This window comes from Scyliorhinus torazame, chromosome 9 (genome assembly GCF_047496885.1).
Source record: "Scyliorhinus torazame isolate Kashiwa2021f chromosome 9, sScyTor2.1, whole genome shotgun sequence".
In the NCBI taxonomy this organism is placed as follows: domain Eukaryota; kingdom Metazoa; phylum Chordata; class Chondrichthyes; order Carcharhiniformes; family Scyliorhinidae; genus Scyliorhinus; species Scyliorhinus torazame.
Genome location: NC_092715.1, coordinates 250,622,766 through 250,694,854, shown reverse-complemented (window position 1 = coordinate 250,694,854; position 72,089 = coordinate 250,622,766).

Here is a 72,089-nt window from a genome sequence, read left to right as displayed (position 1 = left end):
ATTTTACCCTCACGTACAATTAATTGACACAGTAACTTCATTGCAGTGTTAATGTAAGCCTACTTGTGACACTGATAAAGATTATTATATTATTATGAAGTCTAAGGTGGAAAGACTCTAGGATGAGTCTTCTCACCCAGGCGCCAGTTGAGTCCCTCATGTGGGCAATTAATGCCCACTTCAAGGGCATATCGCACCGCTGCTGCCACCACCCCCTCCTCCGCCAGCGATGGGCTGGAGACTCGCCATGTAGGGAGTCCAACAAGCAAAATCGGTTGGGGTTTCTCACGGCTTTCTAAGGGACGGTCTCCCTCATTCAAAGCTTCTCAGTGCCCAATTGGTGGACCTGACATTAGCCAGGGAAGGCCAACTGAATGTCGCCTCTGCCCTTCCAATTCCCATTCTCGAACTCCCCCAGTCGGTGTAACCCCCACCCTGCCCTCACTTATCTTCCCAAGGATCCACTGATGAACCCAGGTGAAGGCCTGATTCTACTATCAGCCGCTTCCAGTTGTTGCTCTATTTATTTATCTTGGTGAACCACAAGCCTTTCCCTTATATCGATCAAATGATCACACAACCAGTTAGTTAGTTCAAAAGACGGTTTATTTCCATACATAAGAGTTATCTCAACAGGTAAACGCAATGGGCGAGATTCTCCGACCCCCCGCCCAGTCGGAGAATTGCTGGGGGGGGGGGGGGGGGGGGAGGGGGGCGGTGTGAATCCCGCCCCCGCCGGCTGCCGAATTATCCAGCGCCGGGGTTTTGGTGGGGCTGGGATGATGCCAGCACACGCTGGCGCTCCTGCTGGTAGCGGCCCCCCGGCGATTCTCCGGCCCGCGATGGGCCGAGTGGCCGCCAGTTTACGGTGGGTCCCGCCGGCGTACATCACAACAGGTCCTTACTGGCGGGACCTGGCTCCACGGGCGGCCAGCAGAGTCCTCGGGGGGCGCGGGGGGATATGGCCCTGGGGGGTGCCCCCACGGTGGCCTTGCCTGTGATCGGGGCCCACCGATCTGTGGGCGGGCCTGTGCCGTGGGGGCACTGTTTCCCTCTACACCGGCCGCTGTCAACCTCCGCGATGGCCGATGCAGAGATGAACCCCTGCTGCGCATGCGCTGGGATGATGCCAGCACACGCTGGCGCTCCTGCTGGTAGCGGCCCCCGGCGATTCTCCGGCCCGGGATGGGCCGAGTGGCCGCCCGTTTATGGCATGGCGCCAAGTCCTTCGTGCCGGCTGGCACGGCGCTAAACACTCCAGCGCTGGCCTAGCCCCTGAATGTGCAGAGGATTCCGCACCTTCGGGGCAGCCCGATGCCAGAGTGGTTCACGCCACTCCTCAGCACCGGAGTGGCCCGCACCGCCGGTTTGCGGAGAATCCCGCCCAATATCTACTCTGAGTTAAACTACACCTATCAGCTACAATACCCTGTACTTAACTTCAGGGCGACTGGCACTGTGCAAATGGGAAAGGCCTTTATCTGGATTTCACTTGGCTGATTCGAAGAAAGTGGCTCTGTCTCTGCTGGGTTCATCCGTCAGGTGGCGATCGTTGGTCTTGAACTTAACTGGCTGTTCATGCTGCAATTGGGTGGCACAGGCCGGATTTCGCACTCTTTAGGGCGGTCCTTAACCTTGGACCCAATAGTTCGACAGGGCTCTGATCACTCTCTTCGATTTCGGCCAATAAAGGGGCGGGTGCCTTGGTAGCTGGGCGGGTCCTTAGCGGTCATTGACCTTGGCAGGTTTGCTTTCTGAGCAAGGGAGTGGCGCCGATCAGTCTGTGGCTGTTCCGGTTGCTTGATTGGAGTTCTATTGTCCTGGGAAAAGGGCCATTTAAATGTAAACGAGCGGGGGTTTCGGTCAGGTCTTGTTACCTGTGTTTTAGATACACATAGGCTGTGTATCTGTCTGAGTCCTGGGTTGGCCATAATTCCCATGGTCCTTTGCAGGTGGCCATCTTAGATGGCTGCATCCCGTCCTCTTGATCCTGACCATGAGGCGTGGTGGATCACACTATTGATCCCTGTTCATCCTTGGTGGCCCAGTCACCCTTGGTCAAGGCAAGATTCTACTCTACTCTATCTTATCGTTTGGGACATTTATCTAATATTCCATTAATACATTCATAAATTAATTCATCTCTAATGGTTAAGATAATTTAGGTCACTAGAACATTTAATTTATCCGCAGAGTTGATCTCTAGCTAACGCTATCTAAGCTACTCTCATGCTGCTGATGAATATCAAAGAACTTATATACAGTACTAAATTTAAAACAGCAGCATCACATTTCTACTTAATCCTAATAAAGTTAAAGCGTACATAGTTTATTTTTAGCAGCGATTGTTACATGAGTTCATCACCATCTCCCGGTTGCCAGACTCGTGTCTGCCGCGTGTGCCTTGGCCGCGTGGGCCGTCGGATGGTCCGAATCGTCATGCCTTACCAGTCTGCAAGAGTTGTCATGGTGCCAAAGAGGGGCTTGTTTGTGGTGAAGCGTAGGGGCAGTGGGAGTGGAGGGCAAGTTACTGTGGTCGGGCGGTGGATGTGGCGGTGGCTGGGGGAGGGCATACAGGGGGTCAAATATATCTCAGTCGTGGTTCCGGGGGCTGGGGTGACTGGGGGAAGAGAGATCGCGCCAGTGTTCAGGGATAGTAATCAAATCCGGAAGGCTCTCGCTGTCGTCGGAGTCAAGTGCAAGGTGAAAGTCTGTACGTGTGGGCGGAGACATGTTCGGGTCTGGGGGCGAAGACAAGGGGCAAATGCCGGCATGGCTGGGGGAGGGTTGGCATAGGGGTTGGAATAGGTTGTCGATGGGCGGGGCGCAATTGTCTCCTATTGCCAGAGAGATGTGGTGGAAGTGGTGACATTGGGATCCGTAGAGTTGGTTGATGTGGAACCAACCAGTTTTACCATTGGGGTACGTTATCATGTACAAGGAGGGGCTCACTTTGTCTGAAATGGAGGGTCCTACAAATTTGGGGGAGAGGAAAGAACTGGGGTTGTAAAGTGAAACCATTACTTGCTGACTGACTGTGTACTCTACGGGATGGGCGGTTTTGTCAAAGCAGGTTTTACTCTGCTTCCTTCTAGCGCCGAATCGGACAGCTGCAGCGAGTTGTGCCGCTTTAATGTTATCTGTAACCTGTTGGACTGCTTTTTTGTGGGTGAGGGCGGTTGCTGTAGGGCTTGCCAGATCGGGGCCTATTAAATATTCAATATCCTGCGCGTCTTCCACGTGAATTCCACAACCAGTAATTATAACTCAATTTTCGATTGTGGAAGAACCGTCTACATAAATTTTAAAAATATTCCCTGTGGTTTGGGAATCCTGTGTCTTACTGCCTGCTCGTGGGTGTAGTGACTTTGGGATAAAGGGTCCTATGTGATGTTGGGCTGCTATGATCTGGCACTCATGTGGGGTCCCTGCATATTGGAGATTATCAGCCAGAAATGTGTGGGCTTTGGTGCGTTTTACCGTAATGCCTCTGCCTTGTAATAGAACATAGAACATAGAAAATACAGCACAGAACAGGCCCTTCGGCCCACGATGTTGTGCCGAACCTTTGTCCTAGATTAATCATAGATTATCATTGAATTTACAGCGCAGAAGGAGGCCATTCGGCCCTTTGAGTCTGCACCGGCTCCTGGAAAGAGCACCCTACCCAAACTCAACACCTCCACCCAACACTAAGGGCAATTTTGGACATTAAGGGCAATTTATCATTGGCCAATTCACCTAACCTGCACATCTTTGGACTGTGGGAGGAAACCGGAGCACCCGGAGGAAACCCATGCAAACACGGGGAGGACGTGCAGACTCCGCACAGACAGTGACCCAAGCCGGAATCGAACCTGGGACCCTGGAGCTGTGAAGCATTGTGCTATCCACAATGCTACCGTGCTGCCCTTAAGAACAAATAAATCTACACTGTATCATTTTACCGTAATCCATGTACCTATCCAATAGCTGCTTGAAGGTCCCTAATGTTTCCGACTCAACTACTTCCTCAGGCAGTGCATTCCATGCCCCCATACTTTCTGGGTAAAGAACCTACCTCTGATATCCCTCCTATATCTTCCATCTTTCACCTTAAATTTATGTCCCCTTGTAATGGTTTGTTTCACCCGGGGAAAAAGCCTCTGACTGTCTACTCTATCTATTCCCCTGATTATCTTATAAACCTCTATCAAGTCGCCCCTCATCCTTCTCCGTTCTAATGAGAAAAGGCCTAGCACCCTCAACCTTTCCTCGTAAGACCTACTCTCCATTCCAGGCAAGATCCTGGTAAATCTTCTTTGCACCTTTTCCAAAGCTTCCACATCCTTCCTAAAATGAGGTGACCAGAACTGTACACAGTACTCCAAATGTAGTGTCCAGTGAGCTGCTCTGATTTGGCTGACTGAACCGTCCTTTAATCTACCGTCTAGTAATATTTGCGTGGGGGTATGCTCGGTCAAGATCATTACTGGGTTGAGGCCTGTGATGTACACAAAGTACTGTACTGCCCAAAAGACTGCAGGCTGAGATTCCTTGCTCTACGGGGTATAATACTCTTAAGGCATAGGCTACGGGTCCTAAGTGATCGTGTTGTTCTTGCAGGAGCACTGCTGATAGGGTTCGGTCGATGGTTGCTACTTCTACGGCATAGGGCCAGTCTGGGTCTGGAACTTGTAAAGTGGGGGCTGTGCCTAGGGCACGTTTTAAATCATCAATGGCGTCTGTGTGCTGCGGAAGCCATTCCCATGGGGCGTTCTTTTTAAGGAGCTCTGAGAGTGGGGCTGCTTTGGTGGCAAAACCATCTATATAATTTCTGCAATATTCTACCAAACCTAGGAATGACTGGAGTGCAATGACATTTTGGGGCAGGGGCAATTTAACGATGGACTCGATCCGTTTTTGCTCAGTTTCTCTCTTCCCGTGGGTGATGATGGTGCCTAAATAAAGAACCTTTTCCTTTAAAATCTGGGCCTTTTGGGGGTTTACCTTACATCCGATTGATTGCAGTAGGCCTAGTAATTCAGATAAGAGCTCTATGTGTTCCCCTTTTTTTGTCCGTTTGCAAGAGCAGATCGTCTGCATATTGTATTAGTCATTCGGGTCGGGAAAATTTAGAAAGTCCATTGGCCAATTGTCGGTGGAAAATGGAGGGGGAGTTATGAAATCCTTGGTGGGAGGCATGTACACGTGTACTGCTGTCCTTGAAACGTAAACACGAATTTATACTGGCAGGCCCTGTCTAACGGGATGGACCAAAAGCCATTGCTGATGTCCAGCACTGTGAAATACTTTGCCCGTACTCACTGTTTGAGCATGGTCGCGGGATTCATGGCAACAGTGGGGGCTGCCAAAGGGGTTACCTTATTAAGTTCTCGGTAGTCGATCATCAGTCGCCATGAACCATCGGGCTTTTTTACGGGCCAAATTGGGGCATTATCTGTGGAAGCTACGGGTCGAATAACTCCTTGGTCTAACAAACTGTTAATAACCTTCGAAATCTCACCCTCGGCTTGCTGTGGGAAACCGTATTGCTTTTGCGGCTTTGGATAGGGACCTGAAATCTTCAATGTACCTGGGATCTTCCCACAATCGTGTTTGTGTTGTGCGAACGAAGCTTTGTGATTTACGAGGACTTCGCTAATCATCTGGTCTGCACTAATTGTTTGCGGATTAAACCAATAGTCCCCTACTGAGCAAATCCTGTTTTCATAATCCCCTACTGTGAGCGTAGAGGGAGCCCTAGCTGTTTTGTCCATTCGATAGAAACATTTATTTACTGGGTCAAACGAATGGTTATGGGAGCTCATAAAATCAATGCCTAAGATGTGCTCTACAATTTGGGGTAAGTCAACTAAAACAACGGGGTGTTTGGTGCCAATGTTCCCTATCTGGATGGGAACGGGAGCTGTGAAATATTCTTGTTGCATGCGGCCTGTGAATCCACTCAGGGTGATGGTGTCTGTGGGGGTCCATTTGTCCTGTTAAAACATGGTGGAGGAGTTCAAATTGGTGCAGGATCCTCCTGTGTCCCAAAGGAAATCGACTGTATGTCCCCGGACTGTGCCTGTAACTACTGGTCTGCCTGATTTGTCCCAGCCTGTGTCACAGACGAAAGGAGTCCGAACACCGTCAATCTAGGGAGTTAAACGCTAAGTCGTCTGAACGGGCGCTAACATTATGCATGGGCCCAACATTGTTCCTGGGTAGGGGGTTTGGTTGTTCGTATCGTTGATGGTTCGGGGGGTTTTGTCGGCAATCGCGGGCGTAATGTCCTGCATGGCCACAATTGTAACAACCTCGTAGTGCCTGTGCTCTGGGGTGCAGTTCCTCGTGTCTACCCTCGTTCACCCATGCTGGGTTCTGGCTAGTCCTAACTGGGTGCATGTTGGCTTCTACATCGTCCTGATCTGTCCGCTGGTGTAGGGTTTGTTCCCATGCTCCACAAAGTCGTTTAGGTACACAAACCTCATTATGTGTGTGGTCTACGAGGTCGTAGTTTACACAAGCCTTTTGACCTGTGTCTGTGGCATGCGAGACGCAGGTGCGGGACCATTTAGTGGTGTCCTCCTCATTTAGGTGTGCGTGGTTCAATTGTCTGTAGACACGAAATGAATCCATAGACGACCAACAAATGCGGTCGGATGTTCTCCCTTCTTTTGCCTGCAGTGATTTAAACCCTCGACTGATCTCCTTTGTTATACCCGATAGCATCTAATATGGCTGTTTTCATTTCCTGTAGGGTTCCTCCTGTTACATTTTGGGGATCTGGCAAAGCTGATCTTACGGACTGACTAATGCTCAAAACTATTAGCTTTACTTCCTCCCTCGCATCTAGGCCGTACATAACCTTTTGTTGGCGCACCTCCTCAAAGAAGCTGTGCGGGTCTGCGGTGGGCTGGAATGGAATCATTTTCATGCAAGCGTCTCTTAATTGGGTTAAGGATAGTGTAAACGATATCAGGCTTCTCCTGATCCGATGACCTGCGTTGTGTGGTAACCGGATTCATGGTGGTCGAATTGTGAGTGGGGGTGTGTGCTGCCTGTGCAGTCGGTGGAGCGGGTGCTTTTCTTTTTGGGGCGCGGAGGGTTCGATTTTGATTTCCCGTGTCCTCTACGTATCTTTGGGGGCTTTCGTTTAACTCTTGCCAATCGGGAGCATCATCCTCATCTAAATCCTGCCCGAAAGTGTACCTGAAGCCATTCTGTACTGGGAGTAGTGACTGTAACTTTTCTATCTTCTGTCGGCATTTAGCATGGTCAACGGCACTCTGCCTCTGTTCCGTAGTGGAGCTGTGGAGCGCTCTCAAAGCTGCTTTTAGATCTGCGCATTCGCTAGTTAGCTGGGCAACCTGTTGTTCTGTTTCCTCTCTTACCAGGACTGCGCGCTGTATGTCTGGTCGGCTTTATCATACGGGTCTGGAAGCTACTAAGGTGAACTAGACAAGATTGATGTGCGCGTTTTACATCGACCATTTCCTTATCCTTAGCTGCTACCTGTTCCCGGAGTTGCTCAATTATCTTCTCGCTTTCGTTACTGTTTCCCTCGTTCTTTTCTTCCTTCTCAATTAACTGCCTACGGAGTTTCTTCACGACCTCCTCTATGCCCCGCAACTGTGCCAAACAGGACACTATTGCCATCGGCTTTCTGACTTTCCCTACGCTTTTCTTGTGAACCTCGCTTAGGTTCTCCCACCAAGTTTGTCCTATCTTTCCTGGACCTGAGTCGTCATTACCGCAAAAATTCAACCAAAGGGGTCATCCTTTCCCCTTTAAGTATTTCCTTAACTCTTCCTCCCATATGGGGCATTGCTCTGCTCTGTTGGTCGCGGCGACCTCGGGTTCCTGTGGACTCATCAATCTTTCCATTACTTTAGTAGCCATTACTTCTCTTATCTCTTTCTGTACTTTTAATTTGGGACAGGGGAATAAGGCGGCGATTTGAACAGCGGGTATGGCTTAAGCTATTTTCCGGCTCACAATCCTTCGAAAGTTGTACACAATTCTAACGAGTTTACCTTACTCTTCCTGTTCGGTGCGCATGCGGGTCAGCACACACTTCCGAAATTCGGTTATTTGGTCGATATGGGACTTGCACTTGTGGTTCTTTCGCTTTCTCACAATTGGATTCAAAGTTTGTGGGTTCTCTCTGAGTGACAAAGTCACTTCTAATCGAGTCCCGTTAGAGGTCGCCAATAATATTGCTCTATTTATTTATCTCGGTGAACCGCAAGCCTTTCACTTATGTCGATCAAATGACCACACAACCAGTTAGTTACTTCAAAAGATGATTTATTTACATACACAAGAGTTATCTCAACATGCCAACACAATATCTACTATGAGTTAAACTATACCTATCAGCTACAATTACCTATACTTAACTTCAGGGCGACCAGCACTGTGCAAATGGATAAAGCCTTTATCTGGATTTCACTTGGCTGGTTCGAAGAAAGTGGCTCTGTCTCTGCTGGGCTCATCCGTCAGGTAGCGATCGTTGGTCTTGAACTTAACTGGCTGTTCCTGCTGAAATTGGCCTGGCACATGCCGGATCCAAGAGAGACAGAACACATGGCTGTGCTCTCTTTTATCCCCCTGGGATTTTGCGCTCTTTGGGGCGGTCCTTAACCTTGGACCCAATAGTTCGACAGGACTCTGATTACTCTCTTCAATTTCGGCCAATAAAGGGGCGGTTGCCTTGGTAGCTGGGCGGGTCCTTAGCGGTCATTGACCTTGGCAGTTGTGCTTTCTGAGCAAGGGAGTGGCGCCGATCAGTCTGTGGCTGTACCGGTTGCTTGATTGGAGTTCTATTGTCCTGGGCCATTGAAATGTAAACGAGCGGGGGTTTCGGTCAGGTCTGGTTACCTGTGTTTTAGATACACAGGCTGTGTATTAGTCTGAGTCCTGGGTTGGCAATAATTTCCATGGTCCTTTGCAGGTGGCCATTTTAGATGGCTTCACGGTAATGGAGAGCTCCTGACCTCTGATTGACCAACAGCTATTGGGGGCAGGATTTACACCCCAACTGAGGGCCGTACAGCAACCAAATGAGCAATTAAACTCCCCGGGAACAGGAAGCCCCAGCGGCAGGGTTCCTGTTGCTAATTAGCAGCATAATTCCCCTGGGGCTCTTAGTCACTGGGTCAGTGAGGGTGTCACAAGTCTTGGTGGCAGACGTCCAACCTCATTAAATGGCCCCCCATATATTGTAAAACAGGAGCGACATCTGTGGTCTGTGCTTGACCAGGTATTTGGTTCGTTGTGTTTGCAAATACGGGACCCAACGCCTTATTAATGCCCCTTTTGCCCTGAATGCAGTTAGTGTTGAACTGCTGGCATTCAGGGAAACATAGTCTGTATGCAGCCAAACAAGGAGCTTTTTTAAAGGACCACTGGCAGCTGCCAGACAAAAAAGATTTATTTTCAAAAAGACAACTTCCTGGAGTTTGGAGCTGGGAGATGCAGGAATACTCTTCTTCACTACAGTGCTGAAGACCTTTGCTGGTTCCCACGTTGCCCCTTCCCGATTGTTTCCCTCTCCCGATCATCCAATCCCCACGGGCTTGTCCTGCTCGATATCCCGATCCTGCCTGTCCCAGGTATCTTGCCAGCCGTGACCCAAAATGGAAATCCTACTCTTGCTGGTCAGCTGCATGAGGATGGGCAGCTGGACCTACAGCTCCTTGATCCAATTCATCTGAGACCTGAGGCCCAGTATTGTGTCTATTTTCAAGCAGGTTATTTCAGGTCTCCGAATTGTCACAGCACACGCTTTCATTTGAAGGAAATAGTTAAATCATCATGGTTAGCACTGTTGCTTCACAGCTCCAGGGTCCCTGGTTCGATTCCCAGCTTGGGTCACTGTCTGTGCGGTGTCTGCACGTTATTCCCGTGTCTGCGTGGGCTTCCTCCGGGTGCTCCGGTTTCCTCCCACAAGTCCCGAAAGATGTGCTGTTAGGTAATTTGGACATTCTGAATTTTCCCTCAGTGTACCCGAACAGGTACGGTAGTGTGGCGACTGGGGGATTTTCACAGTAACTTCATTGCAGTGTTAATGTAAGCCGACTTGTGACAATAAAGATTATTTAAAAATATATACAGATATTTATTTTCTTCCCTATGTATGGCAGGTCTTATTGTCAGTGCATGGCCTCAATCACAAATTTCCCGGGCCCCCAGGAATTTTATATCTGGGCTCATTACAAATTTCTGGAAAAAAAAACACTTTTTATTTTGTTCATACAACATATTTATTTCAGGTTAGTAATGTAATTTATTTCTGCATATTGAAATAAAGTATTTGGGCCAATTTTAACCCACTTGACCAGAGAGCATGGTACACAGAAGGGGTTCAAATTGCCAACACGAGTCTGCTCCATTGCCACTCGAGCCAGCCAAAATGCTCATTGTAGGCAGCCTTGGGCCTATTTAAATCTTAAGGTATTGTCCTGAAATGTCACTGTTGATGTGTTGGGTGTTCTGGATCACAAACAGGTCACCAACACTGGAAGTGGTGCAACTCTATTTTATTATAAGGTTAACTATATTAACATACTTGAACTGTGGGTAAATGCAATACCAGCTTTAACTGTTGACCCTTGCCTAGTCCTAACCAGGTGATGCACTCAGCACATGGTGAATGTCTGTGTTGCAGGCTGTGAGCTCTGTGATCCGAGCTGGCTGCTACGAGAATGAGCGGGAACTCTCCTGTCCCCTGTCCTTAGAGTGCGTGTGCTCTCACTGGTGATTGGCTGTGGTGTTGTGTATGCTGATTGGTCCCACTGCATGTCCATCAGTGTGTGTGTGTGTGTGTGTGTGTGTGTGTGTCTGCACCATGATATACTGGTGTATATTATGACATCCCCCCTTTTATATAAAGAATATGTGCCTGCGTGACAATAGATATCGTGTAGTGAATGTACCTGACTTTGTGTGTGCGTGTTATTTACATGACTATGTACATGAGGCTAATCTATTTACACGGGAAGGTGCCTGGTGCAGAGAAATAGGGTGTCACACCAACAACGAAATGAACATTATATACAAACTACTGGAATGATGAAACAGGATAACAGAACAGATCAAAGAGTCCAACATTGTAAAACTCATAAGTCAAGTCTCCGAGGTGGGCGACGAATTCTGGTTGACCGCCTCAAGGGTGGATCAGGAGCCACCGGCTGAGGAACGGGCTGGGCCACGGCAGAGTGAGGAGGATGCAGAGTATTCGGAATCTTCACATAGTCCAGGTTGGGGACAACAGGAGGGCGTGGCACCGGTGGAGGATCACGTAGCGAGCGTGGAGCGAGACGAAGGGCACGCCGATTGCTGCAGCGAATGGAACGATCTGGCAGACGAACCAGGAACAAGCGGGGAGACACCTGCCGAAGAACCACAGCAGTTGCAGACCAGCCACCCTCCGGAAGATGGATGTGGACGTTGTCATCCGGCGCCAGAGCAGGGAGATCAGTCGCCCGAGCGTCATGCGCCGCCTTGTGTTGTGCACGAGACTGTTGCATCCGCTGAAGGACCGGAACGTGGTCGAGGTGTGGGACGTGAATGGACGGCACCGTGGTCCTGAGGGCGCGACCCATGAGCAGCTGGGCTGGCGACAGGCCCGTGGAGAGTGGGGCCAAACGATAGGCCAGCAAGGCGAGGTAGAAGTCGGAACCTGCATCGGCAGCCTTACAGAGGAGCCGTTTCACGATGTGGACGCCTTTTTCCGCTTTGCTATTTGATTGGGGATGCAGGGGACTGGATGTCACATGCACAAAGTTGTACCTGCTGGCAAAGTTGGACCATTCCAGGCTCGCAAAGCAGGGGCCATTGTCCGACATCACAGTGAGTGGGATGCCGTGACGAGCAAAGGTCTCCTTGCAGGCACGGATGACCGCCGATGATGTGATGTCATGCAGGCGTACGACCTCCGGGTAGTTCGAAAAATAGTCTGCAATCAGAACATAGTCCCTGCCGAGCCCATGGAACAGGTCAACGCCTACCTTAAACCAAGGGGACGTGACCAACTCATGGGGCTGCAGGGTCTCACGTGGTTGGGCCGGCTGGAACCGCTGACAGGTGGGGCAGTTGAGCACTGTGTTGGCAATGTCCTGATTGATGCCAGGCCAGAACACAGCCTCTCGGGCCCTCCGTCGGCACTTCTCCACGCCAAGATGGCCCTCGTGTAGCTGTTCCAAAATGACCTGGCGCATGCTGTGCGGGATCACGATGCGGTCCAGCTTCAGGAGGACACCATCGACGACTGCCAGATCGTCTCTGATATTGTAGAACTGCGGGCATTGTCCTTGAGCCACCCGTCCGTCATGTGGCGCATGACACGCTGTAGTAGGGGGTCAGCCGCAGTCTTGCGGCGAATGTGGATAAGGCGTTCATCCGTGGCCGGCAGATTGGAGGCCGTGAAGGCCACATGGGCATCAACCTGGCAGACGAACCCCTCTGGGTCACACGGGGTGTTGACTGCCCTGGACAGAGCAACGGCTATGATCACGTCCTTGCCCGGGGTGTATAGGAGCTGGAAATCGTACCGCCGGAGTTTAAGCAGAATGCGCTGGAGGCGAGGGGTCATATCATTCAGGTCTTTTTGTATAATGTTGACCAGCGGGCGATGGTCGGTCTCGACAGTGAATTGGGGGAGGCCGTACTAGTAGTCATGAAATTTGTCGACCCCAGTCAACAGGCCCAGGCACTCCTATTCGATCTGCGCGTAGCACCGTTCCGTGGGGGTCATGGCACGTGACGCATATGCAACGAGGGCCCATGTTGCGGCCTCATCGCGTTGCAGGAGCATCACCCCAATGCCGGATTGGCTGGCATCCGTCGAAATTTTTGTTTCCTTCGTGGGATCAAAAAATGCCAATACCGGGGCTGTGGTAAGCTTGGTCTTAAGCTCCTCCCATTCGCGCTCGTGGGCAGGATGCCATTGGAAATCTATCGTCTTCCTGACCAGGTTCCGGAGAGTTGTGGTATGGGAGGCGAGGTTGGGGATGAACTTCCCCAGGAAGTTGACCATGCCCAAAAATCGGAGGACCGCCTTCTTATCCGCTGGCTTCTGCGTGGCCGTGATGGCTGCCACCTTGTCCGCATCCGGACGCACACCCAACCGGGAGATGTGGTCCCCTAGGAACTTGAGTTCCGTCTGGCCGAAGGAACATTTGGCTCTGTTGAGGCGAAGGCCTTGGTCCCGTATTTGTTTGAAAACGCGCTGGAGGCGACTGATATGCTCCTGCGGGGTGGTGGACCAAATGATGATGTCGTCAACATAGACGCACACACACTCAATGCCCTCCATCATTTGCTCCATGATCTGGTGGAATACTTCTGATGCCGATATAATCCCAAACGGCATCCTGTTGTAGCAGTATCTGCCAAACGGGGTATTAAAGGTACACAGCTTTCTGCTGGACCTGTCTAGTTGAATTTGCCAGAATCCTTTTGAGGCGTCAAGTTTAGTGAAGATGTTGGCCCGAGCCATCTCGCACGTGATCTCCTCGCGCTTGGGGATAGGGTAATGCTCCCTCATTATGTTGCGATTCAGATCCTTTGGGTCAATGCAGATCCGGAGCTTGCCGGAAGGCTTCTTTACGCTCACCATGGAACTGACCCAGTCGGTTGGTTCCGTCACTCTGGAGAGCACTCCTTGGTCCTGGAGGTCCTGCAGCTGCTGCTTGAGGCGGTCCTTGAGGGGTGCTGGGACTCTGCGAGGTGCATGAACCACAGGCGTGGCATCTTGTTTGAGCAGGATTTTGTCAGTGTATGGAGGCGTGCCCATGCCTTCGAAAACGTTGCGGTGCTGGTCGATTATGGCATTGAGTTGCGCCCTGAAGTCCGCATCCTGGAAGGCAGATGTGTCCTCTGGAGAGAGAGAGTGTACTCGTTGAACGAGGTTTAGGAGTTTGCACGCCTGTGCGCTTAGCAGAGAGTCCTTCGAGGAGCCCACGATCTTGAAGGGAAGGTTGGCTTTTCGCGAGTTGTGCGTCACTTCGAGTTGGCATGACCCAGAGCAGGAATGACGTTGCCATTGTAGTCCACTAGTTGGCAGGTCGACGGAAGAAAGGTCGGTTTAACCCCAAGGGTCTGAAAGGCTGACCACGTTAGGAGATTAGCGGAAGCACCAGTGTCCAGGCGGAATCGTATCTGGGGTCGGTTGACCGTCAGGGTGGCACACCACTCGTCGTCTGGATCAATGCTGTGCACCAACAGCAGCTGGTGGTTTTGATTCGGGGACAGCCTGTTCTTTGTTATAACAGCGACTCGAAAAGGCTCCCTCGGGTCCTCGGTGTCACTGGTCTGCGGGAAGTCGGAATCGGACTTGGTTTGGGGGCAGGTAACTGCTTGTTTCAGGGTTCTTCGGAGGTTTATTTCATTTGCTGGTTCAATTTGAGGCATTGTGCTGTCATTACAGGTGAAGGAAGGTTAGGTTTACAGCTTTAAAAGATTTATTCTTTGATTTGGGCCGTTTCCCCTTTAAATGGGCGTGGTCCGGGGCCTCTGACGTCATGATGCGCGTGACGTAGCACGTAGGAGGCGTTTGCACATGCGCAGATCGCGGTTCCTTTACTGATGGCCATTTTTGTGATTGCGCATGCGCGGCGTCGCGCAACTGCGCAAGTGCAGTCCCTTTAGAAAGATGGCCGCCGACCAAAATCATTCTCTGCTCCGGGATTTCGGCCTCGAGGTGAGTACTGGCACTCCTCTTACCTTTCCTCGCTGGTTGGAGTGTGTTTTCCTCACAGTATTTGCCGAATTTGTCCAGGGCTGCCTGGAAGTCGCTCCTGTTTTGCCCTTTGGAGAACTTGCATTTTTTAAAGATTTCTTCTGCTCTGGCACCGGCGATGGTGAGGAGAAGCTCTGTTTTTTCAGGATCGGCCAGGTCTTCTAGTTCGGCTGCCAGCAGGCAGATTTCAAACTTTTGCCGGATTGCCCGCCAGTTTTTGCGGAGATCGCCATGGCACTGGAGCTGCTGCGGAACCCGGATCTTGAACATCTTGTCTGAGTATCGTTGCTGGTTGTCACTGTACGCTGAGGTGCCGGCGATGCAGAGCGGCAGTGGCGGGTTGATGTTCTCCATACTTCAGGATGCCGGAATGCTGATTAGTTGCAGCGGATCTCAGAAGTGCTAGTATGCAACCAATCCTTGTACCATGATGTGTTGGGTGTTCTGGATCACAAACAGGTCACCAACACTGGAAGTGGTGCAACTCTATTTTATTATAAGGTTAACTACATTAACATACTTGAACTGTGGGTAAATGCAATACCAGTTTTAACTGTTGACCCTTGCCTAGTCCTAACCAGGTGATGCACTCAGCACATGGTGAATGTCTGTTGCAGGCTGTGAGCTCTGTGCTCCGAGCTGGCTGCTACTAGAATGAGCGGGAACTCCCCTGTCCCCTGTCTTTATAGTGCGTATGCTCTCACTGTTGATTGGCTGCGGTGTTATGTATGTTGATTGGTCCCACTGCATGCCCATCAGAGTGTATGTGTGTGGCTGCACCATAATATACTGGTGTATATTATGACAACTGTCACTGCAACATTCTTTTAAATTTAAGAAAACCCATATGACCAGGCCAAGGTGTGACATCTTGGCCATGGCGGAAGCCCACAGAGTGGCCAAGAGATGCCAAGTTAAGTTTGGAAAAGTAATTTTTGTTTGTGGGCAGGAGGAATTCTAGGCCTGCCCTACTGGCACATCCGGAGTCTCCCTTGACCCCGGAGTCTCCAAACCTGTCCACAGCTGCAAATATTCCCGCTGCTGCTACTTCCAGTGTTCTCTTTTGATGAATGATTCCATGGATCCCCTCTGCAGGCCTGACCTTCCGTGACTTTCCACTCTTGTCCCTTGATTGATATCAACCCTGATGTCACCAGATGGGAGTCAGTTTTGGGACATTAAAATAAGGTCTAACACACGCTGAGTGGTCAGCATGTCCACATTTTGCCATTGCCCCCAAGCCCCAATAGTGAAAATTGACCCTATCGTTTCTGTTGAGATTTTCTGCAAAGCTCTGGTCTGGTCCGGCCTTCGCAAAGATTTTGCTATCTCCCTCACGAAAACAGCAAGGATGGAGCTAATGGAAATGGTAAATGGAACCTGACTCTGTTGAAGTCAGTACGAAGAATAGAGAAAGCTTTACTTTGCACCTGGGAACGTTCTACATTCACTCGTGCTTGATTTTGACATTGGGTACCTAACACTGGCTGTTGTCTCCTTCAGACAACAGAAACAAAAAGAAGTTGATGATCAAAATTGATCGAGGCTGGATGAGGAACAGACCACGGAAACTGAGAGGAGTCCCAGAAATCTTACTTCAATGAATAAAAATGTAAATCACAGATTTTAAACTCCCCAGACTAACAATTTTTTGAAACACTGCTTTAAAGTTGGACAAATTGGCATTCTTACTGAAACAAAAAATGAGTTTGGATTTTTTGTAACACTAACACGGTTTCCAACAGGTGCAGGCAGACTGCTAACTACTCGTGACAGAAACACGGGGCAAAATTCTCCGGTATCGGCGCGATGTCCGCCGACTGGCGCCCAAAATGGCGCAAATCAGTCGGGCATCGCGCCACCCCAAAGGTGCGGACGAATTTCTGCCCCGCTAGCTGGCGGAAAAGGCCTTTGGTGCCCCGCCAGCTGGCGCGGAAATGACATCTCCGGGCGGCGCATGCGCGGGAGCGCCAGCGGCCGCTGACGGCATTCCCGCGCATGCGCAGTGGAGGGAGTCTCTTCCGCCTCCGCCATGGTGGAGACCGTGGCGGAAGGGAAAGAGTGCCCCCACGGCACAGGCCCGCCCGCGGATCGGTGGGCCCCGATCACGGGCCAGGCCACCGTGGGGGCACCCCCCGGGGCCAGATCGCCCCGCGCCCCCCTCCCCCGGACCCCGGAGCCCACCCGCGCCGCCTTGTCCCGCCAGTAAGGTAGGTGGTTTAATTTACGCCAGCGGGACAGGCATTTTAGCGGCGGGACTTCGGCCCATCCGGGCCGGAGAATCGCAGGGGGGGGGCCCGCCAACCGGCGCGGCGCGATTCCCGCCCCTGCCGAATATCCGGTGGTGGAGAATTCGGCAACCGGCGGGGGCAGGATTCACGCCAGCCCCCGGCGAATCTCCGTCCTGGCGGGGGTCGGAGAATCTCGCTCACGTTTTTTTTTAAGCAGAAATTATTCCAGAACAATTACAGGCTTAGATAATCGCACAGCCCCACGGTACCATGATTTTCAGACATAGTCCACAAAGGTTGCAATGGAGGCCTTATGGTGTGGTGATAGTGCCTGCACCTCTTGGGCTAGAAGTTCTCAGTTCAAAGTCGTGGGCAGCACGGTAGCACAAGTGGATAGCACTGTGGCTTCACAGTGCCAGCGTCCCTGGTTCGATTCCCCGCTGGGTCACTGCCTGTGCGGAGTCTGCACGTTCTCCCCGTGTGTGCGTGGGTTTCCTCCGGGTGCTTCGGTTTCCTCCCACAGTCCAAAGATGTGCAGGTTAAGTGGATTGACCATGATAAATTGCCCTTAGTGACCAAAAAGGTTAGATGGGGTTATTGGGTTACGAGGATAGGGTGGAAGTGAGGGCTTAAGTGGGTTGGTGCAAACTCGATGGGCCGAATGGCCTCCTTCTGCACTATATGGTCTATGTTCTAAACTCCCATGCTGGGACTCGAAGGCCACAGAAGATGCATTCATTACATGGCCAAGCAGGTCGATTATCAGCCCACAAATCCTTCCAATATGCCTGATTACGGGAGGTAAGAGCGGGAGCGTTTTCCGTTCAGCCACACAGCCGGAGGCAAACGCAAAACACTGCAATACTTTGCCAAGCATAATGCACCGATCTAATGGGAATCCCTGGTTGCCGGGCAACTTTGTCTTCGGACATGGGTCTGAAGGAGGATGGTTGCAGTATGGCGAACAAAAGGTGCAAGCATTGTTTCAGCCATTGGGTTACATGCCCGCAGTGCATGTCAGGAATGTGTGAGAAAAAAAACATTTCATTTAAGTAGGGTCTGGGTTACTTTGCAGGACCCACCTCGGATTTTCAGTCGTCTCAGCTCTTCACTTGTCCTCTCACCTGCTACAGCCATGAAGATCAAGGCTGCCCTCCTCTCCCTGAAGTGGCACAGGGGCCTCACCATTTTAATGTTTTCCAGTAAATAAGAAGGATGAGCATTTTGTGAGGGAGGGAGAGGTTACAAAGTATGTAATGAGAGCAGCTGCAGAATCTTTGGCATGTGAGCGAAGCCACGAAAGATCAACGAGGATGAAGAATGAAAAAGCCCAGCACAAAATTTCCTTCTGTGTCCCTCACTGCCATGGTTTTGAGACTGAACGATAAGTGAAGTATAAGTGGCTAGCACAGTTGCTTCACAGCTTCAGGGTCCCAGGTTCGATTCCCGACTTGGGTCACTGTCTGTGCGGAGTTTGCATGTTCTCCCCATGTTTGCGTGGGTTTCCTCCCACAGTCCAAAGATGTGCAGGTTCGGTGGATCGGCCAGGCTAAAGTGTCCAAAAGGTTAGGGATAGGGTGGAGGCGTGGGCTTAAATATTGGGCTCTTTCCAAGAGCCTGTGCAGACTCGATGGGCAGAATCGCCTCCTTCTGCACTGTAAATTCTATGTTCTATGTTCACAACGTTGGTTGGATAATTGCATTTCTTTAAGCTGTAGGACACCTATGTTCTGGGAGATATGGGCTCCTGGCATTCATCAAATCTGAAATCTCCTCTCACTGTTGACAGAGTTCTTCGAGCCATGGAAACGTTCGGTGCAGAAAGAGACCATTCTACCCATCGTATCTGCGCCAGCCCGAAAAGAGAAAGAATAAACCAGTATTCATTTTAATCCCATTTTCCAGCACCTGGGCCGGGATTCTCCGACCCTGCACCGGGTCGGAGAATCCCCTGGGGGAGGCGCGAATTCTGCCCCGCTGCCCCTACGTCAGCAGCTCCTCAAAGTAAAGCAACTCACCCTAGCGACCGCCATCGAGACCTGTGTCCTACATGAAAATGCCACCAGTCGGTACTCTCATATACAAGCGGCTGAAACGGCTGAAAATGTCCCCACGAGGCGGAACGGGTCCAAGTGATTGAGCACCTCCAGGGCCTCAGCCTGGATGAGGGCGGCCATTTTGCGCACTTTTCGCGGACTCCCGCGCTTGTACGCACCAAACGAGGGGACGGCGACGTGGAGGAACGTAATACGCAGGCGCGCACCACGCAGGACCGCACCGCGCATGCGCGGTGACGCAGTGTACGTGCTGACATCACGACATGCGGCAACTGTGGCTCCGCCCATTTAAAACGGCAATGCCCTGCAAAATCTCGACAATGCCTACGATGTGGAAGACTTGGCCACTATGCTGCCTGCTGTCGAACAGCTCAGCCTTCCAATTCATGTCGCTTCAGCCAGCCTCGCAGGAATGTTCGGGCAATTCAACCCACGGTCACCGAGTCCGATTCCGACCTCCCACACAGCAGTGACACCGAGGACACGAAGGCGCCTTTTCGAGTCGGTGTCGTAACGAAAAACAGGCTGTCCCCGAAGCAAGGACACCAGCCGCTGTCGGTATACAGCATCGATCCAGACGATGAGCGGTGTGCCACCCTGACGGTCAACAGGTCCCAAATACGATTCCGCCTGGACACTGGTGCCTCCGCCAATCTCATGGCACAGTCTGACTTCCAAAGCCTTCATGTCAAACCAACCATTCTCCCATCGGCCTGCCAGCTATTGGACTACAATGGCAACATCATTCCTGCTAGCGGCTCGTGCCAACTCGAAGTGACGCACAAGTCACAAAAAGCCATCCTTCCTTTCGAGATCGTGGGCTCCTCGAAGGACACTCTGCTTGGCGCACAGGCGTGCAAATTGCTAAACCTTGTTCAAAGAGTTCACTCTCTCTCTCCTGATGACACGTCTGCCTTCCAGGATGCTGACTTCAGGGCGCATCTCAACGCCATCATCGACCAGCACCGCGACGTTTTCGAAGGCATGGGCACGCTCCCATATACTTACAAGATCCTACTCAAACAGAACGCCACGCCTGTGGTGCATGCACCTCGCAGAGTCCCAGCACCCCTCAAGGACCGCCTCAAGCAGCAGCTGCAGGCCCTCCAGGACCAAGGAGTGATTTCCAGAGTTACGGAACCAACCGACTGGGTCAGTTCCATGGTGTGCATAAAGAAGCCTTCCGGCGAGCTCAGAATCTGCATTGATCCAAAGGATCTGAATCGCAACATAATGAGGGAGCATAACCTAATCCCCAAGCGCGAAGAGATCACATGCGAGATGGCTCGCGCCAAGCTCTTCACCAAACTTGACGCCTTGAAAGGATTCTGGCAAATTCAACTCGACAGATCCAGCAGGAAACTGTGTACCTTTAACATCCTTTTTGGCAAATATTGTTACAACAGGTATGCCGTTTGGGATCATATCGGCGTCAGAAGTATTCCACAGGATCATGGAACAAATGATGGAGGGCATTGAATGTGTTCGCGTCTATGTTGACGACATAATCATTTGGTCCACCACCCCGCAGGAGCATATCAGTCGCCTCCAGCGCGTGTTCAAACGCATACGGGAGCAGGGCCTATGCCTCAACAGAGCCAAATGCTCCTTCGGCCAGATGGAACTCAAGTTCCTAGGGGACCACATCTCCAGTTGGGTGTGCGGCCGGATGCAGACAAGGTGGCTGCTATCACAGCCATGAAAAAGCCAGAGGACAAGAAGGCGGTCCTCCGATTTCTGGGCATGGTCAACTTCCGAGGGGAGCTCATCCCTAACCTCGCCTCTCATACCACAGCTCTCAGGAACCTGGTCAGGAAGACGACAGACTTCCAATGGCTTCCTGCCCACGAGCGCGAATGGAGAGAACTTAAAACCAAACTTACCACGGCCCCGATATTGGCTTTTTTTGATCCAGCGAAAGAGACAAAAAGTTTGACCAATGCCAGCCAATCTGGCATTGGGGCAGTGCTCCTGCAACGCGATGAGGCCTCATCATGCGCCCCTGTTACATTTGCGTCACGTGCCATGACCCCCACGGAACAGCGCTACGCGCAGATAGAAAAGGAGTGCCTGGGCCTGTTGACCGGTGTCGTCAAATTTCATGATTATGTGTACGGCCTTCCCCAATTCACCGTCGAGACCATCACCCGCTGGTCAATATAATACAAAAAGACTTGAACGACATGACACCTCACCTCCAGCGCATTCTGCTCAAACTCCGGCGATACGACTTTCAGCTCGTATACACCCCGGGCAAAGACCTGATCATAGCCGACGCTCTGTACAGGGCAGTCAACACCCCGTGTGACCCAGCGGGATTCGTCTGCCAGGTTGATGCCCATGTGGCCTTCGTGGCCTCCAATCTACCGGCCACGGATGAACGCCTTATCCAAATTCTGCATTGTTATCCCACACAGCATGCGCCAGCTCATCTTGGAACAGCTACATGAGGGCCACCTTGGCGTGGAGAAGTGCCGCTGATGGGCCCGAGAGGCAGTGTACTGGCCCGGCATCAATGACGACATCGCCAACACAGTGCTCAACTGCCCCACCTGTCAGCGGTTCCAGCCGGCCCAACCACGTGAGACCCTACAGCCCCATGAGTTGGTCACATCCCCTTGGTCCAAGGTCGGCATCGACCTGTTCCACGCGCTGGGCAGGGACTATGTTCCGATTGTAGACTATTTTTCAAACTACACGGAGGTGGTACGTTTGCACGACATCAAATCGTCTGCAGTCATCGGTGTCTGTAAGGACACCTCTGCTCGTCACGGCATCCCACTCACTGTGATGTCGGACAATGGCCCCTGCTTCGCAAGCCAGGAATGGTCCAACTTTGCCAGGAGGTACAACTTTGTGCATATGTCATCCAGTCCCCTGTACCCCCAATCCAATGGCAAAGCGGAGAAGGGTGTCCACATAGTCAAACGGCTCCTCTGCAAGGCTACCGATGCTGGGTCCGATTTCTACCTCGCCCTGCTGGCCTAGTGCTCGGCCCCACTGTCCACTGGCCTGTCGCCAGCCCAGCTGCTCATGGGTCGCACCCTGAGGGCGACGATGTCGTCCATTCACGTCCCAGACCTCGACCACGTTCTAGTCCTTCAATGAATGCAACTGTCTCGTGCACAGCACAAGGCGGCTCATGACGCCCGTGCAGCTGATCTCCCTGCTCTGGCTCCAGGTGACAACGTCCGCATCCATCTTCCAGGTGGTGGCTGGTCTGCAACTGCTGTGGTTCTTCGGCAGGTGGCTCCCCGCTCGTTCCTGGTTCGTCTACCGGATGGTTCCATTCTGCGCCATAATTGGCGTGCCCTTTATCTCGTTCCGCGCTCGCTATGTGATCCTCCGCCAGTGCCACGCCCTCTTGTTGTCCCTGACCTGGACTATGCAGAGATTCCGGTTACTCTGCATCCTCCTCACTCTGACGCAGTCCAGCCCGCTCCTCAACTGGTGGCTCCTGACCCACCCTTGAGGCGATCAACCAGAATTCGTCGCCCACCTCAGAGACTTAATTTGCGAACTTTTCACTAATGGACTCTCTGGTCTGTTCTGTTCTTCCGTTTAATCGTTCAAGTGGTTTGTATATAGTGTTCATCTCGTTATTTGTGTGACACACTGTTTTTTTCTGCACCAGGCACCTTCCCATGTAAATAGCTTAGTTTTATGTACATAGTCCTGTAAATATTTTGCACACACGTATTCAGGAACATTCACCACACACTATTTATTGTCACGCAGGCACATTTATTTTATATAAAAGGGGGATGTCATAATATACACCAGTATATCATGGTGCAGACGCACACTGATGGACACACAGTTGGACCAATCAACATACACAACACCGCAGCCAATCACCAGTGAGAGAACACGCACTATAAAGACAGGGGGCATCAGAGTTCCCGCTCATTCGAGTAGCAGCTTGCTAGGAGCACAGAGCTCACAGCCTGCAACACAGACATTCACCATGTGCTGAGTGCATCAACTGGTTAGGACAAGGCAAAGGTCTTTAGTTAAAGCTGGTATCGTGTTAAACCACAGTTCAAGTATGTTTAAATAGTTAACCTTTTAATAAAATAGTGTTGCACTACTTCAAGTGTTGGTGACCTGTATGTGATCCAGAACGCCCAACACATCACCTTACACATCACAAATTAGTTTAGCAGTCGAGGTCTGACGAGAGTGCAGGTTTAATTCATCGTCATTTATAAAACGGTTCAAGAGGCAACCAAAGCGGACTGAGCAGTCATCGATATCTTAATAAACCAGTCAATCCAGCGGAGGGTCAACTGTTTACACGATCTGCAGTAAATCACTACTGCTAGCTACAGATCTGAGTTGGTAAAATTTTCTATTGCTCACGGAGCGCAGGAACTTGGTGTTGTGGGGATTTCAAGCTTCTCGTTGAAAACGGCGATGTGTCGAATATCAGGTTTATTCAATCATATGCAAGGGGGAGGAGATCTGAGCAGCCCATGGAACCTCTCAACGATACAGAGACAAACCTATGGTCCCCAGCTTCCTGGTTTCATTTCAATGTTTTGTGACAGTCATTAATCATTCACCATATTATTCCAGCATGTACTTCACTGGACAAGCTTCACAACCTGGTCAGTGAACTGAATTGTCCAGGCCCTGCAGATGTTTGTGTTATCGCAGCCTTCAATCTTGGGTCTGCTGGTTCCCATGGCGACTCCACGGCCCCTTCTGGCCTTCAGCTCCTCCTTGTCTTCCTCCTTTGCGTGGCAATTATGTTTACACAGACTGTTTAGGCTGTCACTCTTCCAAAGGCTGAAGGAGCATTCCGAGAGACACTCTTCATCAAGTATCCCATCATGCCGAGGAAAAGAAGCACCATGATACCGATGTTAAGATTAGCAAAGTATATTAAAATAAACTCTACTCATATAGGCCCTTGGTCCCTACTTTATCGGGTTTGGACCAATCAGGAAAGGCTGCAGTCAATCAGACTAATCACAAATATTTTTGTGTTTGCAAGTCGTGAGAGTGTCTTCATCAGGCCTTTCCAAGTCCACAAGCTCCACCATCTGAAAGGACAAGGGCAGCAGGTGCACAAGAGTACCTGCATCTTCTTCCTCGTCACACACCGACCTGACTTTGAGGATATGAATCACTGTCACAGTGCAAAAACTCTGGAAGTCCCTTCCCAACAATATTGTTGGAGTCCCTTTACATGTGAAACACAGCAGCTTACATAGAACATAGAACATAGAACATTACAGCGCAGTACAGGCCCTTTGGCCCTCAATGTTGCGCCGACCTGTGAAACCACTCTAAAGCCCATCTACACTATTCCCTTATCGTCCATATGTCTATCCAATGACCATTTGAATGCCCTTAGTGTTGGCGAGTCCACTACTGTTGCAGGCAGGGCATTCCATGCCCTTACTACTCTCTGAATAAAGAACCTACCTCTGACATCTGTCCTATACCTATCTCCCCTCAATTTAAAGCTATGTCCCCTCGTGCTAGACATCACCATCCAAGGAAAAAGGCTCTCACTGTCCACCCTATCCAATCCTCTGATCATCTTGTATGCCTCAATTAAGTCACCTCTTAACCTTCTTCTCTCTAACGAAAACAGCCTCAAGTCCCTCAGTCGTTCCTCATAAGATCTTCCCTCCATACCAGGCAACATTCTGGTAAATCTCCTCTGCACCCTTTCCAATGCTTCCACATCCTTCCTATAATGCGGCGACCAGAATTGCACGCAATACTCCAAATGCGGCCGCACCAGAGTTTTGTACAGCTGCAACATGACCTCATGGCTCCGAAACTCAATCCCTCTACCAATAAAAGCTAACACACCGTATGCCTTCTTAACAACCCTCTCAACCTGGGTGGCAACTTTCAGGGATCTATGTACATGGACACCGAGATCTCTCTGCTCATCCACACTGCCAAGAATCTTACCATTAGCCCAGTACTCTGTCTTCCTGTTATTCCTTCCAAAATGAATCACCTCACACTTTTCTGCATTAAACTCCATTTGCCACCTCTCAGCCCAGCGCTGCAGCTTATCTATGTCCCTCTGTAACTTGTAACATCCTTCCGCACTGTCCACAACTCCACCGACTTTAGTGTCATCTGCAAATTTACTCACCCATCCTTCTACGCCCTCCTCCAGGTCATTGGTAAAAATGACAAACAGCAGTGGCCCCAAAACAGATCCTTGTGGTACACCACTAGTAACTGGACTCCAGTCTGAACATTTCCCATCAACCACCACCCTTTGTCTTCTTCCAACTAGCCAATTTCTGATCCAAACTGCTAAATCACCCTGAATCCCATGCCACGTATTTTCTGCAGTAGCCTACCGTGGGGAACCTTATCAAACGCTTTACTGAAATCCATATACACCACATCAACTGTTTTACCCTCATCCACCTGTTTGGTCACCTTCTCAAAGAACTCAATAACGTTTGTGAGGCACGAACTACCCTTCACAAAACCGTGTTGACTATCTCTAATCAAATTATTCCTTTCCAGATGATTATACATCCTGGGCGAAATTCACTGGTATCGGCGCGATGTCTGCCGACCGGCGCCAGAAACGGAGCAAATCAGTCGGGCATCGCACCGCCCCAAAGGTGCGGAATCCTCCGCACCTTGGGGGGGCCGAGCCCTAACCTTGAGGGGCTAGGCCCGCGCTGGACCGATTTCCGCCCCGCCAGCTGGCGCGGAAATGACATTGCCGGGCGGCGCATGCGCGGGAGCGTTAGCAGCCGCTCACGGCATCCCCGCGCATGCACTGTGGAGGGAGTCTCTTCCGCCTCCGCCATGGTGGAGACCGCTGCGAAGGCGGAAGGAAAAGAGTGCCCCCACGGCACAGGCTCGCCCGCGGATCGGTGGGCCCCGATCGCGGGCCAGGCCACTGTGGGGGCACTCCCCCGGGGCCAGATCGCCCCGTGTGTCCCCCCAGGACCCCGGAGCCCGCCCGTGCCGCCTTGTCCCGCCGGTAAGGTAGGTGGTTTAATCCACGCCGGTGGGACAGGCATTCTAGCAGCGGGACTTCGGCCCATCCAGGCCGGAGAATCGCGGGGGGGGGGGGGGGCGGTGCCAACCGGCACAGCGCAATTCCCGCCCCCGCCTTATCTCTGGTGCCGGAGAATTCGACAACCGCGGGGGCAGGATTCACGCCAGCCCCCGGTGATTCTCCGACCCGGCGGGGGGTCGGAGAATCTCGCCCCCTATCTCTTATAAACCTTTCCAAGATTTTGCCCACAACAGAAGTAAGGCTCACTGGTCTATAGTTACTGGGGTTGTCTCTACTCCCCTTCTTGAACAAGGGGACAACATTTGCTATCCTCCAGTCTTCTGGCACTATTCCTGTAGACAAAGATGACTTAAAGATCAAAGCCAAAGGCTCAGCAATCTCCTCCCTCGCTTCCCAGAGAATCCTAGGATAAATCCCATCCGGCCCAGGGGACTTATCTATTTTCACACTTTCCAGAATTGCTAACACCTCCTCCTTATGAACCTCAAGCCCTTCTAGTCTAGTAGCCTGAATCTCAGTATTCTCCTCGACAACATTGTCTTTTTCCTATGTGAATACTGACAAAAAATATTCATTTAGCACCTCTCCTATCTCCTCGGACTCCAAGCACAACTTCCCACTACTGTCCTTGACTTGCCCTACTCTTACCCTAGTCATTTGTTTATTCCTGACATATCTATAGAAAGCTTTAGGGTTATCCTTGATCCTACCTGCCAAAGACTTCTCATGTCCCCTCCTGGCTCTTCTTAGCTCTCTCTTTTGGTCCTTCCTAGCTAACTTGTAACTCTCGAGCGCCATAACTGATTCTTCATGTCTCATCTTTACATAAGCCTCCTTCTTCCTCTTGACAAGTATTCTGACTGCTTTAGTAAACCACGGTTCCCTTGCTCGACTACTTCCTCCCTGCCTGACAGGTACATACTTATCAAGGATACGCAGTAGCTGTTCCTTGAACAAGCTCCACATTTCCATTGTGCCCATCCCCTGCAGTTTTCCTCTCCATCCGATGCATCCTAAGTCTTGCCTCATCGCATCATAATTGCCTTTTCCCCAGATATAACTCTTGCCCTGCGGTATATACCTATCCCTTTCCATCACTAAAGTAAACTTAATCGAATTGTGGTCACTATCACCAAAGTGCTCACCTACTTCCAAATCTAACACCTGTCCTCGTTCATTACCCAGTACCAAATCCAATATGGCCTCGCCTCTCGTTGGCCTATCTACATACTGTGTCAGGAAACCCTCCTGCACACATTGGACAAAAACAGACTCATCTAAAGTACTCGAACTATAGCGTTTCCAGTCAATATTTGGAAAGTTAAAGTCCCCCATAACAACTAACCTGTTGTTTTCGCTCCTATCCAGAATCATCTTTGCAATCCTTTCCTCTACATCTCTAGAACTTTTCGGAGGCCTATAGAAAACACCTAACAGGGTGACCTCTCTTTTCCTATTTCTAACCTCAGCCCATACTACCTCATCAAACGTCCTTTCTGCTACCATAAGACTGTCCTTGACTAACAATGCCACCCCTCCCCCTCTTTTACCAGCTTTTCTGAGCTTACTGAAATATCTGAACCCCGGCACCTGCAACAACCATTTCTGTCCCTGCTCTATCCATGTCTCCGAAATGGTCACAACATCGAAGTCCCAGGTACCAACCCATGCCCCAAGTTCACCCACTTTATTCCGGATGCTCCTGGCATTGAAGAAGACACACTTTAAACCACCTTCCTGCCTGCCGGTACATTCCTGCAACTTTGAAACCTTACTCATGACCTCACTAAGAAGAGGGCTCGACACTATCTTCTCAAAGACAACTTGGGATGGGTAATAAATGGCAACCTTATGAGCAATATGAAATCGGGAGAATGTAAATTAAATAAAAAAGCTATTTCAACTGGGTGAATACTGATGTCAAAAATAATGCACAATTGAAGAAATACTTAACCGGAGATCAAAAGTGTTACAGATGCCTAGTAAACTCAGCAACGGAGGGCAGCACCGGGGCGCAGTGGTTAGCATTGCTGCCTCACAGTGCCGAGGTCCCAGGTTCGATCCTAGCTCTGGGTCACTGTCCGTATGAAGTTTGCACATTCTCTCCATGTTTGCGTGGGTTTCGCCCGCACAACCCAAAAGATGTGCCGGGTAGGTGGATTGGCCACACTAAATTGCCCCGTAATTGGAAAAGTAAATTGGGTACACTAAATTTATTTTTTAAAACTCTCAGCAACGGCTAAGAGACTGGATCAAAGTAGCATCTTTTTTAAGTTTTAAGACGGTGTGGAAAGATCAATTCATTCCCAGAGTGATAATATAAGAAATAGGGCTTGTTTATTTTATAAACAAATTTTATCAAAAGAAAAGAAAACAATATTCAAACTTTAAAACTTCAACCCTAACAGTAACAGATTACATGTAGTTTCTTCATATTTTTTTACCAATAAAAATCTTTTATTGTCACAAGTAGGCTTACATTAACACTGCAATGAAGTTACTGTTGAAAGCCCTTGGTCACCACATGCCGTTGCCTGTTCGGGTGCACAGAGGGAGAATTCAGAATGTCCAATTCACCTAACAGCATGTCTTTCGGGACTTGTGGGAGGAAACCGGAGAAAACCCACGTAGACACAGGGAGAACATGCAGACTCTGCACAGGCAGTGACACAAGCGAGAATTGAATCCGGGACCCTGGTGCTGTGAAGCAACAGTGCTACCATGTACTACCATGCTGCCCAGTCACAGACTGTTAACATACCAGTTCCCATTAAACACCACTTTAAATAAACATGCAGCTCTCGCTCCACTTACACAGACAGGCAAAGGCAATAGTTGCACTTACGAAGCAATTTTTCTTCTGTTCGGGAAATTCATTCAGAACCCTTTTGCTACAGCCTGCCTCAGAGGCAACTTTCATTACCTCTCTCGGTCGATTTCCAAATACTTCTTTTGTACCTGTTCAAAAGAGCATTCTCTCTCTCTCTCTCTCTGAGCTCTGCCCAGCCACTCAAACAAAGGTTCTCTGGTGGGGTTTCCAGACTTAAACCCATCATTGCTATCTTGGCTGTTTCACTCCCATTTATACAAAAGAACAGAGCCATGCTATGGATATGCAACTAAACTTCCATTGACGGACAAAGAGACCATCAGACTCTGTAATGGGCTAATGGCGGGTCAGACGGAGTGTCCCAAAGGGCAATGGACCTAGGGCATCCTGTGTATTCCCACTAATGAGTTTAAGTCTGACCTGGAGAATGGAACGCGGCAAGGTGTGAGCATATCCCTCTGACTCCGTGCTAGCAGTATTTTTCCCTCAGTCTGTTTAACCCATAAATTGCCTGCCATGTCTTTGATCTAATTTCTGGACCCAATTTCCCAATATCTCCCTCGCATAACAAATAGATATTCATTCTGCCATTTTTACTGGATGTCAGGCTAACCTTTGTGCATTATTTGATTATTTATGTGATTTCATGCATCACTTCTTATTTCTATTTAAATATTTTGATGCTTTCTAATTATGTGTCAATGCATGATGCTGAGATTTGGGTATGACGACTTAGGAGTTGTGGGGGGGGAGGGGGGGGAGGTTGAGGGGGGTGTGGGGGATGTTGTTAGTATATGGCAGCTGTCAAATAATTGACCACCAGTGGAGTTTGAGTGAGAGTTTGAAACTTCCACTCAATTGTAAATGGTACCTGGAGTACGGTTTTAATTTTGCTTTCCTGAGTTCATTAAACAATGGCCCAGGTTCGCTGATTGATGGCTGAACTCCCAAAATTAACTCCGTAAACTTCTGTGCTTCACCAGCTGTCTCACCCCTCCTTGAAAAATCTCCTCCGAACTTACCTCTTTGACCAAGTCTTTGGGTGCCTGCTCTAAAATCGAAGGTGCTATACAAATGCAAGTTATTGTTGGTGCAGTGCAAGTCCACACTCTGAGCTGAATGCTCCTCACAGAATTCCTAGTGGGACCTCAAATGAGAAAGTAAATACGCCAAAAACTAATTTCTCCAGCTTTTTCCATCAAATTCTAAATTGGGTTGCTATTATTATGATACCACTATAAATTCGGTGTTCAACGTTAACTCATTCACTGGCCCCATGTTTACCATCTGTTGAGTAGCCAATCTAATTAGCGCAGTTGTATCCCAAGATTCAGCAAACTGGTTTAAGCAACAACGGTACCATTTTCTTTTTCCTGCAGCACACTATTCCATTTTTAAAAAATCTTTCCTTGTAAAACATATCATTCTAAACTGCATTATAGACAAATATCTAAAAAGGAAACCGCAGACTGCCTGACAAGGATAATTTTGCATTGCTGACCTTTAAACAGGACATTGCTTCTTTGTCCTGTTTGGTCCAGTGAAGCATTAAATGGCTTGCAGTAGTTTACACTTCTACAAACATGGCAAACGGAGGCTATTGACCTGGTATTAGTCTCACATCGTTTCAACTAAATTGATACAATGAATAATTTTGGCAGGGAACTTAACATGCTCATTACTTTCTAATCTGAATGCAGGACATTTAAAATCGCTCGACTGTAATTGTAAAATACGTATTTTGACATATCGACACCACCACATCTGGCAACAGTTACAGCCACTAGTAGACCAAGTTGTTCATCTTGTAGGCACTTTGAGAATGCAATGTTTCCAGAAGAGTCACAATTCTGGACTATCCGGGCTTATAAGAGTGAAATGCTGGAAAAAAACACTTTCGAGCTGTTTTATTTGTGAAATACATGGGGCTAAATTCTCCCCACGCCGGTCTAAAAACGCTGGTATTTTACTCTGGAGATTCCTGCAAAAAAGATGAGCTAATTCAATGGGGCTGCGGAGAATCTAGCCCATGGAATCTTGCGGAGTGGGAATGACTCATGATCCTTTTCAAAGTGGCGGACAGGACGCAATTCCAGGATTTCTGCCTCCATTTCAGCAATCTTCCCCCTCCCCCAATGTTTATTGGTGTGGGATCAGGGTGCAGGTAATGAGCTTACACCCTGCATGCCTGTCCACGCTGCCTGCAATTTTCATGAAGGCAGAGCAGCTTCTGAATAACTCATGTTTCACACACAGGGAGCAGCTGTTCCCCTCATTTGAAGGGTCAGTTACGAGGGGACGCGAGTTCAAAATGAGGGGTGGGAGGTTTAGGGGGGATTTGAGGAAAATACTTTTTACCCAGAGATTGATGACGGTCTGGAATGCACTGCCTTGGAGGGTGATAGAGGCGGAATGTGTCACATCCTTTAAAAAGTACCTTTATGAGTACTTGGCACGCCATAACAATCAAGGCTATGGACCAAGTGCTGGCAAGTGGGATTAGGTGGGCAGGTCAGGGCCTTTCATGCATCGGTGCTGACTCAATGGGCCGAAGGGCCTCATCTGCACTGTAGTATTATGTGATCTCGGAGGAATTGTGCACCTTCATCTGGACCTGGGAACCTTTTCAAATTTTAGTTTAAAAAGTCTTACCCATGTTCTCTTCATTCCAACTCAGTGCCAGCTGATGGCTCCCACTCAATCCCCAATGACATAGATACCTTCCATGCCAACTCATGGTCCTTTCACCTCATACATACAATGTGCAAAACCAATTAACCATTTGGTAATAGTAGCATGTGCAAAATTCCTGAGAAAAGATTCTAAAGATTCATACAGCTCTATAAAAGTGTCAATCAGACAGACCATTAAGGTATCAATAACAGAGGCTTCAAACACTTTACTTTGTGTAATAAGACCAGCTAGTTCTGCAGCAAGAGTTCTTACATTGGTCCGCATTATGCATGCTTGGCAGAAAGCCCAGGCTCATCAGCAGATTCTGTTTTAGCAATTGGAGAGAGCTGTTGACTTGCTTGATTGACATCTTTATGTGGTTATAGTAAGTTGTTCTTTCTGCGATCAGTGCAACATCTCAGCAAGGCTCTTTGGACAGCCCCTTCCAAATCTGTGACCTCTACTGCCAAGAAGGACAAGGGCTGCAGATGCATGGGGAAATAACCACCTACAAGTTCCCCCAAAGCCACACACAATCCTGCCTTGGAAATACATCACCATTCCATCATTGTTGCTGGATCAAAATCCTAGAACTTCCTCCCTAACAGCACCGTGGGTGTACCTGCACCGCGTGGACTACAGCAGTTCAAGAAGGCAGCTCACCACCACTTTCTCAAGGGAGATTGGCAATGGGCACTAAAAATGTTGACCTAAAAAATCCCATTTGTCAATGTCTCAATTTTTATTTGCAGAAGGCTGAGGAGTGTGATGTGTGTGTTAATATATTGAATATTGGTTCTGTCATGTAAGAGTCCCTTTAAGAAATGTGTGTTTCTCGAATGGCAGCAGTGATGTCAGAGTGTGGGTGGAGCTGTGCTGTCTTTCTGTCTTTCACTTTCATTTGGAGCTGAAAAGCTGCTTTGTGGCTCTGTTTAGTTTTGTTTTAGATTGGGAGAAGCTGCAGTCACAGCAAGATGTGTATGAATCTCTGCGAGCTAAAGAATGTTCAATTGGTGATTTCAAAGTGGAACTGCTCTCAGTAGAGAATTTAAACCTGCTGTCCTTCTGTAAAAAGTTTTTTTGTCTTATGGATGTCTTATGGAGTACTGTATTCTTTGGTGGAGGTGTATTTGAATTGATGGTTGCTAAGATATTCACTGTATGTTTATAAAATGTTAATTGTGTTCATAGAATAAACATTGTCTTTGTTTAAAAATACTCTTAGTTCTCTGTTGCATCACACCTGTAAAGTTGGCCCTTGTGTTCCCCATAACCAACATCTATTCAAAGTTGGAGGTCAGGTGAACTCCATGATATACTTTGGTGTTCTCTAAACCCTGGCCCATAACAGTTCTGAACATAGTTCAAACTGGGCGCGGAAGGGACAAAAATCAGCTTGGGTTGGCATGGGGGCTATAAGGGACTTGAGGTGGATGGGGCGCGTGAGTTTGCATGACTGTGAGATGGGTCTCCAGTCCAAAGATCACAACAGTTGGGGCCTTTTCACCACAATGAATCTGGTGAAGGGGATCTCCCAACATCAACCATCCAACTCGGTAGCTGAAGTTCCACCCCATGTGTCCAAAACTATCCTGGAAATGATTTCTGTATGATAACCGAGAGAAAATACAATGGCATGTAAACGTTTACGAGGAGCGGAAGAAAAACATGAAACTTCTGACATAAATGATGCTGATAACACTGAACCTCAGTCACTTTGAGATTTTTGCTGTAAATATACAGCAAACATAATACATAAATTTAAACCTAACTTCTGAGTTTTGAATTTGAAGACAAATCATGTCAGCATTAACTGTGGCTTTTGTAGGAAAGACAAAGGTGCCTCGAAGAGGATTAAATCAATCATATCAAACTCCGCATTAAGGCCATCGATACTTAAATCGTTTGACGGAATACCTAAATATGTGGGCAATTAGCAGCAATTAAATCATATTCAACCACATTTTTCAATCTCATGGCCTGGCATATCCCTCACTCTACCATCCAAGCCAAAGGACTGGTTATAGATGGTGAATCTATAACACTGCTAAGTCCTGGGAGAAGCATGCAATGGTCAGAATAACGCAATCGCACAATCTTACAGGCTTACTACATTCAGTGATGAACGCTAATGGATAATTAAACACCTACCAAGAGGAAGAGGCTCCACAAATATCCCAATCTTCTGTCAAGGGAGTCCAGGATGTCAGTGCATAAGTCGAGGCTGAAGCATTTGCGACCAGCCGAATGAACAATGCGTCTCGGCTTCCTCCCGAAACTCCCCCACTTCACAGACACTAGTCTTCCGCCAATTCGATTCACTCCACATGATTCACACAACGCTCTGCGCACCAAGTGACCCTTGACCGCCACCCAACCTGTATTTGATGTGAACCTCCCATTGCCCATAGCACCCAACCCGAAATCTGGCAAATTCCAAAACCAGGCACAGCCTCGGTGCCGAGGTTCCCAGACTTGAGAGAGTGTACCTATAGTAGCAGACCTTCGGCACCATTCTAAAATCTCGGGATTGTGTCTCAGCAGCATTTTATTGTATGTGCAAAGAAGATAAGTGTGGTGTCCTCTGTGTTATTTCAGGATGGTTGACGTAGTGTTCACAAAGACCACAAAATAGCTTTAGCTTAAACAAAGCTATGATTTTATTTACACTGCTAACTAGGATTCGGCACGTACTCCTTAAGAATATACAATTGATCAATAACATCTAACTACACTCAACTACTGCAAATTTTATTACTGGTTTAACTATGATCTAACCTGACTTGCACTATCTGCTCTTATCACCGTCAATGTCTATCACCTTCACTATCTATGACCTTCAGTAGCTATCTCCTGCATAATTCCTCCCCTAAGGTCTAGCATCATTTATGGCAGCATGGTAGCATAGTGGTTAGCACAATTGCTTTACAGCTCCAGGGTCCCAGGTTCGATTCCCGCTGGGTCACTGTCTGTGTGGAGTCTGCACGTTCTCCCCGTCTGTGCGTGGGTTTCCTCCGGGTGCTCCGGTTTCCTCCCACAGTCCAAAGATGTGCAGGTTAGGTGGATTGGCCATGCTAAATTGCCCTTAGTGTCCAAAATTGCTGTTAGTGTTGGTTGAATGGGGGTACTGGGTTCTGGGGATAGGGTGGAGGTGTGCTCTTGGGTAGGGTGCTCTTTCCAAGAGCTGGTGCAGACTCGATGGGCCGAATGGCCTCCTTCTGCACTGTAAATTCTATGATTCTATGATCACTGCCTTATATAGTTGTAACTGTAGCTCCCTCTAATGGCTACATCCAGCACTACATTAACCCTTGCAATGCTGATAGTTATGATAACACCACAATAAGTACCTGAGGTTTCCTGGAAAACATGACCAGCTGTGATAGTCGCCGTGTTTAAATCTTCAAGTAACTGGAAAATTCCCAGGAGCCGCCCCCGCTCTGCAGTTGACTGTTCACCAGAAATCTTGCTTAATATCGATCGGGCAAAACGAGCTCTAGGAGGTTTTCAGGTCATTGTTAGACTAAGCAGGGAAGATCAAGGTCATGAATATGTTCATTGGTTTGGGCACAAGCATGGATATTAAAGTTTCCTTGTAATCTCAAAGTATTGAAGGACATAATGGAAGGTACCATAAAGGATTGTCAGCGAATTAGACTCATTTCAAGCACTTCTATATTATGGATATTCTTTTTTAATATAAATTTAGAGTACCCAATTCATCTTTTCCAATTAAGGGGCAATTTGGTGTGGCCAATCTACCTACCCTGCACATCTTTGGGTTGTGGGGGCGGAACCCACGTAAACACGGGGAGAATGTGCAAACTCCACACGGACAGTGACCCAGAGCTGGGATCGAACCTGGGACCTTGGCGCCGCGAGGCAGCAGTGCTGATTACTGCGCCACCTTGCTGCCCTATATTCTGGATATTCTTATCAGAAATCTAATTGAATCCATTCGATGCATCACTTTAACAAGGGTCTTTAACCCTCCACGTAGTTCCGTGGATTAGATGTAAGCTTTTATCAATTTTGACTCGAAATAGACATCCACTTTAATGCAGCTCCAATTATTTACCTGAGGGAATTAGGTCAACCTGTTCCAATTCCCAGTTGGAGCTGAAAACTCGATTGATGGCTTAATGTGGGGGAGAGGTGGCAGAGGCATCAGTAGAAACTCTCCGATAATTGCTGCAACTCAGATATGAAAAGGAAGGTTCTCCCGAGGGAATCACCGTTTGTCGTGGGGTGAATTCAGGAAATTCCGGTCGGATCAGAACTTAACTCCATGGCTCAGGATTGTTCACATGAGTTCACAGCGATTATTAATAACCACTCAATGCTCTCTTTCTGTATTCGGCACACTTAAAGCCCAGCTTTGTTTGAGAGGTGAAATTCTCACACACTCTGGGCAAGTCCCCCGAGAGTCTGTACTAACACAGTTAGCCACAAGAAAACACCCAATTATGGGTCAGCATTTCTATAATTGCTTATATCTAGAGAAGAAAAATAGTCTTGTTCTTCTGGTAAAACTAAACACAATAAGCTTTAAGATTCGATGTCCCCTCTCTTTCCCCAATTCAATTTTAGAATTTAAAGTGAGCCCTGATTTAAATGCAAGTCAAACTTTTAATGGTATTTTCCCCCACTGTGTTAACATTTTAAGGATTAATCTCTTTGTGAAATTTTTACTATAAACAGGAATATCTTACATTTCCACGTGCACACAATACGTGCGTATTAAATCCATCAAATAATGGTTCAGGCTTAGCAACCATAATTGTGTTTAATTAACCCTCTAAAAGGAGGAAACCATCACAGGGAACTTTGCAGGAGAAATTGTGCCATAAAGCAAAATTGGGACCGCAAAACTGTATGTTTGGTTAATGAGGTAGATTTATTGGGGCGTTTTAAAGGAGGAAAGAGAGATAGAGAGGCAAAGTGAATCAGGGAGAGAATTCCAGAGTTAAGGCCTAAATAACTGAAGGAGCGGCTTCCAAGGGTGGAGTGATTAAAATCAGGGATGCGCAAATAGCTGGAAGAGGAGTAGTGTAGATATGTCAGAGGGTTATAAGGCTGGAGGAGGTTACAGGGATAGAGAAAGGTAAAGCCATGGAAGGTTTCAGGAAGTCGTAACAATATATTTTCCCTTTGATGTTGTTTCTGGCTAATTGACACAAAGCTAATAGGATTACAATTGGATCAAAGCTTTTTGCCCAAGACGGAGCACATTTTGTCTCAGACCTAATGACAGGGAGGCTTTGATTCGATGAAATACAAAATATTTAACATTGATTTTGCACGGAATCTGAGAACTCAACATGGCGTATATACGGGTGGATGACTATGCAAAATATATAGTGGCCTTAGAGGTGGTATTGGTCATGAGTGGCTATGGATAATAACAATCTTTTTTGTCACAAGTAGGCTTGCAATTGCAATGAAGTTACAATGAAAAGCCCCTAGTCGCCACACCCCAGCGCCTGTGCGGGTACACAGGGGGAGAGTTCAGAATGCCCAAATTACCTAACAGCACATCTTTCGGGACTTGTGGGAGGAAACCCGCTCAGACACAGGGAGAACGTGCAGATTCCGCACAGACAGTGACCCAAGCCTGGAATCGAACCTGGGACCCTGGAGCTGTGAAGCAACAGTTCTACCCACTGTGCTATCGTGCTGCCCAGTTTTGAAAATTAAAACAACTGCATCCACAATCTTTGTCGAGACCCCTTTTAGAACCCTGGGCTGTAGAATCTCAGGCCCAGGGGATGTGTTGCCATCTAGTACTAGAGAAATTAATGAGACTGTTTTGTTATAAATGTTAATTACACCAAGTTCTTAGTCTCATTAGATTCTTGGTTTCCAGGATTTCTGGGGCGGAATTCTCCCCCCCCACTCCGGGTGGGAGAATCGCCGGGGCGCCGAGCGAGTCCCGCCACGCCTCCCCGGCACCCGCACGCGATTCTCCCACCCTCCCCCCCCCAAATCGACGCGGCGAGCGGCGATTCTCCGGCCCGATTGGGCTGAGCGGCCTGCCCAACACGACAGGTTCCCGCCGCTGCCGTCCACACCTGGGGCGGGATTCTCCGCATTCAGCGCGATGTCCGCCGACCGGTGCCAAAAACGGCGTGAATCAGTCCGGCATCGCGCCGCCCCAAAGATGCGGAATCCTCCGCATCTTGAGGGGCCGAGCCCTAACCTTGAGGGGCTAGGCCTGCGCCGGATTGATTTCCGCCCCGCCAGCTGGTGGGAAAGGCATTTGGTGCCCCGGCAGCTGGCGCGAAACTGACTTTGCCGTGCGGCGCTTGCACGGGAGCGTCAGCGGCCGCTCACTGCATCCCGCGCATGCGCAGTGGAGGGGGTCTCTTCCGCCTCCGCCATAGTGCGGGACCATGGCGAAGGCGGAAGGAAAAGAGTGCCCCCACGGCACAGGCCCGCCCGTGGATTGGTGGGCCCCAATCGCGGGCCAGGCCACCATGGGGGCAGCCCCAGGACCAGATCGCCCCGCGCCCCCACCAGGACCCCGGAGCCCGCCCGCGCCGCCTTCTCCCACCGGTAAGAGAGGTGGTTTGATTCTCGCCGGCGGGACAGGCATTCCAGCAGCGGGACTTTGGCCCATCGCGGGCCGCAGAATCGCCGGGGGGGGCCCGCCAACCGGCGCGGCGCGATTCCCACGCCCGCCGAATATCCGGTGCCGGAGAATTCGGCAACCGGCAGGGGCGGGATTCACGCCAGCCCCCAGCGATTCTCCGACCCGGCGGGGGGGGGCGGAGAATCCCGCCCCCGGTCTCTGCCGGCGGGAACAGCGTGGGAACGCTGGGGGGAGCGGCATATGGGGGGGTGGGGGGGGTTACTGCACCGGGTGGGGCATCAAAAGGGGTCTGGCCCGCAATCGGTGCCCACCGATCGGTGGACTGGCCTCTCTGAAGGAGGACCTCCTTTCCTCACCCGACCCGCAAGATCCATCCGACATCTTCTTGCGGGGCGGCCGCGGAGAGGATGGCAACCGCGCATGCGCGGGTGACGTCATTTACGCGGCGCCAAGTCCCGACGCGCGTAAGTGACGCGGCGCTGCTCCTAGCCCCCCGGGGGCGGGAGAATAGGGGGCGGGGAGCGGCCTCCGACGCCGGAATGAAACACTCCGGTTTTCACTCCGGCGTCGGGACTTAGTCTTCCGATGGGAGAATTGCGCCCCTGGGTGTTTTATTTTGTGGCTCCTACTGTGAAGACAGGCACACAATGGCCGGGATTCTCCTCTACCCACCGGGGCGGGGTGTCCCAGTGGGATGGAGTGGTGGGAACAACTCCGGCGTCAGGCTGCCCCAAAGGTGCAGATTTCTCCGCAACTTTAGGGGCCAAGCCCTCACGTTGCGGGGCTAGGCCTGCGCCGGAGTGGTTGGCGCGCCGCCGGCGGGAGAAGCCTTTGGCACCACGCCAGATGGGGCCGAAGGGTCTCCGCCAGCCGGCCGAAGTTCATGCATGTGCGGGTGCATCAGCGGCTGCTGACATCATCCCCGTGCATGTGCAGGGGGTGGTCACTTCCGCATCGGCCATCTCGGAGGCTATGGCCGAGGCGGAAGGAAAAGAGTGCCCCCACGGCACAGGCCCGCCCGCGGATCGGAGGGCCCCGATCACGGGCCAGGCCACCCCGGGGCCAAATCACCCCGCGCCCCCCCCCCCCCCCCAGTACCCCGGAGCCCGCCCTCGCCGCCAGTCCCGCCGGTAAGGTAGGTGATTTGATTCACGCTGGCGGGACTGGCATGACAGCAGCGAGACGTCGGCCCATCACGGGCTGGAGATTCGCCGGGGGAGGCCTGCCAATCGGCGCAGCGTGATTCCTGCCCCCGCCGAATTTTCGGTGCCGGAGAATTCGGCGGCCGGAAGGGGCGGTATTCACACCGCCCCCGGCGATTCTCTGACCCAGCGGGGGGTCGGAAAATTCCGCCCAATATTTGTTTAACATTTCCACCATTTTGTCATGCCTAAATATAACTTGTCCTGACTCAACTACGAAGGAACCCCTGTTTATTTTTGCTTTTCTTCGTTTGCATGCTCGTAGAAGGTCTGACAATTTGTTTTGATATTCCTTGCTAGTTTACTGTCGTCTATTTTACCTCCAATATTAATTTTAAGTCATTCCTTTCTGGTTTCTAAAGCTCTCCTAATCCTCACATTTATATTCATCCTGGTCATGTTCTTTTAAGTCTGTTCTTTTAATCTTAAGTTTTTCATTTGGCCTGTAGCCACCTAAAATGGCTGATTCCCGAGTATGTGGTCAAACCCCGATCTAAAATGGCGAAAGAAGGAGGCTGATGGGAAAATCAGCCAACAGGACTCAAACGAACAGTTGCAGGCAAAACAGTGTATTCGGCTCTGGGGAAGTCGGCCCAGACCGATACCTGCAACCATTAACAGCACATCAACCCAGCCATCTGCATAGTAAGCAGCCATCCCCGGGAACAATTGCTACAAATTAGCAATTGAAAGCCGATCCAGACCCCGGTGCCAGCAGTGGCTGAGACAAAGAAAGGTGGACGACCACCCCCCGATCAAGAAACCGCCCCATTATTGGAGCATATCGAACCCAGTGATTGGGACCAAGTCCAATCACTTGGGACCAGGGTCAAGGTCCGCCCCGAGAGGCGGGAAGCCCCTAGGGACTATAAAAATAGGGGCCAAGTTCAGATCAACCCTTCTCCTCCTACTCGCAACCTTCGAGACCCTTCGACAAAAGAACAAGTAAGTGTTACTCCAGCGATCGCTACCAGATAGGTGTTCCAGACTATCGACTCGTACCAGCCTTTTTGAATCCCGCAGGCCAGACCCAATTCGATAGACCATTCGTTTCCCTGACCTGGTGGGCCATCACCAAAGTTAAGTATTGGCCTTTAGTGGTAGGTAATAGTCTAGAAGTAGGATTATTGTATAAGTATTTGTTGCTGTATATAATAAATGATCATTGATTTAACATTTACTAAGCGGTGTGCTGCATTATGAATCATTACTTGAGCTTGAACCAGGTGGCGGTATCAGAAAGATACCTGGTGACTCGTGAGCAAAGGTGCCAGAATTAGAGTTAATAAAACTAAGGCTACTAAGAGCAACATTTTCCCAGATGAGTTTTTATTCCTTAATGGAATACATTTCCCTCAAGAATGACAAAATATCCCTTTAAACATTTGCCATTGCCTATTTGAAAACACTCATGCCTGAGTGCCTTATTTGAGTCTTTATGTCGCTCGTTGGCCTTGTTGCTACCTCTGGGACTGACCGCAACCATGGGCGGCTAAATGGAGGACCTGGAAAAAATCTTTTACGCTATGACCTGGAACACAGTATCGGGCAGAGTTGTGGAGGGGTGGTACCTTCCTCCACGTAAGTTTCATTTCCTCTCAGCCAAAATGTCATAGCAGGTCATCTGTTCTATGTTTCCCAGAAGGCATTGCGTTGAAACCGTAGCAGGCACAGGTGAAAAGGGGCGGTTATTAAAAAAGGTGGCTTGAACAGTCTCAGCTGTTTGGTGTCTTTTGAGCGAAACGGATGTGGTCATAGACCATTACAGTGCAGAATCATGCCATTCGACCCACCAAATCTGCACCAGCCCTCTGAAAGAGCACTCCCCCACCCTACCCCTGCAACCCCATAACCCCATCTAAACTGCACATCTTTGGACACTAAGGGACAATTTAGCATGGCCAACTAACCTGCATATCTTTGCACAGTGGGAGGAAACCGGAGTCCCTGGATGAAACTCCAGTGGGAGAAAGTGTAAACTCCGTACAGATAGTCACCCAAGGCCAGAATTGAACCCAGGTCCCTGGCGTTGTGTGCCACCCAGTGGAGAGTGTTTGGCGTGACCTGGCTTTGAACTTTGGAGTGTGTGACCTCAAATTGGAATACAAATTAGAACTGGCAGAGAACTCGACCCTGATAGGACCTTAACATTCCGAACACTGACTAAGAGACTTTCTTTCTGTTTTGGTTTTATTGCGCCGGTAAATAGCTTAACCATCCAGTTGAATATATAAAGCAAGACAATATAAAGATAGCGCTCAACAAAAAGCGAAGGTTTTTTTTTGTTCCATTTCCTTATTATTTTGAATTTCTTCACTTATTTGAAAGAGACTTTACGACAATACATATGCCGTCATCATGATGTTTACCTGAACTCCTGTGTTCAAAGGTGCTTAAACTCCCCATCTACAAAATCCCAGCACAATACCCTTGGCAGTGCCGCAGACCAAATTCCATAGGATCAGCCAAGCAAGTTAATTCACACCGCAAAGATCGGAGCCGGTTCAGGTCAGTTGTTCAATACGCCTGGAGATGTTGACCCATATATCATCATCTGCTGTGTTGTTGATGAGCAAAACATAGATCAGCACATGAATAACAACAGGAAGAAACACAAAGTTACAATGCGGTGTTCAAAACCATACCCAGAAACCTGGATCTGGCTTATCGCTGTCAACCCTGACCCAGCCCATTGGCGATCAGATTTGGTTCATCCTAATAGTCCCCACTAGCTAATCCACTCCGGACAGCCTCCATGGATTGGGAAGGCGCACAAGCCTCCATCCCTGGTACCGCCTTTCTCAGACTATGGGGCTTTTGAAAGATGTTCACTGATGTTCCTCATGATTGTTGACCTGAGGCGAGGTTCCTGCATGTCCTGCAGCCATTCGTATCTCCATGTGCATCCGACCCCGTGTACGTGCTCACTTATCAACAACCAGTTGTGTCAAGCTGAACTTGGTGGTTGACTATTCAGGTCGTAAATGAATTCACAGCTCGTCAACTTTAACAATGCCCCACCTCTGCCAACATGCGGTATTGTACACAGTGGGACCCTATAGGTGCATGAGTCACTTTCTTAAGGATCAGCCAAAATTCCCACTGCTAAAATAAAAGGGACCTCCATGCCAGACTTTTGAAATGACAGTGGATGCATTGCAGGAACCTCTGACCTGGGTGCTGTATTTTCTTGGAACGGACTATGAAGACATTTCAGCCTTTACTTCCCTCACTGCTGGGGGCCACTAGTGGGAGATACCAGGTCAAAAGGAATCATTGTTACTCTCACCTATCACTTGTAATCTAATTTCCCAAACTACCTTCGGCAACTTGCCGCTCACACCTATGTATTTGGCATTTCATTTCGTTCTGGACTCGTTTGCATGCTCAAACTCATTGTCAAATTTGATCAGATTATGATAATTGTTCCTCATAGATTAACATTTTGGTTGGAGATAAAACTGGGTTAATTCATAATCTCAAAGTAAGTGATTCTATCTTCTCACTTTTCAGATGCGCATTGGTTTTCTGCACATTACCAGTATTCACATGGGGAGGCAATGGCGAAGTGGTATTGTCACTGGACTAGTAATCCACAGGCCCAGAGTAAATGCCCTGGAGACCCTGATTCGAATCCCACCAGGGCAGATGACGAAATTTAAAATTCAATAAAAATCTGGAATTAAAAAGTCTAATGATACCCATGAAGCCATTGTTGACCGTTGTTCACAGATGCCCTTTGGGGAAGGAAAAAGGAAATCTACCATCCTGACTTGGTCTGCCCGACATGTGACTCCAGATCCTCAGCACTGTGGTTGATTCTGAAATGGCCGAGAAACCACTGACACCAACCCACATCCTGTGAAGAAATTTGAAGAACTCAGTCATGAGCTACCTTCAAGCTTGCTTATTGGAGTCCTATAAGGAATTTATGAGGAGCTGCTCAGAGGGAGCACTGAGGGTGAAAAAGGTACATAGCTGCTAGACTGGGACTGCAGCAGGTGGTGAGGGGACCGAGAGGGAAAAACATACTTGACCTCATCCTCGCCAATCTGCTTGCTGCAGTTGCGTCTGTCCATGACAGTATTGGTAGAAGTGACCACCGCACAACTCTTTTGGAGACAAAGTCCCGTCTCCACATTGAGGATACCCTCCATCGTGTTGTGTGGCACTACCACCATGCTAAATGGGATAGACTTCAAACAGATCTAGCAACTCAAGACTGGGCATCCATGAGGCGCTGTGGGTCATCAGCAGCAGCAAAATTGTGTTCAACCACAATCTGCAGCCTCATGGCCCAGCATATCCCCAACTCTACCATTACCACCAAGCCAGGGGATCAACCCTGGTTCAATGAAGAGCGCAGGAGAGCATGCCAGGGGCAACATCAGGCATACTGAAAAATGAGGTATCTACCTGGTGAAACTTCAACACAGGACCACTTGTGAGACAAACAGCATAAACAGCAAGTAATAGACAGATCTTGGCGATTCCACAACCAACGCATGAGGTCTAAGCTCTGGCGTTCTGCCACATCTAGCCACGAATGGTGTTGGACAATTGAACAACTCACTGGAGGAGGAGGTTCCACAAATACCCCCATTCTCAATCATGGAGGAGCCCAGCACATATGTGCAAAAGGCAAGGCTTGAGGCATTCGCAACAATCTTCATCCAGAAGTGCCGAGTGGATGATCCATCTCGGTCTCCTCCAGAGGTCCCCAGCATCACTGATGTCAGTCTTCAGCCAATACGATTCTCTCCACGTGATATCAAGAAACGACTGAAGGCACAGGATACTGCAAAGGCCGTGATAATATTCCGGAAATAGTACTGAAGACCTGTCCTCCAGAATATGCCGCACCCCTAGCCAAGCTGTTGCAGTACAGCTACAACACTGGCATCTAGCCAGAAATGTGGAAATTTGCCCAGGTGTGTCCTGTACACTTGGAACAGGTCAAATAGAAACCAGCCAATTACCACCCTATCAGTCTACTCTCCATCATCAGAAAAGTGATGGAAGGAGTCATTAACAGTGCTATCAAGCGGCACTTGCTCAGCAATAACCTGCTCACGGACGCTCAGTTTGGGTACCGGGTCACTCAACTCCTACCCTCATTACAGCCTTGGTTTAAAAGAGCTGAATGCCAGAGGTGAGGTGAGAGTGACTGCCCTTGACATTGAAGGCAGCATTCGACCGAGTATGGTATCAAGGAGCCCTCGCTAAACTGGAGCCAATGAAAATCAGGGGGGAATCTCTCTGCTGGTTGGAGTCATACCTGGCACAAAGGAAGATGGTTGTGGTGATTGGAGGTCAATCATCTCAGCTCCAGGGCATCACTGCAGGAGTTACTCAGGGTAGTGTCCTCGGCCCAACCATCTTCAGCTGCTTTATCAATGACCTTCATTCCATCACAAGGTCAGAAGTGAAGATGTTTGCGGATGACTGCACAATGTTCAGCACCATTCGCGACTCCTCCGATAATGAAGCAGTCCATGTCCAAATGCAGCAAGACCTGGACAATATCCAGGCTTGGGCTGTCACATGGCAAGTTTTATTTACACCACACAAGTGCCAGCAATGACCATCTTCTACAAGAGAGGATCGAACCATCGCCCTTGATAGTCAATGGCATTACCATCGCTGAATCTCCCACAATCAACATTCTGGGGATTACAATCGATCAAAAATTGAACTGGACTAGCCATATTAATACTGTGGCTACCAGGACAGGTCAAAGGCTAGGAATCCGATAGCGAGTAACTCATCTCCTGACCCCCCAAAGCCTGTCCACCATCTGCAAGGCATAAGTCAGGAGTGTAATGGAATACTCGCCACTTGCCTGGATGAGTGCAGCTCCAATAACACTCAAGAAGCTCAACACCATCCAGGACAAAGCAGCCCCGCTTGATTGCTCCTCGTCACAAACAATCAAACCCTCCACCACCGACGACCAGTAGCAGCCATGTGTACGATCTGCAAGATGCATTGCAGTAACTCACCAAGGCTCCTTGGACAGCACCTTCCAAACCCGCGACCACTCCCATCTAGAAGGACAAGAGCATCAGATACCTGGGAACCCCACCTGGAAGTTCCCCTCCAAGTTACTCACCACCCCGAGCTGGAAATACATCGCCGTTCCTTCGCTGTCGCTGGGGCAACATCCTGGGACTCCCCCCCCCCCCCCTACAGCACAGTGGGTGTATTTACACCTCAAGGACTGCAGTGATTCAAGAAGGCAACTCACCACCAACTCCTGAAGGGCAACTAGGGATGGGCAGTAAACGCTAGCCTCGTCAGCGGTGCCCGCATTCCGTGAATTAATTTAAAAAAAGAATGGGTGCAGTGATAACGGATACATTGGTCGCAACCCTCAAACATTCCAGTGGATTTGAATGTTGCAAATGTAATATCTCTATAGCCAGTTAGCTTAACAGCTGTCAACCGGAAAATGCTGGATTCCATTATTAAGGTGGTAGTAGCAGGACCTTAATACAATCATCTAGAGTGAATGTGGCTTTGTGAACGGAAAAGCATGTTTGGCTAATACATTGAAGTTCTGTGAGGATGTATCAAGCAGTGTCTATAAAGGGTGCAACATTTCTTTTGTTGCCACAAAGAGAAAAGGTATGTAGGTGAGTACACTCTGGATTCTTGTAAAACACCATGAGAGGTTTATTAAGGGTGTTACTCAAATACAATCAAGATGGTGAACTGCTCAAAGTCTACGCAAACATTCTGCTGATGTCACTACACATTACGTGACACAGAATCAGCAAGGATGTATTCCCAGGTATATAATACCACTTTACTTCATTAGTGCAATGACAATAATTAACATTTATACAACAGATCACTTGATATGTTATTTTCATACATATATTCAATTCAGTAAGGCAGTCTCTGTGGTGGGTGATTATTCCTTTTTGGTAGAATACAGCATCCATGAACTTAGCTCCTTGCAACCTCAGAAATGTCCTCATTCTTTCCCATAGATGATACTTCTTGAGTTATTTCAGTGTCTGTCACTATAGGCATTGAAAAGAAATCGGAAACAGAATCTGAACTCGTCACTCTCTCTGGTCTCTGTTCCAAAGGAAAGCTCTCTAGATCTTCTAAAGCTGAAACCTCGTTAGAAGTTTCTGCAAACTCACTTTGTGCAGTAAGTAACTGATCAGCGTGTCATCACCAAGCACTTTCATCGTCCGAATATGATACTGGACCTGGCTTCACTAGGATCATAGCTGGTACCCATTTCTCATTAGCGGTGTAATTCCTAGCGAGCATTCCCTCTCTATGATTAGTACTGGTCTTTGAGAGATTTCTTACCTCCGAATAATTTGTATTTGTTATTGTTGTTTGACAAACTCTGGGGTATCAGGTGGAGTTAACAAATCAAACTGTGTTCGTAGTTTCTTCTTAAACAGCATTGCCGGTGAACCTTACATGGTAGCATTTACAGTGTTTGAATAAGATATTAGAAATTTGTTTACACTTCTTGTCAATGTCCCCTGGTTCTTCGATGCTTTGATAGAATGCTTTAACGATTGCACAAAACGTTCAGCCAATTCATGTGTTTCTGGATGATACGGAGGTGATTTGATGTGGTGTTTACCATACCCGTTTAAGTAGCCCTCAACTCCTTTGAAGTAAACTGTCTATCGTTATCACTGACAATCTGCTCCAGTGTTCCGAATTTTGGGAATGCTTTGTCCAGTTCTCAATGGTCTGTTCGGTCGTCGTTGACTTCTTATCGAACTTCTGGCTATTTTGAGTGTGAGTCCACAATCACCAAGAACATGTAACCCACCAGTGGACCAGCATAATGGATGTGCAATCTCTGCCATGGCTGAATCGGCCATTCCCATGGATGTAATGGTTGTAATGTATGGGTGTTCCTTAGTTTTGCTCAATATGACATTGCCCAACTTTTTTTTCAAATTGAGCGTCTAATCCTGGCCACCAAAAATAGCTGCGTGTTAATTCCTTCATCCTTACTACACCAGGATGTACCTCAAGGACTCTACTATGTAAGCATGGCGGAATAATCACATTGATTCCCCACAACAGAACCCCATTCTGTACTGTCAACTCAAGCCTTTGTGCGGTGTAGGGCTTGAGGTCTGCATTTTTCCTATGAACATCTGACAGCGATCCTTTTTGGACCAAGTCCATCATCTTCCCCATCACTGCATCGGTTCTTGTATACCTTTGAACTTGAGAGGAAGTCACAGGTATACTACCCATGAGCAAGAAATAAAGAATATCGGTGAAATGTTCTTTTTGACTTGTAACGGTAATTGTGATATAGCATCAGAATTTTCATGCTGCTGTGACCCGCAATATTGGCTATCATAGTTGTTTGCCAAAAATATGAATAACCATCTTTGCGATCCATCGGGGGTATACCTTTATATGGCCTGAAGATCGTAGTCAACATTCGAAGATCTGTCAAAAGTGTAAAATAACACCCAAAAAGGGAATGGTGGAACGTTCTCACACCGGAACTGATGCTCAAAACCTATTTTCCTAGCTGAAGGTAATTCATATCTGTGGTCGTAAGAGTGCATGAAGCAAATAGCAGCACGGTAGCATGGGGGGGGGGGCAGCACAGTAGCATGGTGTTTAGCACAATTGCTTCACAGCTCCAGGGTCCCAGGTTCGATTCCCCGCTGGGTCACTGTCTGTGTGGAGTCTGCACGTTCTCTCCGTGTCTGCGTGGGTTTCCTCCGGGTGCTCCGGTTTCCTCCCACAGTCCAAAGATGTGCAGGTTAGGTGGATTGGCCAAGCTAAATTGCCCGTTAGTGTCCAAAATTGCCCTTAATGCTGGGTGGGGTTACTAGGTTATGGGGATGGGGTGGAGGTATGGACATGGGTAGGGTGCTCTTTCCGAGAGCCGGTGCAGACTCGATGGGCCGAATGGCCTCCTTCTGCACTGTAAATTCTATGTGAAATACTAATGGTCGTTCGTCTCCTAAAGGCATGTTGCGAGATGACTGCAGCAAAATCGCAACTTCATTTTTGAACTGTAATGAACCAACAGCTCTGACTTCAGTATAGCTCCTTTCACTTCACTGTATGCACTCCCACTTTTTTCTGACCAGTACCATGACACACAGCAACATGTGTAAAGGCTTCAACCATGTTGCTAAATTCAGCAGAAATTTACCACAGTAATTGGGTCAATCCTAAAAATGACTTCAATTGTATCACGTTTTGAGGATGTAGTGCTTCTAAGATTGCTGACATTTTCTTCAACTCTTTGTGTAAACCGTTTTTGTCGATGAGATGACCAAGGTCATTTATGGATGACTTGAAAAAGGCACAATTTTCCTTCTTCACTCTTAGGTTGTGCTTTTTTCACTGCTTCAGGGTAGCTTCCAAATTCTTCAAGTGTTCCTGTTGACTTGAACTGGTGTTGAGCATGTCACCGAAACAACATTGCACTCCATTCTATTCATTTAGAATTTGATCCATGGATCAGCAGGTGCAGACGTTATTCTGAAAGGACGTCTTCTGTAACAAAACGGACCAATGTGTGTCACTATGGTGAGTAGTGGCTGTGATTCGGTAACCACATTCGTCTGCAGATATGCCTGTGAAAGATCGATTTTGCTGAATTTTTGTCCTACAAAAAGTCCAGCAAACAATCAGCAAACATAGCTAATGATCTATGCACACAACTGGGTTAAAAGCAGTTCTTAATTCTGCATAGATTCTCACTGAACCACCCCGTTTTAATACAGGAAGATTGGTTTTGCCCAATCACTTGCAGCAATAGTTTCAATGTTTCCTGTCTTTACTAAACTGTCTAGTTCTTCTTCAACTTTAGACTTGATGCCATATTGTATGGTTCTCGCTGTGAGACATTTGGGTGTGTGGTCTGGTTTGATTTTCAGGTGTACTTCAACTCCAGTCTTGGAGCCTAGTGAACGTTCGAACACTTTCTCATACTTCTTCGGAAGGTGTTGCAAGTTGCTCTCTGAATCCACTAATTGTTTGGCTGTTCCCCAGTTAAACCTAATCTGAGCAAACCATGCTCTGCCAGCCAGAGCGAGATAACTTCCATGGCCAACCTGAAGAGACAACTTCACCATCTGCCCATTATTTCCACTTTCACCATGATGCATCTTTATAACGGCACAACCTCATCAGTGTTCTTCATTAAGATCACATTTAATGGTTTTATAGGCGGTTGCCTCAGCATTTGATGATAAACTGTCTCAGGTATTAGCGATACTGCTGCGCCCGTATCCACTTCCATTTTAATCTCATCACCTTCAAGTTTTGGATAGGCCCAACAACATTGTTAATCTCTCTGCATTGAAAAAACACCTAGCTCTTGCTGTAGCTCGGTTTTGCTACCTTTTGAGTGGTCCTGGGCTTCATCCACTAAAAGGATATGACTAGATTGTTTACTTGTACTGTTCTACTTGCGCTCTCTTGGTGTAGAAGATGTTTTCTGAGCCCAGCATGCTTTGGCAATGTGGCTCTTCTCACCAGAGTTCTTATTATTATTATTATTCTTGCATGTGTTTGATTTACTCCAGCATTTCTGCTGAGTGTTTAACGTTTGTGCAACAGTGACATGGTTGCACCTTTGCAGCCTTGTTCCTTGAGGTATCCATTTAGTGGATCTTCATTCCAGCCCCTATCTGTGAAGCTTCTCTCATTGCAAACCCCATAGATGTGGGGTACACAGCAGATTTCAAAGTTAAATTACTTACATTAAGTAGGTTCCTCTGAATTTCTTCACTGCAAAACCCAAAAACCAGTCTCAAAGAGTATCATCAACTGTTGGACCAAGTTCACAATAGCTAGCTAATCTTCTTAAAGACATATCATGTTAAAATTATTTTATCTTCATCCTGACTGCAGCAGTGGAATCAGAACATTTCCGTAATCAATAACGGCTTAAGGAGAGAAATGTCGCTCTAAGATTTACATTAATTCACTTAAGGGCTTGTCTCCTGGTTTTGTTGGGTGAACAAATTTCTGTAGCAGCACAAACGTTTACGGCCAACTGAGCTGAGAAATGTTGCGACCTTTAGGTTCGCCGGTATGTGATTAGCTATTAAAAACTGTTACAATCTTTCTTCATATGAATTCCATGTTTCATATTCCTCAACACAAGCAACCATGGTGCCCATTTTTCCCAATATTTTTGGATCCCGGCTCCTAAAGTCTTCACTACCTCCCTTCTGACTGTTGGAAAGTGTGGCACAAACAATCTCTTGAACAAGCAATAAGGATGACAGGTCATCCCGTGTCTCTGAACTCCACAATAAGCCCGTTCATTGTCCCTATATCAGGTAGGAGTCAGACATATCACTGAGGAGGAGAGGAGCATCACTCTGTCCTCAATGCAAGTCATCATCAGCCTCCTGCTGAGTCCAGCCAGTGGCTTTAGCGTCCTGCCCATGGAATCAGGCACCATCACGGAAATCTGCCACTGTACCACACTAATGATGAGATGACAGTCCCCATGGTTGGAGATCTCCTCGCCACTAGTCCTGCTCGTCCCTGAATCTGGAGGCTATGAGGGTGCCCTAATCCGAAGACCTAAGTGGGCCTGGGCTATGTCCTGCGGCCCTTCCTCTTCATCCTCCGCAGGTTGTCCCTCACCACTCGCCTGACCTCTTCATCCGAGGACATGTGGCGCTCCTCCTGTTCCAGGTGGTCTCCCCTCCGCAGTAACAAGTTATGGAGAGCCCAGCAGACCACAACTTTGTGGGTCAATATCTGGGGGCTGCATTGGAGCGGACCACCCAACCGATCCAAGCACCGGAACTGCATCTTGAGGAGTCAAATCGCCTGCTCAACCAGCATGCGCGTTGAAGTATGAGTCTTGTTGCCGGGAGTCTCCAGCTCAGTTGGTGGCCTCTGCACTGGTGTCATCAGCTACCTCCATATTGGGTACCTCTTGTTCTGGAGGAGCCATCCCTCAAAGATGTCTGGGACCTGCGAGCACCCAAGATATAATTATCATGGATGCTCTCCGGGAAATAGGCACACACCTGCCTGATTCGCATCCTGTGGTCACAGATGATCTGGACGTTGAGGGAGTGGAATCCCTTGCGGTTCATAAGTGGCACCGCATGATGCCATGAAGACCACAGGATCATGTGGATGCAGTCTATCATACCCTGCACCTGGGGCATGCTAGCGAAGTGGGCAAAGCCCATGGCCCCGGTATCTTGGCTGTCCTGGTTCAAGTTGATTTACACTCGCACAAAGGACATCGGTAACCTCCCTAATGCATTTGTGTGTGGCTGACTGGGAGATGCCGCACACATCACTGGTCCTGCCCTGAAATGAGCCACTCACAGATGGTTCAGAGAAGTTCAGAGTGACAGTGACTTGACGGGCCACAGGCAGTGGGTGTCCTCCCTTTCCAAGTGGTGCTAGCTCTTGCAGGACATGGCAAGATGATCCATCATCCCCCTGGACAGGTGCAGTCTTTTCCGCCACTGTGGTACCAACATCAGTAATTAGGATGTCTGATGTCGGAAGACCCTTTGCTGGTACAGCCTCACATGGGGCTGTTCCCTCTGTGGTGCTGCTTCCTGTACAGTACTGGGCCCAGCTTCCTTCCTGTTGGCAGGGCGCTGGTCGTGGCCGTGTGCAGCAGCACATCGATGTCTCTGCTTCTGCTCTATCGCAAGTAGTAGAAACGGCAACTCGACAGGTTCCATGATTCTCCAGAATCGTGTGCTGAAAAGAGAAGGGCACCAAAATGAGTGGTGAGGGTTCCTGACAAAGGCCTGGTCCTCAGGCCTCTACTCCTCCGGGACCACCATCATGTGCTTCCCCGTAATGAGTGCTTCTCCACTAGGCCTCACACCCTGCCCTTTCACACTGGTATATCCCACTCCTGACCCTTTCAACTCCACCAGGATTAAGTGCCTGGACGCTCGAGAGCCTCACTGGCACTTTTCTCCAGGTCATTCCTCCAACACCCACCCACCTCCCTCCTACCCCAGTAGCTCATTTGGTGGCATGACCACAGCAGATGTCAATTGCGGAGCAAACCAAATACCCAGGGGAAACTTGGCTTACAAGGCGATACCCTTCGTTTTGCATCCGGAAAATTAGAAGAAAACATCATCTCAAAAGCGCAAAACCCAGTAACACTGGGCTTTTAAAATTAAAGGCATATTAACAAGACAAAAAGAAAACTTAAGCACACAAGTTTACAGTTTTCAGTTAATATTAGTTTTACAAAACCTTTACCCTACAAGACTCACTGCTTGGTTAGACCCAGAAGCAAACACCATCCAGGCAACAATCCCTTATCAATGTTCAATCATAAAAATCCAGTGATATTCCCACCCCCACCCCCCCCCCCCCCCCCGCCCCCAAGGCCAAACGTTAATAAGGCACAATATCCCAAACTCTTAGAAAATGGACAAGAATATTAAATAAGAAAGAAGCATTATGGGTGCTGCATATGGAAAGTCCGATAGCAGTGAGTACAGATCAACATCTACAAACCTAATGATTGGAGCAGCAACAGATTCAAATGTTAGTGTAATCTGGAGTCCACATTGCCAAACCCAGAACTGTTCTGAAGTATTGAAAAACAACAAGCTCAGCATTGAGTCAACTGGAGGAAGAGATTCTACAGATACGGTACAGCTTTGGGTTTGCATAATATCGACCAGAATGACCAGGTCAGTACTTGGCTCTCTGCTGTAAGGGCCATAGCAGATAATGATATTTCAAGACAGGGTGTCAATGATGCTTCAAGGTCATATGAGAAAAGTCTTTAGGCATTCGAACTGTACTTCAGTGCCCAAAAAATGTGATCGTTGAGAGAGTAAAATTGAATGAGAAGAGGCAAGAACCAGTTGAATCCATGGGGTAATTTATAAGTGACCCATACAGTCTTGCAAAAATAATTGTGACCAGAGGATCCTTAGAGATATTTAATATTGTCATGTGAGAGTACCTTTAAGAACTGGGTGTTTATCAAATAGCTGTAGTGGATGTACCTTTAAGAAATGGGTGTTTATCAAATAGCTGCAGGGATGTCAGAGTATGGGTGGAGCTGAGCGGTCTGTCTTCCACTTTTGTTTTTGAGCAGACAGCTACAGAGTGTTACAGTTTTGTTTCGTTTTCAGAGCTGGATAGCTGCAGGCAACGCAAGCAGCTGTATAATGATCTCTCTCTACAAGCTACAGACTGACTTCAGCTCATTTGAGGATTTCAAAGTAATACCTGTTTCTGTAGAGAATTAAAGCCTGCTGTCTTTCTTTGAAAAGGGTTTAATATATGGATGCTGTTAGGAAAGTTATGAAGGGTTACTTCTAGAATATTGTATCTGTGGGGGTTATTGGTGTTGATAGCTGTTGAGATGTTTACTGTGAGTTTTTAAATGTTAACTGGATTCATAAATAAACATGGTTTTGTTTTAAAAGCACTTTAGATCTCTGTTGCATGACACCTGTAAAGTAGGCCCCATAACCACATTCTATTAAAAGTTGTGGGTCAGGTGAACTCCATGATACACTTTGGGGTTCTCTAAACCCTGGTCCATAACAATATGCAACGGTTTGGGGGGGCCAAGGTCCCTGGTGAAACCCCTCCAGACCTTTTGTAAATGAAGGAAGATTTGACTCTCACAAAGTCAGTCCAAAGAACACAGCACACACCAAGGTTAGGAAACTTCACAGAACAGTTGTTCGGGGGGGGGGGGGGGGGGGGTAAGTGATGTCATTTGGAAAATAAAATGAGTGGAGCCATTCAATATGTCAGACGAAAGAGAAAAAAGTACAGAGAAACAAAATGTGATGAACTTGGGAAAGTAAGTGGGATGAGTTCCATCAATCCACTCTGTCCAGATCCCTCCTGATTTTGAATATTGTTATGGGTCCGGGTTTTAAGAACCCCAAAGTGTTTCATGGAGTTCAGCCGACCCACAACTTTTAATAGAGTGTGGCGTACTCTCCAGGTGTGATACAGCAGAAATGGACAAGTGGTTTTTAAAACAAAACAATGTTTATTCTATGAACTCAAGTTAACCTTTTAAAAACAAACATTGAATATCTTAACACCCATTACTTCAATGATAACCCCAAAAGACTACAACACTAAATAATCCTTCAAACTGTTCCTTTAAACATCCAAAAGACTTCAAACCTTCAAAAATAGGAGCACATTAGGTTACATTCAATATATTTATAGTCTTTGGATTGCAGAAATCAACAGACCAGCTCTGTGTTTCTTCATGCAGCTCACAGCAAAACACACTCCCAGCTGTGTTCTCAAACTGAAACTCAAAAAGCAGAAGTGAGCTCAGCTCCCCCCACCCTCTGACATCACTTCAGTAAAATGATCAGCTCCATTTCTTAAAGGTACATTGCTTAAACATCCATTTCTTAAAGGTACTCTCACATGACAATATGTCAATCAAATCTCCTCTAAATCTCACATCCTCCAAGGGAAACAGGCCCCAGTTCCCCAACTTATCTACGTAATTGAAGTTCCTCATCCCTGGAACCGTTCTGGTGAATCTTTTCTGCATAGGCTCCTGGGTAAGGCTTCATCTTGGAAGATTTCGTTTTCCTTGTGATGGGGCCTTATTGTTAGGTCAAGCAGGCCTCACTGAGAGTGAAGTTGCTGCGGTCAGGTTTGCTGCTTTGTGGGATGTTCCTTTCCCACAAGGAACAAGATGTAACTTATTCTGCTCGGCCCTTGCACTCAAAATTGGGTACAAAGTGTATTAGTATATTTATAACTGTGTGTTTTTCATTTCTATCTCCAGTGTACTTTATTCAACATTGTGTGCCATATTATTTTGCCAATGTTTCCCACCATTAATCCCAATGCCCATCTGGAAAGAGAAACACCCTGACCAGCTTGGCTGCCACCTTAAACTTTAAAACTTATTATTTTATCTTTGGGGAAGTTGATTCCTTGTTCCATTTTCAAGTTTTAAAGTTTGATCATTTTTGTTATGCTTTTTCCATATACAGTAGGTTCATAGTTCAAATCCACTTGAGCACAAATCTCAGGTGATACTCCAGGGCAGTACTGAGGGAGTGCTGCAAACTTGGAGGTGCTGCATCCTGGTTCAGGTGTTAAGCTGAAGAACAGTCTGCCCTCTCATGTAAAATATCCCTTTGAAGAAGAGCATTGGAGTTCTCCCAAGTATCGTGACCTCTTTTTAACCCAAAAAGGGCATAACTAAAAATCAGATTGTCCGGTCATAATCCCATTATTGTTCATGGAAACATGGGGCGCGATTCTCCGACCCCCCACCGGGTCGCAGAATCGCCGGCGGCTGGCGTGAATCCCGCCACCGCCGTGTCCCGAATTCTCCGCCACCAGAGATTCGATGGGGGCGGGAATCACGCTGCGCCGGTCGGCGGGAATCGCGCCGGTCGGTGGGCCCACCCCCGGCGATTCTCCGGCCCGCGATGGGCCAAAGTCCCGCCACTGTCAACCCTCGCCAGCCGGCGTGGATTAGACCTCCTTTTGAACGGCGGGACAAGGTGGCGCGGGCGGGCTCCGGGGTCCTGGGGGGGCGATCTGGCCCTGCGGGGTGCCCCCACGGTGGCCTGGCCCGCGATCGGGGCCCACCGATCTGCGGGCGGGCCTGTGCCGTGGGGGCACTCTTTTTCTTCCGCCTTCGCCATGGCGAGAGGCTGAAGAGAACCCTTCCCCTGCGCATGCACGGGGATGCCGTGAGCAGCCGCTGACGATCCCGCGCATGTGTCGCCCAGCGAAGACCTTTCGGCGCCGGCTGGTGTGGCGCCAAAGGCCTTTCCCGCCAGCCGGTTTCTGCTCCGGCGCGGGCCTAGCCCCTCAAGGTGAGGGCTTGGCCCATTCTCTGCACCTTTTGTGGCGGCCCAACATCGGACTGATTCACGCCGTTTTTGGCGCCGGGTCGCGGACATCGCGCCGTTTGCGGAGAATCCCGCCCATGGTGTGCAAAATGGCCTCATGGGCTGTAACATGTTTCAGGACGTTCTGTGGTCATGTAAGTTGCCATTTAACTACAGTTTTAAAGTGTTAATTATATTATGTAACGTAAGTTTTCATAGACTGAGGCATAATAATGTTTCTTTCCCCCCCCGCTTGCACTCTCTGTCACCCCAACTGTATCAATAGGTACCTGTTTTGCCGGATGGCCTCACTTAGAATGCTTGGCTGAGCTCCAATGATGGAATCAGACTCACCAAGGCAGGGGTTCATTTATTCAGTTGCAAGGGGCATACTATCTTTGTTTGATTGCCACCTTTATTAACTTGTAATAACCCAATCTTTCTTTGAAGTGGGACTTTCAATGCCTGTGTGTTTATTTCAATGAGAATAAGAGATGTGATGTGGATAAATGCCTGGATTTTTATCTTTGGGTCAGAAGCACAGAGCTGTGGCATTTCCCAACCTCGCAAACCCAACCTGGGAGGAAGGTGGGCCGGAAAGTCAGATATTCATTCCAGGGTGGCTGAGTTCCCTGGAATTGGGCCGGGGGAACGCAGAAATGAGCACAAAGGATGCCAATTGGGGAGGTGAGCTGGCAGTATGATTGCCTTTGTACACTGGCACTGTGTTGTAGTTTAATGAAAAGAACATAAAACTCCCCTCCAGCTCTCACCCCTTCACACTCCCACACACACCCATGCCCTATCCATTCAAACCCATGTATCATCATGCCCTCTTTGTACCCCCATTGTTCTTAGCGCCCTAATACGCTCAGCCCACCCCGTGATCCCTCATGCTCTCCATGCCAACCTAAGTCCTCACCCACCCACCCCCATGGCCCTTTATTGCCTCTATGCCAACTGATGCCATCCTATGCATCCATGAACCAACCTTTGCCTTTTCACCCAACATGCTAACTCACCCAGTATCTTGCATTGAAAGACCTCAGGACCCATACTGAGATTAAATAAAATAAAGTTCCAAGTCTGTATTGCAGACCTTATGAATAGAAATCCATTTAGTATTCCATCAACTACATTATCCATTATAATGACAAAACTTTTATTCAATTACATAATCCCTTATAAAAACGATCATTGGCATTCTTAATCCAACTTCAAAGAGTCTGTAACCACTAAGAGCTGTTAGTACAACTGAGAAATGTCAAGCACATGGCTATGAGAATGATAGTTGTTAAATCAATCATGCAGCATTAATCCAGCAAGCCACACAAAGGAATTCTTATCAGTGAATGTTCACTTTCCTGGAAGCACCCACGATGCTTTCATCTTTCAACAGCCAACACTGCTGCGGTTCAAAGTAACCTTCAATTAACAGTAATTGAGTTTAAAGTTACAAACTTGGTGACTGTAATTATTGGGCAGCCAAGGGTCAAAGACTTTGGGTATTTTTCTAAGAATTATTGGTTAGTTCACTTGTGTTGTGACTCTGGGTCACGTGGGGCTGGAATTGACCACGCATTAGCTCAGGGTGTCGTAACAACAGTGGCAAGGGGGGAGGGGGCAGTAACATGTTGGGAAGCCACGTCAGAAACGCTAATCCAGTCCCGTCAATGGGCTACTTCTCCACTGGCAAGAACTGCAACAGCTCGCTGCCCGCCAATTGGAGGCAGACAGGCAATTTACATCATTAAAGGGCCAATTGATGAGAATTTTCCCAGGCCATCAGCACTTTGCCGGTTGTGAAATAAGCTGTCCCACCTCTGGCTGTGTGCGGAGCCCATCCGCAGCAATGGAGGTCACCTCCCAGCCATTTCTCAGCTTGTTTTCCAGAGGCTGTGTCGCCCAACAGCAAGAGGTTTCTCACCTCACTTTCAAGGGCAGTTCAAAATGGAGGTGCACTCTCCCTGCAGACTCAGCAACGGCCACCGCTCTCGATCCTGCTGCCTGAGCATGTGTGAGCTCTGGATCTACATTTTATCCCGACCACGGGAGTTAACAGGCGACAGGAAACCCTGGCCCCCGGCTTCTCTGGGAGCGAGCAGAAACAATTCTCCAACAGCTTGCAGTGTATCGCTGCGACTTCCCTTCTGAAAGGGACTTCTTGCGCTTTCTAATGAATGCTCCACGGCACCCTGAAGTATGCAGAGGACGCAGTCACAGGGGTGGACACTGGAGCTGTTTGGGAGAGGTGTGCTGGGTGGGGGCTGCAATGGGGCAAACTGCATGGGTACTGGGTGGGGGGCGGGGGTTGCACCTTTCTGACCCTCAATCATCAAAACCAGATGCTGGACTAATTCTACGTCTTAGTGACCCATTTGCAACAGGTGTGGAGACACCACGTTATCCAAAAAAACCGGGACGTCTGAATTCCACATCCAAAACGTTTAGGGTTGGCCCTAAACTGATTGGCGAACATTGGAACAACGCCGTGAAACACTTTATTGCGCGTGTCTTGGAACAATGATCAGCTCTTGCTATTCATGCTGATGATTATTGGCACTATTAGTCGTCCCAGTGATGGACAGGGAAGTCTTGTTTTCCTACCAGCCGAGTATTTATTAGGCTGATGAATCAATCATAAAAAATGATAAACTTATTTTTTGAAAATAATTCAGTTTTAGGTACTGTGAGCATCATAAATCTTGCAACAATTTTTTCATAATTACATTAGGGACATAAATTTCTCATAGTTTGGCTTCCAAATGATAGATGTAGTGAATCTGTCAACCATTTATCTGTCGGACTGTTTTTTGTGTTAAGGGCTGTGTATTTTCCTTCGCATAATGCCAGTTGACCCATTTTACATGTAATGACATCTGGGCGATGAGTCAACATCAATAACAACAATGAGTCCATTCATTTTATCTTTGACAGGGTATGAATATTGTATTTTATGCCCACATGGTTACCTGATTACACGTTCTGTCGACTACTATCTATTCCCGATAGAATTAGTAGGCTTGTCAGCAAAACCGAAGACCATGGAATAAAAGGGACATTGGCAGACAAAAGCAGACATAAAGTTAGCTGAGTGACAGGAAACAGTGATTGGTGGTGGATGGTTGCTTCCCAGGCTGGAGAAAGGTTTAAGACTGGAGATCCCCAAGGTGTGGTGTTAGGACTGCTGTTCTGCTTGGTATATATTAAGAACTTATGGGCTCGGGGCTACAGAGTACAATTTCCAAATTTGTGGATGACACAAAGCCTGGCAGTATTGTGAGCTTGGAGGAAGATTGTGAGAGAGGCCATAGGCAGGCCGGTGGACTGGGAAGACAGGCGGAAGATGATGTTTCGCACAAAGATGTGTGAAGTGGTGCATTTTGGCATGGTGAATGAGGAGAGGCAATAAACAATAAAATATTCCATTCTAACCGGAGTGTAGGAACAGGCAGTCCTGGGGTTTAGGTGCGCACGTTTCTGACGATTACAGGGCAGGTGGATGAAGTGGTTAAAAAGGCAGGTGGGGCTTTATACATAGAGGCATCAAGGCGTGGAAAGTCTGATGAACCTTCATAAAACTCTGGCTCAGCCTCAATTGGGGCATTACGTCTCCAATTCTTGGCACCCCATTGTAGGAAGGATCTGAGGCCTTTCGCGAGGGTGCAGAAAAGGTATACAAGAATAGTTTCAGGGTTGAGCGATAATTTATTGATACATTATCAGTTGTGTGGATAAATTAGACAAACTGGTGTCCTTCTTCTCAGAGAAGAGAGGGTTGAGAGGAGGCTTCCAAAGTCATGAGGGGTTTAAACCGAGTAGGATCGAGAGGAACTGTCCATTGGTGGAAGGCTCAAGACCGGACCTCGGAGATAAAGCTTATGAATTCAGAGGCGATCACAGAATCACGCAGTGCAGAAGACGCCCTTCAGCCCATCCAGTCTGCACCGACACAACGTGATGGGCCGAAGAGCCTCTACTGCACTGTGTGATTCCGTGATCACCTCTGAATTCTCATGCTTTCACTTTTCATCTGTGTATGAGGAGATATGAGGAGATATGTTTTCATGCGATGAGCTGTTACAGTCTGAAATGGACTGCCTGCGTGTGGTAGAGACAGATTCAATCGTGGCTTTCAAAAAAGAACTGGATAAGTACCTGAAGGTGGAGAAAAGAATTGCAAGGCTGCGAGGAAAGGGCCGGAACTAGTTGAGTTAATCTTGTACAGAGCTGGCGTGGCGGAATAACTCCATCTGCGCTGTAACACAGTGAGTGTATGTATTGTTTTGTGCGAATATTTAAATTTTGTGCCTATTTGAAATGATTCATCCAGAATATCGATAGCAATAGATAATGGCCGTGATCTAACCAAATTCTTTCTAAGTGTGGTCGCGATCGGGAAGTGCGGGTATTTCCCGACGGCCATTCCGGCCAGGCTGTCACCGGTATCTAACATTAATTAGAACACTTGATGATGCCCCACGGGCTTCACACTGCAAAAGAATGTCCCGCCGGCTGATTCGCTGAGACCGTGCCCGGCAAATCCCCGCTAATGAGGGGAAGCAGCACTTAAACTGACCCCGCTGAGCAAACCCCAGACAGCACGCGGTAATGCCACTGCGCAGAGCAGCTCCACGTTTCGGAGATGCTGACCTGGCCAGACTGATGGACGTGGTCGAGTCCAGATGGGAAACCCTCCACCCACCCCCATTGAACACTGGGGCAGCAGCCCGATTTCCAAGATGGCTACCCACCTCCTCGGATTCCCACAGCAGCTATTGCGCTAGCTTCACATTTTTAAATAGGTGTACTAAACGCCGCCCACCTGATCGCTCGCTGGAGAGGCAGTTAGATCACCGGAGGCCGTTGGATAGGGGGTCAGTCCCATTACTGAGGTGGAGATTAGCCTTAATTGGTGATTATTGGTTTTTCGCCACACTGTGGTGGGATCCTGATCCCACCAATGGGAGCAGGCCGCTTCGATCGGGAACCGATTGGCGCCTGCCATGGTTCCAAGTATTGGCCTCTCCCGTTGTGAAACTAAATGAAAATCACTTATTGTCACAAGTAGGCTTCAAATGAAGTTACTGTGAAAAGCCCCTAGTCGCCACATTCCGGCACCTGTTCGGGGAGGCTGTTACGGGAATCGAACCGTGCTGCTGGCCTGCCTTGGTCTGCTTTCAAAGCCAGCGATTTAGCCCTGTGCTAAACAGCCCCTAGCCGGTCCGTTCTTTTTCACGCCAGGCATGACCTGTCCAGTAGACTACACTCAATATTTTTTAACATTCTGGCACAAGGCTATCCAGTCTTTGTGAGCCAGGTAGAACCTCCCAAGCCACATTGTAAGTTTAAAATATTTTTAACTCGTGTGTGTGTGTGTGTGTGTGTGTGTGTGTCTCTCTCTCTCTCTCTCTCTCTATATATATATATATAAACTTTTATTCTGGCAGTTGGGGATAAAATTGTTTGGTGAAGTGCTGCTTCAAACCACTCCAGACAGACTTTTGCAGATTGTCCGAGGAACAAACAGAATTTTTGATCTGACAGCATTGAAGGATATGCATAGATTCTGCAGGCAATGGCCCCTCGCACTGCCTGCCTCCTGGTGAATAAAGATTAATCTATGTGGCGCTGCTTGCAAACAAATCTCTCCTGCTATGTCTTTAATCTAGTAAAACATCCCAAGGCATTTCACAAGGGTGTTAATTAATTACATTTTATAGCTGTCATGATATGCAGACATGCAGATAATGATATACAGACAGGCACAGACAGGCAGCTAATGAACACAGGGAACAGGACATGGCCAATGAGAAGGCAGGACACTCAAGGGTGGTATCTCACTATAAAAGGCACGAGGCACTCACACTATGCCTCTTTCCACTGATGAACATCTACAGAGTGAGTCAGGGTGTATGTACAGTATCACACCTCCAGCACGTGGCTAAGAGCTAGTCTGGTTCAGTCAGACAGAGTAACCACACTTAGGTTAGCAGAGAGTCGAACTCATAGAGAACTGTGCTAACTGTGCTACTGGTTCAATAAATCAGATTGAACTAACGTCAAGATCTGGAGTACCTTTTAGTTAAAGCTACATCCAGTTTCAGCCTGTATTATCCCAGAGTACATAACACAAGATGCTAAAAGGAGACTGCTTAATCTAGGTGGTTTACCTCAATCCGTTCCGTGACGACCAGTGAATGTATCCCGGCACCATGAAGAAGATTCAGGCTCCTCACCAGCTCAGCACCTCCGGCAATCACAGTGCCAATTTGTGGACATTCAAGCAAAAGTTTCTGCTGTACATCGAAGATTCAGACCTCGTTGGTGCGTCTGATGCAAGGAAGATCGCGCTTCTCCTCTCAACAGCGGGTGATCAAGCCATCGAACTCTTCAACTCTTTTCATTTCATCGAAGGCCGGGACAAGACAAAGTTTCAGACCATCCTGGACAAGTTTGACAGTCACTGTGAAGTGGACAACAATGAAATCTTCGAGCACTACATATTCAAATAGCGTCTACAAGGTAAAGATGAATCTTTCAACTCCTTCTTAACTAACCTCCGCCTGCTAGCGCTGTCCTGCAACTTTGGTGATATTGCTGACTCCATGATCAGAGACCAAATCGTTTTTGGATTTCACTCTGATCCTCTGTGAGAGCAGCTTTTAAAAATCAAGCATATGACCCTGCCAGTCGCGATTGAAACATGCACAGTGCATGAGGACGCCAAAAATCGCTATGCCCAGTACAAATCGGCTGAAAATTAGAAACTTGCCTCCCATGAGGCAGAGAGTGTGCAGGCCATCTCCCGGATGCAGCGTCTCAGCATTGATGAAAGTGGCCATTTTGCGCGCTTTTCCCGGGGCCCTACGCATGCGCGATGCGAATGAGATAACGAAGCGGCCGACATCCGCACTGCGCATGTGCGACGACGCGCGGAGCGTCAGGACGCCGACGTCATGAAGTGCTAGAACTGCGGCAACGCCCACTTAAAGAAATACTGCCCTGCAAGAGGCAGGTGATGTTTAAACTGCGGGAAGCCTGTACGCTATGCAGCCTTGTGCAGGTCTGCACCACCAGTCAGGGGCCAGTGCTCCCAATTCCAACAACGGCGCGTTCAGAGTGTGCAACAACGATTACAGGTTCTGATCCTGGCAGCACAACGGATCCAGAGGAAGAATGCTTGGACTCCGCCTACTGTGTGGGCATCATTACCAAATATGAATATGCCACATCCAACTCATCACAAAGTCAATCCATCCTTGCTGCGGATTCTGCGGACGAATGGCGTGCGGTGATGCAGGTCAACCGCTGCTCCATCCAGTTTAAGCTGGACACAGGTGCTTCTGCCAACCTCCTCTCACAGGCAGATTTCAAACGCATCAAGAAGTCCCCCAAGGTCCTTCCAGCAGCCTGCAAGCTCCTGGACGACAACGGAAATGCCATCACGGCTTTGGGATCCTGCCATCTACTCATCTCCAGCCGGAGAATCCATGCATGGTTACGTTTTGAAATTGTCAAGCCATACAGGGCATCCCTACTTGGCGCGCCTGCCTGCAAGCAGCTGAACCTTGTGCAGTGGGTTTACACAATGACATCCTCCAATGTGGATCTTCAGGCCGGCATTGACGACATCCGCGCTCAGTATCCGGATGTGTTCGATGGAATGGGCACGCTGCCATATCGATACAAGATTCTGCTACGACCTGATGCCAAGCCAGTGGTCCACGCAACCCGCCGGGTCCCGGCTCCGATGAGGGAGCGCATGAAGCCACAGCTCAAGGATCTTCAGCAACAGGGCATCATTTCCAAGGTAACCGAACCGACTGACTGGGTCAGGTCGATGGTATGTGTTAGAAAGCCTTCGGGAGACCTGCGCGTCTGCATTGATCCCAAGGATCTCAATAAGAACATAATGCGTGAACACTACCCCATCCCGAAGTGGGAGGAACTCACCAGTGAGATCGCACATGCACATTTTTTCACCAAGTTAGATGCGTCACATGGATTTTGGCAAATCCAGCTGGATGAGTCCAGCAGAAGGCTCTGCACCTGCAACACACCGTTTGGCAGATACTGCTATAATCGCATGCTTTTTGGCATTGTCTCGGCATCGGAGATCTTCCATCGCATCATGGAGCAGATGATGGAGGGCATTGAAGGGGTTTGTGTGTACATGGACAACATCATCATATGGTCCACGACTCCTGAAGAGCATGTTTCCCGTCTCCAGCAGGTATTCCGCCGCGTCCATTCCAATGGCCTGAAGCTGAACAGGTCCAAAGTTGCTTTGGCATGTCGACACTCAAGTTCCTCGGTGACCAGATCTCTCAGCAGGGCGATCGCCCGGAGACAGACAAGGTCAAGGCCATCAAAGCCATGAAGGTCCCTGAAGACAAGAAGGCGGTGTTGCGCTTCCTGGGCATGGTCAATTTTCTGAGCAAGTTCATCCCAAACCTGGCCTCACACATCATGGCCCTACGTAACCTGGTGAAAAAGTCCACTGCCTTTGAGTTGAAGGCAGCACATCAGGTAGAGTGGTTGGAGCTGAAAGCCAAGCTCACCACGGCACCCGTCTTGGCATTTTTCGACCCAGACAGGGAGACGAAGATCTCGACAGATGCGAGCCAGGATGGCATCAGTGCGGTGCTGCTTCAACGCGATGACACTTCATCCTGAGTACCGGTAGCCTACGCATCGAGGGCCATGACGCCCACCGAAACAAGGTATGCGCAGACCTTTTGGCCGAATGGCCTCCTTCTGCATTGTATGTTCTATGTTCTATATATATGTGTGTGTGTGTGTGTGTGTATTGCAGCATTTCCCAAAACAACTCATTTACAATTAAACAATATCGCAATTATATTTAAATATTATAAATGAGGAATCCTGCAAAATAAAATGATGCGAAAATAGCCGTAACTGTTAATAATCTTACCTTCAATGTAGTATTGCTTCAACAATAAATGACCATCAATGCACCACTTAACAACCTGTATTGATGAGAATGAAGATTGTTTCATGTCAAGGGGTATTGCGGCTTGTGCCAACAGCAAGAAGCCAATCGTCGATTTCCTATAATTGCTGAGTATTTTGGGAATAAAGCAATTAGGTTCAGATCTGATTTTGCAAGTATAAACAAATGAGTTAATTTGCAAAATTAATTAGCTGAAATCTCTGAAAGCATTTAGAAACAGGTTTTGCAGTGAGATATTTATAGAAACAGGGAAACTTTACAGAATAGAAGGAGGGCTAATTGCATCTGTGCTGACCAAAAATGAGTTGGCCAGCCATATCCTGCTTTCTTCTCTTGGTACATGACCCGGCAGATTACTGCACTGTAAGTTCCTATCCATTTTCTTTTTAGTTGTAATGAGGCTTTCTGGCTCTACCATCCTCTCAGGCAGTGACACCTACCGTCCTCCAGGTGAAAAACATCCTCAATTCCCCTCTAATCTTCCCAGCAGGGCATACAAAGATGTAACTTTACAAAACACAGCACAAAGATGTTGTGTTATGCTTCTTCATTTAGCATAAGCTGCTTCCTTGATGTATACTCTGACAAAGGAAGGTTCAGACTTGGAGATAGATTTAACACATTTATTGAACAGCTAACAATTCTCCTACTTGAGTTCGACTCTCCTGCTAATCTAACGATAGTAACTCAATCTAACTAACCATTCTGCTCTAATCCATGCGGTGGGTGTGATGCTTCCTGATCTGCCCCTGTCTCTCTGAGTGTTGCCTATGGAAAAAGAGGAAGGTCATGTGTGCCCTGTCATTTTATATGGGTAGCCCCCTTGTGGTAGTGTCACCTCTGGGTGTGACTTGTCTGCCCATTGGTCGTGTCCTAACTTACTGACCTATTGGTTGAATGTCTGTGTGTCATGATGTCTCTGGTGCTCCCTCTAGTGTTTATTTAGTCCCAGTGTATCTACATTAACCCCTTGTGTATTTACAGTGTCCGAGTGTATCTACAGTAACCCCTTGTGCATTTACAGTGATGCATATCACCACAAAAGACATTTCTTGAAGTTCGGTTTAATTCTTTCCCTAACAAGATCCCCCAACATTACCTCACCAAAGTGGTGTGAAGCAATGCCTTGAATGTGTATGTGATTGCACACTCTTAACTGAACACCAGATGGCCCCCTCCTGGGAGTAAGCGCATTGTGACTTGGATGACTTTTCCTCTGCTTTGACAGGAATCTTTTAGAGGGCCTAAACATTTTCAAAAAAATAGAGTTATTCCGCCATTGTGGCTATTTATTCAGAAATAAAAATGACGGCAAGGATAAAGGACAATACACTGCATGAAAATCAAATATTGAAAGAAAAGAAAGACAGAATTTTAATTATATGGCACGTTTCTTCCACTTCAAGATATCCCAAAGTATTTTACAGCTAGTTAAGTACCTTCGAAATGTGATCACTGTCACATTGTTGTATTATTCGAGAAGAGTTGTGAAGTGTATTTTTATGTATTTGTATACGGAACATCTGCAAAAGTAGCATGCATTGACCAAGCAGAGAGACAACAAAGGTTAGGTTTATTTGCAATATGCAAGATCTCAACTCACCAAAGCGTTTCCATTCCCAGCCTGCATCCATGGATGGGGCTTTTATACTAGTGCTCCAATATCCTGTTAAGGGGAAGCCCCGCCCCCTTGGTACTGGGGAGCTTGTATTCAGCAGAGGTCATGGGGAGTCTGATTGTCCTGATGCAGTGACCTCCACGAGGGTTATGACAGTATACATAGGTATCCAATATCATTTAATGCAGAACTACTACACTCTGTGCACCGAAAGTAGAATATATCAATTTACCACCCACGTGCAAGAAATACATGCAACGAAAGCTCCAATATCTGTGCTGATAGTGTGTGATATTTTGTTACAGTGATGTTGCTTGAGGGAGTTAATTCCTAGGATGTCAACTGAAATGTTATGCTCCAAGTCTATGTACCTGTGAGATTCAGACTCAGAAGGAAGGGAACACAGTTTAATAATAGAATAGAATTCCTACAGTGCAGAAGGAAACCATTCGGCCCATCGAGTCTGCACCGGCCCTCTGAAAGAGCACCCTATCGAGGCCCACTCCCCAACCTATCCCCATAACACAACCTAACCTGCATATTTTGAGGTACTAAGGAGCAATTTAGCCAATCTACCTAACTTGCACATCTTTTGTGATGTGGGAGACCCACGCAGACATGGGGAGAGCGTGTAAAGTCGACACAGTCACCTGAGGCTCAAATCGAATCCGGTTCCATGGCACCGTGAGGCAGTAGTGCTGGTTAAGGGATCTCTCTAAGATGCCACCAGGAGAATGTTTTCTCTCTCAAGAGGGTCATTAGTCTGTGGGAGACTCCTCCCCAGAAATCCTCGGAGTCTGGGTCATTGATTCAAGTGTGAATTAGGTAAATTTCTGAGAGACAAGGGAGTCAAGGGTTATGGGGGCAGGCCTCAAAAATGGGGTTGAGACCACGGGCGTCATTCTCCGACCCCCCAGCGGGTCGGAGAATGGCTGTTGGCCGCCGTGAATCCCGCCCCCGCCGGTTGCCGAAGTCTCCGAAGGGAGAAAAGTCGGCGGGTCGTTAATGGCACCGCTGACGTCGGAGAATGGCACGGGTCTGCGCAAGGCAGCCGATTTTCGGCCTGCCGATATTCTCCCTTCCGGATGGGCCGAAGTCCCGTCGACGTGATGACCGTTCACGTCGACGTAAATCAAACCTCCTTGTCATCGGCGTGAACCTGTGCTCCAGCGTGGAGGTGAGTGACGGCCTGGGGGGTTGGCCGCTGGGCAGGCGATGGCGTGGCCGCAGTCTGAATGTGTGGGGAGAGGTGTGTCTCGGGTTGTGTGTGTGTGTGCGGTGGGGGGGGGTGGTTAGAGTGGGATGGGCTCCGGGGGAGTGGCGGGAGGGGGGTCCGTGCCGGGGAGGAGGATGGGGGGGTCCATGCCGGGGAGGAGGATGGGAGGGGTCCGTGCCGGGGAGGAGGTTGGGGTCCGTGCCGGGGAGGGGGATGGGGGGGTCCGTGCCGGGGAGGAGGTTGGGGGCCGTGCCTGGGAGGAGGTTGGGGTCCGTGCCGGGGAGGGGGATTGGGGGTCCGTGCCGGGCAGGGGTTGGGGGGGTCCATGCCGGGGAGGAGGATGGGGGGGTCCGTGCCGGGGAGGAGGATGGGGGGGTCCGTGCCGGGGATGAGGTTAGAGTCCGTGCCAGGGAGGAGGTTGGGGTCCGTGCCGGGCAGGGGTTGGGGGGGTCCATGCCGGGGAGGAGGATGGGGGGGTCCGTGCCGGGGAGGAGGATGGGGGGGGTCCGTGCCGGGGATGAGGTTGGAGTCCGTGCCAGGGAGGAGGTTGGGGTCCGTGCCGGGGAGGAGGTTGGGGGGGTCCGTGCCGGGGAGGGGGATGGGGGGGGGGGTCCGTGTCGGGGAGGGGGGTTGCGAGGGCAAGTGCGTTGGTCCACCTGGCCAGGTGCCAGCCTCCAACAGTTGGACCCATGCGGTCCATGCCACCTGGCTGGGGGGAAGGAAGGGATATGGGCAATGATGACATGTCGTCGTCCCCCCCCACCCCCCCCCCCCCCCCACCCCAGGCCGTCATGTTTTCCGATCATCCAGCGATGTTGGCCGCCGTGGCGGCAGCCGCTAATGTCCATGTTGCCCTGGATGAGGATGAGGAGGAGGAGCGTGCCAGAGAGGCGGCGCAGGCTGCCGCAGAGGGGCAGGTGGCAGCCGCCCAGGCTGGAGGGACACCTGACCGACAGGACGAGGAGGGGGAGGAGGACGTCGCGGCCCCACGGCAACGGAGGCACCCGAGGGCGCCCCGTCTGTACCGGCCCCGGCAGTCATACCAGGACCTCACGGACCGGGAATGCAGGAGGAGACTCCGGATGAGGCGGGAAACCGTGGCACACATCTGCCACCTGCTGGCACATCTGTCACCGCGTGGCACTGGCGGGGGACACCCTCTCCCCGTGTCCAACAAGGTTACGGTGGCCCTGAACTTTTATGCAACGGGGTCATTCCAGGCACCGAGTGGGGACCTGTCCGGCATATCGCAGACATCGGTGCATCCGGGCAGTGACAGATGCCCTATATGCCATGGCGCACCGCTACATCCGCTTCCCTGTGGACCGGGCCAGCCAAGATGCCCGGGCCGTGGGCTTCTCTGCCGTTTCCGGGTTCCCCATGGTCCAGGGCGCGATTGATGGGATGCACGTCGCCGTGCGGCCACCTGCAGATAACAGGGCCGTGTTCACCAATAGGAAGGGGACCTATTCGATGAACGTACAGGTGGTCTGCGACCACCGCATGACGATCCTGCAAGTCTGCGCCCGTTACCCAGGCAGTGTACACGACTCATACGTGTTGTCGCGGTCATCCATCTCCAGCATGTACGAGGGACGCCATCCCCGGCTGAGGGGCTGGTTGCTGGGCGACAGGGGCTACCCATTGCGATCGTGGCTGATGACGCCTATACGGAGGCCACGCAATGAGGTGGAGAACCGCTACAATGATGCCCATGTAGCGACAAGGGGAGTGATAGAGAGGTGCATTGGCGTGCTGAAGATGCGTTTCAGGTGCCTGGACCTCTCTGGGGGCGCCCTCCAGTATCGGTCAGATAGGGTCGGCCGCATCATTGTAGTGTGCTGCGTCCTGCACAACATAGCCCAACAGAGGGGCGATGTGCCGCAGGCAGAGGAGGGCGGAGTGGAGGAGCAGCAGGAAGAGGCGCAGTCCTCCCCAGATGAGGGAGATGGGGGTAATGGTCAGGGCAGACGGGGTAGACACAGGCGGGTGGCTGTCCACCGTTACCGGCTGGCACAGCAGGCACGGGACAGACTGATAGACGCCCGCTTCACTGACTAGATGGGCGTGGGAATCGGGTAGTATGGCCACAGGCCGCACACCATGGCAACAGCCGACCACCCACACCCCACACCCATCCACCCACCCAGCACCCTCACCCCCCCTCCCCAACCCCACCCACCCCACACCCGCATGCACACCACCCCCCCCCCCCCCATTGCCGATCCACCTGTGGCACAACAGCCGGGCTCACACAGTTACGGGTGGAAGCGTGTCTATTGCAGGCCATGGAGGATGATGACAACCCGCCCTGCGGTGAGCTCCTGGCTCCACATCGTTGGACTATGTCTGACCCATGGCCACAGTACCACCATCCACCCGGACCATCCCTGCATGCGGCTGTGACACTGCAGCGCACGGTCCCGTCTGCAGCGGCCCAGGGGGAAGGGGGCAGACTCACCTGGGGCTGAGGTAAGACCACCCCTCACACACACACTTGTGCTCAACGTACATGACACCCCCGCACGCTTTGGACAGAGCACAAAGGCAGCTTCTGTAGGAGTAACATTGAGTTTAATAACCAAACGAGTTCATGCACGTGCCCTAACCCCTAAAACTCATCTGTGCCCTGCACCCGTGCCAACTTACTCAGTGTCTAATTGTTTGGCCTTACGGGCCCTTTGACTACGTCTACGTGGTTCCCCAGACGGTACAGCAGAACTGGAGGTGGACTCCTGTGATTCCTGCCCTCTGACACTGGATCCCTTTGGCGGCCGTTTCCTGGGGCGTCCTGGCCTAGATGGGCCAGGCTGCGGCCCGGGCTACTGGGATGGCGAGCTGCCAGCCTGTCCTGCCCGTTGCCCACCCGATGCACCTGGGACAGAAGGGGGGGAGTCCGAGGTGTCGCGGTGTTCCGGGACCTCCCCTACAGGGGGAGCCGGGACGGACCACACCACCTCCTCCTCCCTCGGGGTGCCCGATGGCCCCCAGGCCTCTACATGGGTGGGGGATGCGAACGGACTGGCCATCTGACGCCCCCCGACATCTGGCGCTGCCAGTCCTGGAGGCCCGTGCTGGTATCGAGAGGGGTCTGCAGGTTTGCAGCCATGGAGCCCAGGGGGTTGGCAAACCCTGTCTGTGACAGTGCGACGCCGGCTCGCACATGGCCACTGGCGCCGATGCCCTCAGCGATGGCCTGCAGAGACTGGGCCATGGCCTGCAGAGACTGGGCCATGGTCTGCTGAGACTGGGCTATGGTGTTGAGCGCCTCTGCCATCTGGCGCTGGCACTGGCTCATGGCCTCCTGTGAGAGGGCAGCCATGTCCTGGGCCACAGACACCGCCTGCACAGAAAGCCCCAGGCCTTGCAAACCGTTCCCCATGTCTGACACCGTCGCACCCATTGCCTCCACCGCGGACGCCACCCGTGCGGTGTCGGCCTGGGTGGCACGCATGACCAGCACCACTTCCAGCTCCTGGACACGGGTGGACTCCTCCACCTGCGACTGCAGCCGCCGCAAGCCGGCCGTCACCCTCTTCGCTCGTCTCCGGGTCGGTGGTTGCATCGGATCTATGTGTGGGTATGGAAACTCCAGGAACCCGGGATCCATCTGGGCGGTAGATGTTCGCTTGGGCTGGGCTGCCCTCCGACTGCCCGGCCCCTCTGCTGCTCCTACCTCCACCTGCTGTACCGGGACGGCTGTGTTGTGCGCACCAGTGAGTGTACCAGACGCCTCATCACTAAAGTGCCCAACCGAGGTGAGTGTTTCTGCGATGGTGGAGGGTATTGGTGACAGCAGTGGCGTTGTGTCATGCTCTTCGTCCCACTCTGAGTCCATGGCACTTTGGGGTGGGGGTTCGTCTCCACCCATCCACTCTGAGTCACTGTCCGGTATTTTGTCTTCCTGGGTAGTGCTGTCCCGGGTAGGGGTGTCCTGGGCAGTGCTGTCCCGGGTAGTGGTGTCCTGGGTAGTGGTGTCCTGGGTAGTGGTGTCCTGGCTCGGATGTGACGGGGGCCTGTGGCTGCCTCCCTCATCGCTGGGTGGTCGCTCCCGCACGTGACGGGGGTGTCGTCTCCCTGTTGCTCCAGGTCTCTCCGTCTCCCGTGGTGTGCGAGGG